General features: G+C 42.7%; 1 protein-coding gene and 2 long non-coding RNA genes across 11 annotated transcripts in view; 1 reads left to right on the forward strand and 2 right to left on the reverse strand.

The window, feature by feature from the left end:
- Positions 1-7,655: 7,655 nt before the first annotated feature.
- TSPYL5 (TSPY like 5) lies at positions 7,656-11,974 on the reverse strand. 5 transcript variants are annotated; one of them, XM_042973494.1, is made up of 3 exons: positions 9,713-11,974; positions 8,441-8,496; positions 7,656-8,345 (listed from the first exon to the last, which is right to left on the reverse strand). In XM_042973494.1, exon 1 carries the CDS (start codon positions 11,898-11,900, stop codon positions 10,653-10,655), a length of 1,248 nt encoding a protein of 415 aa, XP_042829428.1. In that variant the 5' UTR covers positions 11,901-11,974; the 3' UTR covers positions 7,656-8,345; positions 8,441-8,496; positions 9,713-10,652. The 5 variants fall into 5 exon arrangements, with proteins under 5 accessions (XP_042829428.1, XP_042829430.1, XP_042829427.1 ...); XM_042973496.1 differs by lacking the exon at positions 8,441-8,496; XM_042973493.1 differs by having other exon boundaries at positions 7,656-8,496.
- Positions 11,975-12,103: 129 nt separating this feature from the next.
- Positions 12,104-52,346, forward strand: LOC122235013. Of its 5 annotated transcripts, none has more exons than XR_006213082.1 (5): positions 12,104-12,418; positions 31,812-31,942; positions 47,606-47,701; positions 48,543-48,585; positions 51,920-52,346. It is a non-coding gene; the product is annotated as an uncharacterized LOC122235013 (long non-coding RNA). The 5 variants fall into 5 exon arrangements; XR_006213085.1 differs by having other exon boundaries at positions 47,626-47,701; positions 48,471-48,585; XR_006213081.1 differs by having other exon boundaries at positions 47,626-47,701.
- Positions 52,347-67,939: 15,593 nt separating this feature from the next.
- LOC122235014 overlaps positions 67,940-72,089 on the reverse strand; it is a 6,888-nt gene continuing 2,738 nt past the window's right edge. Inside the window, exons 2-3 of the long non-coding RNA XR_006213086.1 lie at positions 70,208-70,342; positions 67,940-68,148 (exon numbers count right to left, since the gene is read on the reverse strand). This is a non-coding gene — a long non-coding RNA (uncharacterized LOC122235014). The remainder of the gene's footprint in view (positions 68,149-70,207; positions 70,343-72,089) is intronic.

The following is a 72,089-nucleotide window of genomic DNA, read 5'->3' on the forward strand; positions in this document are numbered from 1 at the left end:
GCTTAGCACTGTGCCCAGCATGTGGCATGTGCTCAACAAAATGGATTCTCCAAATCTCAAAGCACGCTTAGGAAGAGAAAGCTTCTCCTGCCATGGGACAACTCCAAGATATGGCCCATTCAGTCTGCCATTTCAATAGGTCATGGCTCATAAGACTAACACTTCCACCAGACCAAAATATTTGTCAGTGTGCATGCACTTGGGATTTAAGGGATTCAACAATGAATGAAGATACTTAAGAGCCAATAGTACAGAGGAAGAAAAAAACTCAAAGACAAAACCATAGTCACAACTTGTGATAAATCCTATGAAGGAGAGGGAACTGAGAATGAATACAGAGTGAGCAGTGGGCATGGGAATGCCATTTTATCAGGGAATCAGATAAGACCTCTTGCTGAGAGAATGACGTGTAAACATGTAAGAGCTCAGTGTCCCTCACATCAATGCTAGTTGCGTGAATAAATGCTCTCCCAGCCAGAGTGGCACTGACAGAAAGATGGATCCTCCGGGCAGGAGATGAAGCGCTCTCTTGATGGCACATCAAGGTCCTACAACCTCAGTTCCTGGGGAACAGTCTGTTTCACGATCACAACGTCCAGAACGTTCCTGGGTTTCAAAGGTCTTGTCTTGTACCTTTCTCCCCCTAAGTGTTCTGAATTTTCTTATAAAGTGTCTGGTCCCACAGCACCAGGCAGAGCAGCAGTGGGCTTCGATGACCACTTTTTCCCAACAATCCTGGAATTCAGGCTATTTCCTATTGAGGCTTAAGCTAACCTTCTGCTAGATACCTCACTGGGCTCCATTCTGCAGGCTTAACTTGTCTAGCTTGGTGATTTTTGGTGATACCACTCTTTTAGAGATTTTTCTAAATCTTGTTCTAAGCCAATTTTTTGAAGTCCTTTAAATTCAAGGGACCTCTTAGGAGAGAGCTCACACTATGTATACGTATCCATATATAAAGAGAGAAAAAAGTCATTGGGAGAATCATATCAGCTTTTTCTTGTTTTTGATTATATATTCGCGTGGAGTATTACTACAGCACACCATGCAGGGTACATTTCCAACATTATTCTTTTGCTTTCCAGGTCACTTCCGTTTCCCTACTTGATTTCCAATATGCCGCAAGAGTGATTTGGTACTACTAAGTTTTTTGCCTGAGGTTGTACCAATGATAGCTTCCTTCCCCCATTATCCTTTAACCCATTTGTATTCACTTCATGCTTCTCCTTCACTTGAGACTATTCCCAACCTCTGTTTCTGGGCACTTCTAGCCTCTCTGTAGTTTGTCACTGATGCCTTAAGGAATCTTTAGGGATCATTCATTTGTTCAGTTGCTTAATGAGAACCTACTATGTGTAAGCCCCTGAGCTATGAGAATAAAAAAATGATTAAGACATATTGTTTGTTATTATTATTCTGTGGCCTCAAGAATCTCACGGTCTCTGGTAAACAGACAAGAACATGTCACTATGTTAGTTAGGTTCTATAAATTGAAGTGTGGACAAAATATTGTGGAAATAAAGAGAAAGGAGGGAAAAAGTATGGCCCCCGTACAACAGTATCTGAGCCATATTTGAGAAGGGCTGCAAGGGCTTTCTTCCTATGCTAACAGCTCATGCAAATGTTCAGGGTGTGAAAGAGCACAGTGGGCATCCAGAGAACCCAGTGGGCATCCAGAGAAGTGAGTCACACTGGCTGCAGCACAGCACATGGGGGCAATGGGAGAAAATCAGGGTCAAGGAGGAGTCTGGTAAGAAGTTAGGAGTGGGACACCTGGGTGGTTCAGTTGGTTAAGTGTCTGACTTCAGCTCAGGTCATGATCTTACAGTTCGTGAGTTCAAGCCCCACATAAGACTCCATGCGGACAGCTTGGCGCCTGGAGCCTGCTTTGGATTCGGTGTCTCCTCTCTCTCTGCCCCTCCCCTGCTTGCACTCTGTCTCTGTCTCTGTCTCTCTCTCTCTCAATTAGAAAAAAAAATTTTTTTTAAGTTAGGAGCAAAATGAAATGAAGATCAACTGAGTAGCCAAAAGAAAAGTGGCTGCAATTGATCATAAAACATGAAATAAATAAAAACCCACAAGTCCACAGTGATAGTAAAGAGAAAAGAATAACACACCCTTATTTGAGGCCATTAGAAGCAATTATTTACACTTACTTCTGATTCCAAAAATAGGTAATACAAGGAACAAATTAGACATTTATACTGTCTTTCACAAGGAAGTATAGTTCACCACTAGATGATAAGGGCTGGGTGTTCCTTAGGAAAATACCAGATAGCATATGTAAAGGAAATGCCAAGTTCAGAAAGTCACTGTTTTGTATCCCACAGTGAAATAACGGATTTGGCCAAATGTCATCAATGGCTGATAAAACCTTGGGATGAAACAATATCCTCACAGTAATCTCAGAAATTACCTACTAATTGTGATCACCATCTTAACTGATAGATCAAACCAACAGCACAACAGTGGGACACCTGTCACTGTGCCTTTGGAAGTGATGTATTATGAGGTACACCACTTTGTCTACGTAGTATTCTTGCCAAAGGCATTTCATCTGCATCCCTCACTTTACAAGAAATACAGGAGACAGAGGGAAAAGTTAAATTACACCAGGAAGAAGCCATCAGACAAATCCAGAATTTGGGACATCCTAGAAGACAACTGGCCTAACATCTTCAGACAGTCAATATCATGGCGGGGGGCGGGGGGGGAAGTGAGGCGATTATTTTTGTTTTAAAAAGACTGAAGAGATAGCTAGATGAATGAGCATTATTTAATCTTGATTTTAAAACTAATACTGTAAAATAATCTTGGGAACAATGGAGAAGTCCAAATATGGACTAAAATGGACTCAATACTAGATGGTATTTGGGAACTGTATTCTGTAGCCTGAAAATGGTCTTATGTTTATGCAGCAGAAAATCCTTTTTTTTTTTTAATGTTTATTTACTTTTGTGAAAGAAACAGAGCACAAGTGGGGAGGGGTAGAGAGAGAAGGAGACGCAGAAGACAAAACAGGCTCCAGGCTCTGAGCTGTCAGTACAGAGCCCGACACGGGGCTTGAACTCATGAGCTGTGAGATCATGACCTGAGCTGATGTTGGACGCTTAACCGACTGAGCCACCCAGGCACCCCAGAAAATCCTTTTTTATGAGATGCAAGCTGAGTATTTAGGATTCAGTGGTCAAGCAACTTTTTTCCAAACTGTTCAGCAAAACATATAGAGACAAAATAAATATGGCACAAAGTTAAAAATCATATATGGGTAACCATTGTGCTTTGTCAACTTTTATGTATATTAAAACTTTTCATAATAAAAGTGTTTGAAGTAAAATATATGTAGGGTCAGGGGCACCCAGATGGCTCAGTCAGTTGACTGACCAACTCTAATTTTCGACTCAGGTCATGATCCCAGGATCATGGGATTGAGCCCCGCATCAATCCATGCTTAGCATGGAGCCTGCATAAGATTGTCTCCCTCTGCCTCTCTTCCCCACTTGTGCTCTCTCTCCCTTTCTAAAATTAAAAAAAAAAAAAAAAATTAATGTAGTCATATAACAAGGGGCCTGGTACGAGCTTCTTAGGATTGGACCTTACTCCTGAAAGTTCTGATTGGTGATTGACTTGTTCAAAAGTTTCATTTTAGAAATATTATTGATTTATCACAGCCACCCAAGTAGCATTTACTGAACATATACATCAAATGTTGAGTGAGCCCTGAGTGAGGTGTTGTGGGAGAGAGGAAAACCGAAAAGGCGCTGCCTGGCTGGAAGAGCACTAGCCATGTAACAGAGGAGATGAAACACAGAACACCAAGCACTGGTAGAGCTTTCTTGGCAAAAGAGGTGCCCAGGAGAGCTGAGAGGTGGGAAGTGCAGACGCACAGTGCTTCTGCCTAGTATGTGGTGTCCGTGTCAGCAGCACAGCCACATCACTCCAGAAAGGATGAGCCCACAGGCGACTAAAATCTCCTGTCCATTCTCACCTCTTGAGCTCTCCTTATTCTTTGATGGCAGACCCCTACACCCACGAGAGATGCTGAGAAGTGCTGTTTCCCTAAAATAGAGTGTGGGAGTGTGACCCATTTCTGGCCCAAGGAACCTGACTCAGTTCTCCTGAGATCCAGAAGGGACTGCTGGCAAAGATTTCCTTCCTTGATAAAGACAGAGACATATGAGAAGACATCCTTTCCCTCCTTCCTGCCTGCCCTTACGTGCAGCTGGGGCACCATGAGAAAAAAAAGCCAAGAGAAGAGGAAGCAGTGGTGTGGACCAGAGTCCTACTATCATGGAGCCATGGAAGCAAGCCTGCAACTTCCTATCACCAGACTCCGTGTTAAAGAAGAGTTACCTCCTTTTCCCCGAATCATTCAGATTCAGGTATTAAAACTTTGAGCCGATCCTGACCTTAGAACAAAGCAGTTAAAAGAAGCCTCAGCCACCGTTCTGAGCCACCCAACCCTAGCTAGTCCAGCTCCTAACTGAGCTCTGACAGCAGGCTGTAGTTTGGGATCACCAAGAAGGTTCCCACTCATGCCAACTCTGATTGGTTGTGACTGACTAATGTGCCATGCTGAGGGGTCTGATGCACTCCGTGAAGGCATCAATCCAGGTTCTGTGGAAAGAAGTGCCTAGATTCACAGTACCAGATATCTGCTTGAGCCTCATGTTTACCATCACAAGTATGGAGTTTGGAACCGGCAGACCTGAGTTGAGTTCTGGATCTACCGCGTACCACTTGTGTAGTTTGGGTCAAGTCATTTAACCTCTTTGAGCCATCTCAGGGGACAGTTGTTATAACTGAGATAATGTAAGTGAATGTGGTTTGGGAAGCATGAAGTGTCACGTGGATGGTGGCTATTTTGTCTTATATTTGTCAAACCTCAGCTGAGAACCAGGTTGACAGGAGGCAGGGAGAGGAGGAAGGAACTCAAGATTTGAGCCTTGGAGAGTAGGTAACCAGAGAATGCTGATTTGGGGTACCGAAGCACAAAGTCAGAGTTCCAGATAAAAACGAACCAGGACAAGTGAGTTATGATCTGGAATGGTGAAATACAGTTGAAGATGCCAAAAGCGGAAGTGAAGATGCTAAGGACAAAGACAGATAAAAACCATAGGCTGAATAGCCTGGGTTCTCTTGTTTTGTTTTGTTTTGTTCTGTTTGTTTGCTGCCCCAACAGCTGAGGGATATGTAACATCAGTAACAGTGGCTCACCAAGGCCTAGGATCTCAAGGGCTGAGAAGGCATAAGGGCTTTCCAAAATCTTGAAAGGGGCAACTGAGGGCAAAGTCTCCTCCCTCTGGGAGGCCACCCCAGAGCAGTATGCCTCTCTGCCTTGTTGCAAACCAGTGGAGCAGACCAGAGGCAGAAAGCCCCAAGTGTAAGGAGAGACAGAAGCTGATAAAACTTCCAGTAAGCTATGCGTAGCAAGTCTGTTTTGTTTTCCTCCCTCACCCATGGCATAGTCAAACCCAGCACACTTCCAAAAAAGCCCAGCCAGTAATGAGTTTAGAAATCAAAAGTCCTTTTATAATAAAATTCAAAGTTGAGAAAAGGGCCAGGGACTCCCCGCCTAATGAGAATTACTCCAAGAAGCCCTCACTTTTCAGGTTATTAAAAGCCTAATTGCTCTGTGAACTCTGATCTAGGAGGTCAGAGGGTGAAAAAGAGACTTTCTTTTAGTTCCCATATTGATCTAAAACATTCAGAAGCCCTATGCAGGAAAAGGGAAAAAAGAAATAGACTGACAGATAATCCCAGGCAAAATCTGAGAAGAGGTTGAAACCTAGGAGGGGGGCAGAATTCAAAGTTCTATTTGTTCACAGCTATATTTCTAATGTCTACACCAAGACTGGCACATTCAATAAATGAATGAGCCCATGGGAAGGTAGTGAATCCCAGATCAGATGGAACCCAAGTGGAGGGCTGTGAAAGGGAGGCCTGGTAAGTGGAGGCTTCATACCCATGAAAAAGCAAGTGTGTGAGCTGAACTGGGCAGAAAGCCTCCCCAAATTCCTAACTCCAGAGGAGTCGGCATGAATCCCAAGAAGAGGCTTGAGCCTGAAAAAGAGGCTGCTCTCCATACCGATTTGCATTCCCCGTATCACTAGTAGTGAGGCTTTAGGGGTTTAAAAAAATTTTTTTTAGTTGATAGCATTCAAAATTGGGAGATTCTACATAAAAATCCTGATTCTTCCCACTCCCCTTTGAAGATGTAGCAACACGAGGCCCGCAATGCCCCCAGGGAAACAATCTAGGCCTGCAGAACAGCCACACACAACTTCCACAACCGTCCACTACTCCCAGGCTCACACAGAGGGAAGACAGTGTGAAGACAGAAGACGACCATCTACGACCAAGGAGAGAGGTCTTCCGAGATTAACCCTACCAACACCTCAATCTGAGACTTCTAGCCTCCAAAACTGAGGAAGTAAATTTCTGGTGTTTAAGCCACCAGTCCATGATACTCTGTTATGGAAGCCCCAACAAACTAATACATCCTTATAAACAAATTTCATCTACTTTACTAATTTAATTATCAGACTAGCCCAGAGGCATTTTTCTATAAACTGTTTTAAATTCATTCATTCATTCAATATCTTAATACCTACTATGCTCTGAACACTGCACACTTACTGATTCAAGCCCTTTCTCATGTAAACTAATTTTATTATCTTGTCATTTAACAACCCACTTCTAATTTTTTCCAACTATTTTCTGCTGGGCAGCTATGTGGCATTCTGTTGTCTGCTGATGCTTCTCTTGATTACTAGAATTAACCTTTTTATAGATGTGTTAGAACAGCATCAGTAACCCTAGTTCTCAACTCTAGATAGACAAAAGAATCACCTAAGATGTTTCTAAAATACCTGTATCTGGACCAACCCCTTCCCACATTCTGATTTACCTGGCATTTGTACAAAGCTCTGGCAGCATATTTAAGTGTCCCAGATAATTCTAGTGTGTAGCCAAGGCTGAACACTGTTACTCCCGTTTGAATGGGACTTGAACATCACCTCCTTAGGCACTCAAAGTAGTTCACAAACCACCAGCACTGAAATCACCTGGAATTTTGTTAGAAATGCAGCATCTCCAGGGTGCCTGGGTGGCTCAGTCAGTAAAGCGTCCGACTTCGGCTCAGGTCATGATCTCACAGCTTGTGAGTTCGAGCCCTGCATCAGGCTCTGTGCTGACAGCTCAGAACTTGGAGCCTGCTTCCGATTTTGTGTACCTCTCTCACTCTGCCCCTCCCCTGCTCGTGCTCTGTCTCTCTCTAAGAACAAAACACTAAAAAAAATTAAATAAAAAAAAAGAAATGCAGCATCTCTGTTTCCACCCTGAACTACTGAATCAGAATTCATATTTTAATAGTTTCCTCACACAATTCAGATGTACTCTAAAATTTGAGAAGCACTGGATTTACACTACAATCACCTGGAAAACTTGTTAAGAACAAGAACTCCCTGGCTTCCTCCCAGAACCACAGAATGTCATTATCTGCTAAGGGCTTGGGAATCTGAATTTTGTGTATTGTGATATAGCTAGTCACACAAGGGCCTGAGACCTAGGAATCACTCGAGGCCAATGTACACATCCCCTCAACTACCCAGCTTCAGCTTAACCTTCCAATTCTTTTTTAAAAATAAAAAATATAACAGAGATACAGATTTTTATTTTTCCATAATGCATGCAGGCTTACAACTATTTATACTTAGGAACAAAGGAATAATTGCATTATTACCAGGATGTCAAATTAGCAAGTAAGACAACCAGTTACTGATTACTTTTGGGAGATTATTTTTACAGAACACAGCAACAATTACCAAATTATACTTTCAAGACCACAGTTATATCACGAGACCAGGACAAGCTGATGGTATTTCTAACAGTCACACAAGTCTCCATCTTTTACAGGCAAAAAAGACTGATATTCTGGTGAAGGGTCTCAAGTAAGCACCTTATATCAGTCTTTGAAAGATTTACAACACAACAGTCTCTCTCCTGTTGTGATGCAGGGGAAAGAGAGCACATTTTCATCTCTTTTTGAGTACTCCCTGTCAATCTTGAAGAGTTTCACTTCTAAGGCCCATTTCTAGAACTTCATCAGTTAACATTCAAAGCAAAAAGCAGACCTGATGTGATCATGATAGTGCACCCCACCACTATCACCACCAAAAGAGAGTCCTGATCTCCCAAAGTAGTCAAGTTTAAATTGGCACAGTGTTGGACTTTCCATCAACAATATAGGTGGGGAGAGGAAGATACCAGGTTGATCATAATTGATGTAGCTAGGTGATGGGTACTCAGGGTCCAGGGACCATCCTCTCCACTTCTGTGCATGTCTGAAAATGTCCACAATAAAGAGAAAAACATTAAAAAAAAAAAAAAAAAAGCAGACCTACTCTGCTACATATTCCCATTAGTGGTAAGATTTTACTTATGGCAAAAATAAGCAGCATATAGCATCAATCTTCCACATACGCAAGGCCACACCTAGAAAAGAGAAAGCATCCAAAGTAACATTATTCTGTTTTGGGTTTGTTTCTGTGATTTATAAAATCCACTATTGATGAGTTAATGACTGAACAAAACTTGGGGCAAACCTACATCTAGGCATTGTGATTGTCCCATGATCCCTTTAACTCTCCTCTCCTCACTCTGGAAAAGGTCCCTCCCTGTCCCCCCATCACTGAGAAATAGGCATACTCTCCCTGAGGTTTCTTCACCCGTTTCTATCTGCCTCTCCAGGCCCATCTCCACATCAGGTTCATTCCTACTCTGTTTTTGCTACCACTGCCTTGCCTGGCACATCCTGTATACAATTTTGAGTCAAGGCCACCCCAGCCCCTGGGGAACTCAGAACAAGGTCTCCCACAAGGAACGGGAGTTACAGTCTTAATGCATCACCCTTAGGGATGTGAAGGAGAAAAAGGGCCTAGCTCAGCTTTTACACCCACTGGGAATGAGCCTTGGTGATCCAGAACAGATTCCGCCCACCCTGACCCCATGCCCCAAGACGAAAGCCTACTCCTAAGGGTATCTGAAGGTAGAAGTAAAGACAGCAAAGGACTGTTGAGGGTAGAAAGCTGGGGAACGAGGGCCAGATGGCCAGAGGCTACCACAGAGAAAGAAACAATATGAGACAACTGGGTTTTATGGGGCACACACAAAAAAGTTGGAACAGGAGTAAACACTAAGTCCACAACACTGCTGCCTTGGGACTTATAATTCTAGCATGTTAGCCATGAAAAGAATTTTCAACTTCAGAATTATAGAGTGCATCCAGGAGTCGGGACCAAGGTCCGACTACAGACCTTGGCCTTCTGGTTTCCTCTGCCCTCTGTCAGCCCAATGTGTGAGTGTGCACAGCAAGTCCTAGCTCTCTCACTAGCTGTATGCAGACAACCTTGGCTTTTCAGTTGTTTTCACTTTCTGAGCTGTAGTAATATTGAAACAAAAAAGGAAGGAAGGAAGGGAGTAGAGGAGTAAGAAAGGAGGACAGGAAAGGAAGGGAGGGAAGAAGGAAGAGAAGTGAAGGAAGGGCAAGTAAGGAGGTATTGAGGTGTGAGATAAAGTAGACACAGGCCCATAGATCAAAAATCCCTCTTCCCCACAACCCCACTATAGCACTCTGGTCATATGCTAGCAAGGGATGAGAAGAGTTGACAAAGGTACCTAGATTGTATGTGGGTCCAGTCCTCACTCTCACCTGGAGCCGCAGCACGATGACAGTGAGCACATGTCACATACCCGCCCATCAGTCTGGCAAGCAGTAGGGTTCCTAGAAGGCTGGGGAAGGTAGGTGTGTGTCTCATGCACTGGCAGGGGGCCTTGGTCCACAGGCAGTTCTTGAGGTCCTCATTGACTGGGAAGCCAAGCGGGGCCAATAGCAACCTAGACAAATCTCAGTGGCCTGACAGTGATGGGGTACAGTGTTGACCTTGACGAAGGTTCATCATAAGGACCCAGAGGCAGGAAGAGACGCATAATGGTATAGAACACATGGCATTATGCTTCTCACCCTTAACCTCATCCATGCCCAGCAGTCAAGTGCTATTCCACATATCCAGCAGGGCAGCATAGGCCCCTAGCCAAAGCCAGAGACCCAGTAGGTGGTAGAACCTTGGCTGGTGGCCCCAGGGCCTTGGAACAATCAGTTTTGGCTGATGGCCAATACCATGTGTGCTAGCTTCATTCTGCAGTGGCAACAGAAGACTTTGCCACAGATGGCACGCATGGCCAGCATGAACACAAAGCTCAGCAAGTCACTGGCCCTGGAGCAGCAGAGCTCGAGGATGCACTGGTCCTTGTGGAGGATGACTCATGAGTGTCCATGTTAAAGACAGCTGGGAAAGGCCAGAGCCAAGAACACGGTCCAGGCAATGTAGACAAAGGCAGCACACACTTGAAGCATGTGTGCTTAACGTATAAACAGTAGGGGTGAGATCATTTAACATGTAACACTAATGTGAAAAAAGCAAGGCCACGAGGGGGCCAAAGAACATGATCATAAATACCATATTCTTGTAACTGAAGTCCAAAGGGAATACAGTGCACAGAGGCCAACATGAAGAGAAGGCAGACGGCCAAACACACGTGGTTAGCTAGGCACAGGTCCAACAGGAGGTAGTAGGGAGACTAGTGCAGGATCAGTTGGACTTGTTTGCCCCAGGCTCAGGGGTCTCCACTGGCTGCCTTGCTGGACCTTGCCTGCCCTCCTTTCCTTTCTCTGCACGGGCCCCTTCACTCATAAGGTAGTACTGCAGGGGATTGGGCCACAGTTCCTCGTTGATGATCTCCACAATCTTGTCAGACTCAATGGAGCTGTGGTTTGAAAACCACCCAAAGAAGCTACGGCTGTTGTCTGGGTTGCCCTGGCTTAACGACTGGAGATCATGGCCCGGGAGCCACTGGATTGGAGTAGAACGAGACACCACCTGACCCGAAGGCCCACACCCGTATTCCTTGATGAGCACCTTATTTTGGAAATAGGGGTTGCGCCCGAAGTAGAACTTGATTTTGTAGCCCAATCTCGCGAGGCCAAGCTCTTCCACCTCCAGGCTGTTCAAGTAGCTGAGAACCTCTTTATCTTGGTTGTTCAGAAAGGATGAGAGCTGGGGGTGGTTCTGAAAAGCCTGCCCCCAGAAACCTGGGATACTCTGGATGAGGAGGTTCCTGCGCTCTAAGTGATGCAGTCGCAACTGCCCGAACTTGCGCGAGAGCCGAAGGTAGGCCCTGTCCGCCTGGGCGTTCATGGTCTCCAGCTTCAGCTGGACGGTCTCCAGCGTATCCATGCTGCCATCTGTCGCCAGGGGCCCTGACCCTGCATCCTTCTCCACCTTCGTTTCTTCTCCCACAGGGGCGGAGACGCTCTCCCCAGTGGCCCCTTTCTTCAGCTTCCCACCAGCTAGGGCCTGAGGTACTCTCCCCGCTGCGCTACAGGTTTCTGAGGCCTTCTTCCCAGCAGCACCACGCCGATTTCCAACGCGGGGGCCATTTTTTGGCCTTCCCACGGTTCCCACGGTTCCCACGAAGACCGTGTCTGTCGCTAGGCGCTCCGAGAGGGATGTGGCCTTCCCCAGGCCGGGCCTGGTCGCAGCCTGCCCGCGACCCCCCGCAGCTCGGGCCCGGAGCGCGAGGCCACAATCCAGGGGGAGCCGGCAGGCAGCCTCCTCCCCGGGCCGACGGGGCGGCGCGGGCGCAGCGGTTTCCAGGCCACCCCAACCCGCGCCAGCCTGCACCTGTGCCGCCTGGGTTTCCTCCCCGAGCCTCTGGCACTGTGTTGGGTCCGGGTCGCGGGGGGCGTCGTCAGGAGCAGCGCGAACTCGGGCTTTGCCTCGGCCTTTGCCCCGGTTTTTGGCGCGGGAGGACTTTCTACCCCTACTTCGGCCGCTCATGGTGGTAGCGGAAGCAGCTTCAAAGCCACGCTCCGACCCCGCGGCCCCTGGCGCCAGCTCGCGGTCGCAACTGAGCGGGCCTCTCCATGGCAACCGCCGACGTCACGGCTGTACGACTGTACCCTCGCGCGAGGACGGGCTGCGCGCGGTGATTGGCTCCGCCGCCGCAGCTGCGCACGAGCCGACCCTCACGGACGCCCCCCTCCTCCATCGCCCCCTTCCTCGCTTTGTCTGTTAATGGATGCGTGTGCCGTCCTCCACTTTCTTCCCGTTGGTGTCAGTTGACCCGCTGGGTCTCATAGAGCATGTCTAATTCCTCTCATACAAGACAGCATGGCGACAACTATTACCACGTGTGTCCCCCCATCATCTACTTTCTAAACTAAACATCTTCAGTGCCTCCTATTACCTCGTGTGACATTTGCCAAGATGAAACTGCTATTGGTCCCTGTGTTTTTCTCTTTGAAAGCCTTTGCTGAGGGATTTGCCATGGTGCCTTAACTCCAGAGAATGTAAAGGTAGGTACCGTAGTGCCAGGCCACAAAGCGATTTGATAGGTGGGATGTTACTAATAATTATAAAAATAATTACTAGTATTTTATGAGCATCATTATGAACCAGGTTACGCACTGCATGCTTTATGTGCATTATCTCAATAAATGAGGGAAGCGTTGTTGTCATTCCCATTTTCCAGATGAGAAAACTGTGGCTCTGGGACACCAAGGAATATTCCTGATGTTACACAGTAAGGGGTAGAAGCACAATTCAAACCCAAGCCCATCTGACTCCTACCCTGTGCTTTATATTTGCAAGCGGCCAGTCCTTCCAGGGCTGCTCCGCCTGCAAATTACTGCACTGGCTCTTAAGAAGGCCAGCCTTGCTTGTAAAATAGGCATTGGCAGGGTATTCTCTCTTCTGCTTGGTGGCCTACCCCAAATCCTCTAGCTGCCTCAGGCCTCGTTTACACAGCTGGCCTTTCACTGAAGGTATAGGACCTGTACAGAACTTCTGCAACTGGAGTGAGACAGGAATGTGGTCAGAGAATTTAATTATTCAGGGAGTGCAGCAGCGTTTCCCAAGTTGAAGTTAAGAATCAGAGCCTCCATAGTAGCAGTGAGGAGGCCCTAGAAACTTCTTAGACACTGCATGGAAAAAGCCGGACAACTTAGCTCTTGTTCCTGGAGCAAGTTCTAGACCCTGTTGTTACTAGCCAAGTGATAGGACCTTGAAATAGTGTAGCACGTGCCGAGACCATGACCAAAAAGACAACGAACAAAAACCTTCTGAGGTTATCTTTTCAGGCTCACGGGGAACAATAAGTCCCTTGCACCCAGCTAATGGAGAAGTAAGTTCCAAAGCCCCTGGGAACTCAACCCCTCCCTCCTCTTATTTGTCAATGTGTCCTTGTAGGCTGGCAGCCTGGCATCACCTGGACACTTGTTAAAAATGGAGAATTTCAGGCCTTGCCCCAGGATGATGAAATCAGAATTTGAATTTTAACAGGATCTCAGTTTATTTGTATCCACATTAAAGTTGAAGTATAGGAGACAGGGGAGAAGAGAAATTCTTTTGATACAAGCAGGCCTTACTTTAAGCCAGCCCAGTGCAAGTGACCGCTGACTTTCTCAAAGGCTCTGCAATCCTGCAAGGCTGTATGTGATCTAGCAAGTTCCCTCCTGCCACTACCCAGCTTACCTCTCTGACCTCATCTTCTTGCCCCCCCCCCAACTCCTTTCCAACTGTACTGGCCTCCTTGCTATTCTTCAGACTCACTAGGTCAGCTCCTGCTGCAACTTTGCACTGGCTCTTCTGCCTTATATACTCTTCCCTCACTTTAAGTGGTCATCTTGGCTGGCTCCCTTCACACTTTGCTTAAGTGTAATCTTCTCCGTAACCATCCTGTTTAAAATTGCCACGCATCCCCATCCCTCATACCCTGCACTGTTTTTTCTTTATTCCTTGGGATTTATTGCCTTCCAACGCACTACACGGTTATTTCTTCGGTATATTGTTTAACTGTCTCTCCTCTCCAGAATGTTTTAACTCCATGGGGTCAGGTGTCTTTCTTTTGTTCACGTGGGCCTACAACAGTGTCTGATACTAATGAAAAGCAATAATTGTTGAGTGAAAGAACCAACCAAAGTAGAGTTTTTAAAAAATGGGTTTCTAAATTGATCTGAAATTCAGAATACCCCTGTTTTCCCCACAGAAGCAGTTTTATAGATAAAGGTTATATACTCCTATCAACATAATGAAAATGTATTAAACTCATAACTTAGACACAAAATTATCTTTTGAAATGAGCACCATTCAGGGACAGTGTGTAGGTGAAAATCCAGAGTGATTAATTTAAAAATTGAGTTAAGGGATGATGTGCCTGGCTGGCTCAGTTGGTAGAACATGTGACTCTTGATCTCAGGGTCGTGAGTACAAGCCCCACATCAGGCTTGGAGCCTACTTAAAATTTTTAAAATAAATAAATAAAGGCATTCCTCTTTATTAAAAAAAATAATAAGGGCAATTAATATTTGATTTAAAAAGGATTAGTCCAAGGATTACCTTAAATTCTTGTTGAAGGCTCTTTCATAACTACTTCTTCCCAAGGCCTTCCATGAACATCCCAGACCATCGTAAGTAGTCCTGTCCTCAATCTCACAGAGAAGTTAACTGTAATATTTGTCAGGCAATTAGACATGCAGTTTTGTGCCAGTCCTTGTACAAAATTACCACTTAAAACTGGATAACCACTGTCTGAAATTGTCTGTAAATCTCAGAAAAACTTAAAAATTAGCTGAAGCAGTCACTGCCCCTCTAAAAATTGCAGAAATTGGTGGGCTGGCCCACTTCTCAGAGCACTCACAGCTCAACCAACCTCTGTTGTCAAGAGCCTTAATCCAGCCTCGGCATCTGCGTCATTTACTGCTCATCCATGGCAAAACCACTGCAAGGTTAATGTAGGCTGGGCCACTGCAAATGATGTTTATTACACAGTCTGCCTCCAGCCTGTTTTCATCATGTCAAAGAGATAAGCGTCAGGTGAAGAGAAACAAATGTGAGACTACCACTTTATATAAAGATACTCCAGGTCACCCAGCCTATATGGCTTCTGTATTTAAGAGGATGGTCTATGCAGCTGAACTGAACTGCTGATTTTCTTCTCAGGCATTAATATTTAACTTTACATGAGACTATAGCTTGAGTTTTCAATTAGACTGTAAGCCATGTAAGGGTTAAGACTGTGTCTCTTTTATCTTCCAAGGCAGCTAGCATGGGCCTTGCACTTACTAGTAATGTTACTGAGTAAAGTTCACATTTATTTTGTACTTTATACAATGCCATGTTCTAATTCACTTAATCCCCACAGCCACTTCATGGGTCAGGTGTAGCTATTGCCCTCTTCTTAGAGATGAGGTTACTGCTATACAAAAAGGTCCAGTACCTTGCCCAAGGTCACACAGCAAATTAATGGTTTTAGCCCAGGCAATCAGATCCAGCACCCATGCTCTTAACCACTACTCCATGATGTAAAATTATGGTGTGAGAGATTGAAATAGCAAACTCTTTCTAGTGGGTAAAAATTCTTTTCAATGTTCAAAAATTTTATGAACGTATAAAATTATATATGCACATACATACACATTTTTACACACATGAACAATACATACATCAGTCAGGAATACTTTTTCTTTTTTTTAATTCATTTATTTTGAGAGAGACAGAAACAGTGTGAGTGGGGAGGGGCCGAGAGAGGGAGAGAGAATCCCAAGCAGGCTCCACACTACCAATGCAGAGCCTGATTTGGGGCTTGAACCCACAGAGCCGTGAGATCATGACCTGAGCCAAACCAAGAGTCAGATGCTTAACTGACTGAGTCACCCAAGAACCCCAGGAATAATTTTTCTATGGTCTATATCCCTGGCATGGTGATACTCAACATAAGTGAGTTTCATTTGAACAATCCATGTTGGGAATAAAACATCTCCATTTGAACTATATTTGTCATGAACATTATGTGAATATTATGAAAGAAATACAAGTTTACTATCATGAACTCAGAAATCTGGGAATTTTTACCTTTTCCCAATAATTAGGGGCTTAAGTCCCTATTTAAGCATTTAATTGATTCTTTTAAATGTGATATTTCATCATTTGCAAATTGTATTAAAAATTCATAAAAACATTTCTCAAAATACTGATGTAACTGGTGCTCACTTTTGTTCTCCAAAAAAATTGTGCTTTGTATACTACTTTTAAGGTCTATTTTCCTCAAATCATATAAATTAACAAGCTGGGAAAAAGACATTCCAGTGATCCAACCTAGTCTCCCACCAAGAAAATAACATTCCCCCCCGCCCCAGTTTCTGCAATAGAACTTTAAGATCCCAGACTTGACATTTTTAGCCACAGGGTTTTTGTTTTTCCCCAAGGAGATAGTTTGAGCCTCTTAAATGGCAGTACGTCTTGCTTACTGTGTGGAATTTTGCCAACTAACCCTCCCAGGTTATGGAAGATCATGGAAAAGAAGGGGGTGATACAGGGAATATTTTCAAAGCCAAGGAGGAAGAGAAAAATCTGCCTCTTATGGTAAATTTCACAAACTATTTAAGCTTAATATCTTGAGAAATGTGCCTAGCTTCTTTCCAATTCCTCCCCAAAGAGCAAAATTTTATAGTAGACCACCTAAGTTATTCAGTTCATATCATATAAATGGCTGTAAAATATTTTAAAATATTCACAGATATATTCTTACTTCTTGGCATTTCCTTTTTACCCTACAACATTTTCACCATTAAAATTAGATCTTTAGGCTAACGCTTTTATCCTAAAGAGGAGAGAGTACGGAAGAACCTAGCAAGAGCTGAATTCAGCAAGTCAAATGCTTTGCTTTGAATTTCAAAATAGCCTCTTGAGAGGAGAAGATACAATAGCATTGAAAAAAAAATTTAGCTCTTCAGAGGCAAATCCTGGAGCACTAAGTGCATAGAGTTTATAACATAAAACATAAGGAGGAAAAACGTGATGATGTATAAGCCATTATCTCCACCACACAAAGAGGCAATAAGAACTTTTTCTGAGATGGGTTTGAGGAACTTAGAGAAAATTTAGAGAGTATATAGCTGGTGCAGGATCTTGAGAAAAAGATTCTCACAGTTACCCCTCCAGGGATCAAAACCCTTGGGGAGTTGGTAGAGACCATCCTGGAAAAGACAGCCATCTAAGAGTGGGGAGGACTAGCTCCCAACTTGAACACTGGAACCCTGACAAGAAATCCTCCAAGGGCTTCTTTCATCACAGGACAGCCAGGAGAGTAGAAAGGTATGTACAAGTATACTTTAAAAATAAGTCAGTTATTTTACAAGCACACACAAAAAAAAAAAAAAAAGAAAGAAAGAAAGGAAGGAAGAAAGGAAGAAAGAAAAGAAAAAGTTTATTCAGGAATAGCAGAGAATTGTAATTCAGAACATGAAAGCTATAGCAAAACCATAGGCAAGTTCAGAAAACAGAGAGGAAGGCTCTTTTATAGAAGAAAGGGGAATTGGGAGGGACTGTTAGAAACAAACGCCCATTGGAGTAGACTGGGGGTTTGAAGTATGGTCACTTTTCATTGGCTGAGTTGTGTCTGTTTCTCATTGGCTGCACTGTTGCTGGGCAAGAAGAAAACCTTCCTCCTGCTGGGGTAGTAAAGCAGCTAAAGTAGTATGGGCTTGCAAAGTGTGTCTCTTCCTGTTGTGTCTGCAGTTGTCAACAAGTGGTAGGCACAAGAGCTCCCCTTCCAGCTTCCTGACTTTATTATTTGTTTGTTTATATTTCAGAAAGAGAGAGAGAGAGAGAGAGCAAGCAGGGAAAAGGGACAAAGGGAAAGAGAAAATCTTAAGCAGGCTCCACACTCAGCACAAAGCCTAACTCAGGACTTGATTCCACAACCCTGGGATCATGACCTGAGCCAAAATCAAGAGTAAAACGCTCAACTGACTGAGTCACCCAGGTGCCCCGTGACTTTATTTTAAACAAGGTTTCCTTTTACTGATTTTCACAAAGCTGCCAAAGGGATTTCTGAAATGGCCTGTCCTACCCTCCAGCCACCCTACTCTCAATCTCCCACAGCCCCAGAACAGAGTGCAAGAGCAGCCATATATTTTTCCATGTTTAGTAAAGAGAGGTGGAGGTTGGCTAAGAGCATATGGGGAATTTAAATGGGCCTTGTATTGTTGGCAAAGAAGATGCAGAGTAAAGGATTTGATGACTAGAAACCATGGGGAGCACGCTTCATCAGTGGACACAATGGGAGTAGAGACAGATTTCAAAGACCAGGCAGGTCCAGCTAAGCCTCAGCAGATACCAGCAAAGACCGAAGATGATATTCACGCCAGACCTCCTCCATCAATGACAAGATGGAAAATCCTTAGCCCTGGAGAAATGAGAAAAGGAACAGGGCATCTTATGTGATTAAGTATCTGCATGAAAGAAACCAGAAGTTTTAAGTGTTAAGTTACCAAGTAACTTGAATTGCCCTGTTTAAGTTACATGAATTTTATAAGTTGCTGCAACTATGAAAATTCATATTCACTACAATAGTATTAAGTAGTCCAGGCCCAATATCTAATGGGTTTAGTCCTGCAGCACCAAAGCTGGAGAAACTTAAGAGATGGGACTTTAAAACTTCTTAGAAGATAAGTGACATTGATAGTTTTAGAAAATAATAGAAGGTATTAAAAGAAGGCCTCTTAAGACATAGTTGTGATTATAAACATCAAGAAATCCATTAAACTCCAATCACCAAATATGAAAATTTTCACTACAATTTAGGGAGAGAACCTAAAGCCAAATTAAGTGCTCTCTAAGAAAGTCTCTCATAAATTGGTTATGGGTTGAATTTAGAACTGTGGGTACACCCCATTTATTGCAGTTATTACTTTTAATAATATTATTCAGTAATTTATCATACACTTGAATTTTTCCTAGTTGGGTTACATATGCAAGCCTTTCTCTCCAACCAGAAAAGAAGCTCCCTGAGTTACAAACACCAAATTTGCCTTATATATAAGCTGCACAGTGCCTTCTCCTTGAATTACCCCACAGCCATTCCTGTACCAAACAACCCTCAATTTCTAAACCAAAACAAGCTGTCCTCAGTCAACACCACCACATGTTGTCTAGTTCAGAGAACACTAGGATGCAAGGTCTCTCTCTTCCTACATCTCTTTTTATGCATTCAGGAATGTTTTGTTCATATCATACCCATATATTTTTTTTAATCTCAATTGTTCCCTTTCCTATATATATACGCACAGACACACTCTTAACATCCTTACTCCTTCTTCTTTCCCAACAACACAATAATAGTACAGAAATGCTCTAGAAAAGGAAGTGAGGTTGGTAGATTTTCACTTGGGAGCTAAATTGGGAGGAAAATATCCCAACAAGACTTGGATGTGAGTCTTGGCAAATCCCAGAAAAAGCCATTGACAAAGGGCAACATGAAAAACAGAAATTGGAATCACCTTCACTTTATATAATCTAAGATCCTGCATGGTTTACACTAGCTTCTGAGATTGAGGAAGGCCAGGATCTTCATGGAGGATGGCCAGAACCGGCACGGAGTTAAGGTCCCTGGGATGGAGGTGGGGGAAAGAATCCTCTCATATCACCCAGCACATCTCAGACTCCAGCCAGCTAACTATGGTGTGAGAGAAACCAATTAGAAGATCCACACACACACTTTATATCAAACAAGTCATAGATCTTCATGAAGCTAGGAATTTACATCAAAGACCTTGGGAAAATGAACAAAGCCAAAATTAAATTGAATTCTAAATTAATGGGAAAGTATTTTGTGGTTAAAATGTTCAATTACGTGTTGCAATCAACTTAGTATCCATAAGCATGGGGTTCCATTTCCTTTTACTCGAGCTAATTTAACTGCAGATACTCCTTGCTTTCTGGAATGCCCATTTTGGTTATTCATTCTGTATTTGTATAATATCTGATAACAATAGGACATTTTAAAAAGCACTTAAAAAGTTATAGTCAAGAAAAAAGAACAAAGGAAAATTAAGGGCTGGGAAATTTAAAAAAAAAAAAACCAGAATGAAGTACCCAAATGTGTCCCATTCCACTATGTCTGCTGTACTTACTGGAGGCTGGCCACAGATTCTGGCCTTTGACCCAGCAGTGCAAGAAGAGAAATCTGGCCTTTCACCTACCAGTGCAAGGAGATGTGGTATAACCTTTATAATGTTTGCAATGTTAAAAACACACGCACACATACACACAGCAGCAACAAAACGAAAAAACATGTTCTCAGAGAAAACATGTATTCTCAATACTGAACCCAGAAAGGAATATCAGAATTGAAAGCCCCGGTACCATCCTGATGCTGAATCCAGCACCATGGGCATCTCCTATAGCACCAGCCACAAAGGCTGGCGAGCGGGACAGAGAGCCACTTTATGAAAGCAGTTCTGTGGTGGTTCAGGTCCCAAGCTATAGTGGCTTCATCCAAGGACACAGAGTTTATAGAATTTAGAGGAGAAAGTGAACATATGTCTTGAAGTCAGCCTCTGCAAATGTGGCCATCTCCAGTTGACACTGTGTCTGGAACCTGGGCATTGTCTGCGGGAGATAATATCACATGAGGAACAGACTGGTGGATTTCATTCTGTCCCCTGCTACCAAATGGGCACAAAGCTCTCCTGAGAACCATGCCCTCCTCCCCCATTTCCTCATCGATTTCTCTGTCTCCATCACTTTCCTTTCTTTGCTTCCCCCACACTGTGTGTTTATAGAGAAACCATTCCGGTTGCTTTTAAAAACTTTTCCCCACTTCAGGTCCTCTTCCATTCACACACAAAGCTGAGTCCTTGCGGACTTACGCTGTGTTTGCCTCACAGAGTAACTCTGTACCTCAGTTTCCCAATAGTGTCAGAGGTGGTTATTCAGGCCAGGGTTCAGTTATAGGACCGGGCAGGTGGTATAAGTGAATGAAGCCAGCCCAGCGCATGTCTGTAGGGAATTGAAGATTGGGTTATGCCCTTTCTCAGGCTAGCGATTGCCACTTAACTCCAGCTAATTACAGCCGTGGAGAAATCTGCATTTTTTTAATGTGAAATTTCTTAAAAATCCTGTGAGAACCAAACAGAACAATTCTGCTTGTAGACTCCACTTTTAAATCCCTGTTCTACACCCTTATTTTTTTAAAACTAAGTTTATAAGTGAAATCATGAATGAATGTCTGGAAATTATTTGAATTCTTCCAAAGAAGAGAGATTTTTGTGGCTGCCACTCAAGAGAAGCCTTTGAAAATAAAGAGCAGTAATATGATCCAAGGTAGGACTCTACCCTTTGCCATTAAGGCAAGTGAGGAATTGATGGCAACTGGGAGACAGCTGTTACTCAAGATGGGCACAAGTGAGGGGTTATATTCTTGACAAGATTTTTTTTTTAGAACTTCAAAGATGATGATAAGTATTTTTAATTGGCTTTATTTCTTCATACATAGAACCCCATTGCTACCTCCTGTTTCTTCACACATGTAATTTAGACTCCAAAAAATATTTTCATCTCCCTATAATATGAAGGCAAGACCAGCTCAGAGACACGCCATGCTGCTCGCTTCTCCCAGCAGCTACATCTACAAATCTTTACTGGCAACCAACACACTTCTGACATAAATGGTAGACTTGAGTGACTAACTATGCCCCTTTGGATTCCTTTTTTCCCTCCCCTTCTTCATACCCACACAATTGATCAGGTGGGCCATATGGCCCCTGTGATTCACACATTAAGACAATTAGGACACCAGCCAGTTAATTGCTCAAGCTGGCATTTTCACAACTAAGACAAGAAAACCTAATGCTTTGTCTTCCTCAGAAAAAGCCAACTCCATCTGCTCTTTGGTATGGTTCAGATACCAATTCCTGCAATATCTAGCTAAAAATGGGTGTAACCATATTTAGATAAAAATATTGAATGAAAGTTATGTTGCACTAAGTTTTCCACTGCAGAATCCAGGCTGAAATGTAATAGTAAAAATCTAGCATGAGGATAGTGAGTATACTGTACGTATTAAGATTTTACACTACACTCCGAGAGGGAGATGCTGGTCACTGGAGAGTAGCCAGACCACCCTTCCCTAGGACTGGATATCAGAAAGAAGAGGAGTTTCGAGTTGAGGCGGGGGGGGGGGGGGGTTGTTGCTCACAGCCCTGACCTCTAAAGTAATGGGGGGACACTTAGAAATAAAAGGTCAACCAGGTGCCTGGGCGGCTCAATCAGTTAAGCATCCGACTCTTGATTTCGGCTCAGATCATGATCTCACGGTTTGTGAGATCAAGCCCAAATTGGGCTCTGCACTGGCAGTACAGAGCCTGCTTGGGATTCGTTCTCTCCCTCTCTCTCTGCCCCTCCCCTCCTCATTCTCTCTCTCTCCCTCCCTCCCTCTCTCTCTCTCTCTCTCTCTCTCTCTCAAAATTAAACTTTTTAAAAAAAGAAAGAAAAGGCCAGGTATAAAGACAGATAAAAGGTTTATTTTCTGGCACCAGGACTGGTAGAGGGTACCCCTCCCATACTGCAACCCTATTTTAATAGGGAAAATAACAAAAACTAACCAGCATTTTATGGTTGAGGAGATTCTGGAAAGTTGTTTACTCTCAGCCTGGGCTCTGTGAGTTGGGAGTCAATGGGAAGCAAAAAAAAAAAAAAAAAGTAGCCGCCTGAGCACAAAATTACTATCTTAATTTAGAACGCAAAGAGAATATTTACAAGTTTTGTGGCTAACTCTATGAACTATAGTTGGAAGGGTCAGGAAATTTACACCTCCCCATGTGACTCATTCTCTTAACTCCAAGCATGAGCAGTGAAGGAACCAAGAACCCCTGAAGCAGAGATAGTCCTGGAAATGGTAGTACATTGAGCAGGCTTTTTTCCAGGTTTGCCAGCATAAGGGAGACCCCTGAAGCACCTGCACAGCCTACATACTACAGACAGGTGAGCTGAAAAGTTTGAAAAGTGCCTGTGCGAAAGAGATGACAAATATTCCTCTTGTCTCTTGTCTGCCATCACCAAAACCAATAAAAAGGAAAACAGGATGGAGATCCCTCAAGAAATTAATAATAGAACCACCCTATGATCGAGTAATCGCACTATTGGGTATTTACTCAAGTAATACAAAAACACCAGTTCAAAAGTATATATGCACCCCTATGTTTATTACAGCATTATTTATAATAGCTAAGATATGGAAGAAGCCCAAGTGTCCATTGATAGATGAATGGATAAAAAAGATGTGGTATATATATATATATATATATATATATATATATATATACACATACATACACTGGAATGTTATTCAGCCATAAAAAAAAATGAAATCTTGCCATTTGCAACAACATGGATGGAGCTATAGAATATTATGCTAAGCAAAATAAGTCAAGTAGAGAAAGACAAATACGATATGATTTCACTCATATGTGGAATTTAAGAAACAAATGAACAAAGGGAAAAAAACAGAAACCAAGAAACAGACTCTCAACTGTAGAGAACAAACTGGTAGTTACAGAGGGAGGGTGAGTGGGGGGATGGGTGGAATAGGTGATGGGGATTGAAGAATACACTTATCATGATGAGCACAGAGTAATGTATAGAATTGTTGAATTACTAAATTGTATACCTGAAACTAATATAATGCTGTATGTTAACTATCCTGGAATAAAAAAAAAATGTATGAAGTAAAATAAAAGTCCCTAAAAGAAGCAAACAACAACAATCACTTCTCCCTGTTTATAATCAAACAAAATTTCAGCAACCAATGATATTTTTTTTTAATTGCTACCATATGCCTCCTATATTACTCTAGTAAATGAATTCGTTTATCATCAAGAGAATTTATGTGACATTCTCTTGATGATGGAAGAATTCATTTGCTAGAAGAGAATTCTGGAAAAAGTCATGATAAGAAACATGCTGGCATAATTCAGGTTTATCTAAGAGCCTGGCCTTCTGGCCTTAATTTTATCATTCAATAGTGACTGGAAAATACATACAGTGAGCAAAGTATAACATGTCATTTTAAAATTAAAATAGAAAATTCCTTTTATGATTTGAAACTATGTATGTGAGATTGATAGGGTGGGATCATGTGGGATGGAGGAGGGAGTTGGCAGGAAAGGGTGGCCACAGGCAGGGGCCCAATTGATGAGTCAGCATGCTTTGGGATCTAAAAAAGGCCTACCCAAACCTTTCTGATTTTGGACTGAGGAAAATGAGACTACCTGTTGACAAGAAGCAAAGCTGAAATGACAGAAAAAGGATTGGGCCTGAATTAGTTTCTTACTGATGCTGTAACAAATTACCACGCATTTAGTGGCATATTATATTACATTATTTTATGGTTCTGGAGGTCAAAAGTCCAAATGGTCACACTGGACTAAAATCCAGGTGGTGGCAGGTCTGTGTCCTAATGGAGGCCATAGCAGAGCATCCATGCTAATGGCTCTCCATCTTCTGGAGGCTTCCTGCATTCCTTGACTCTTCCAGCCAGCAACTGGATTGCCCCTAACTCTGCTGCCATCCTCACATTTCCTTCTCTTGCTGACTCTCCAGCCTCCCTCTTTCGCTTATAAAACCCTTTGTATTGCATCAGTCCTACCTGGATTATCCAGGATAAACTGCCATCTCTAAAATCCTTCACTTAATCACATTTGCAAAGTCCCTTTTGCTATATAAGGTGACATACTGACAGGTTCTGGGGATTGAGATTCGGACATCTTTGGGAGCCATTATTCTTACTGCATAGAGTCATAAATACTGACTTATATTTTTTAAATATTTATTTATTTATTTATTTTGAGAGAGGGAAGGAGAGAGAGAGAATCCTAAGCAGGCTCCATGCTGCCAGCACAGAGCCTGACACAGGGCTCAGTCTCACAAACCGTGAGATCACAACCTGAGCCAATATTGAGAGTCAGACGTTCAACTGGCTAAGCCACCCAAGTGCCCCACTGAGTATTATTTTAAAAAATTAAGTGTTAAAAGAAGATTTATGACCAATTATTCTGCTTCATAATTGTTCATCTCTTTCATATACGCCCATGTTTTTATTCCTGTGCCCTAAATATGTTTTACAATAATAGTAGGTAACATGTATCAAGTGTTTTCTAAGTATCGGGCACTGTGCTGAGCAGTTTACTTGCATTTTTGTATTTAAGTCTCTCAACAACCCAGTGAGATGAGTGCCATTATCGTCCCCATTTCATGGATGAGAAAATGGAAGCTTCAAGAGGTTAAGTGATTTGTCTGAGGTTCTACAGCTGAAATTCCGAGCTAGGTGTGTCTGGCCCCTAATCCATGAGAAACAGTTGAGCTAGAATGAGGCTTACAAAAGCAAAGGTGTATTTCTTATTCATGCTCCATATTTATCACATGTCTGTCTTGGGTCTGCTGCCTCTTCACATCCTCATCATTCTGAGACCCAGGCTGATGATGCAACCACTATTTGGGATATTGCCCTTTTCATATATTGCCCTTTGTTAAAAGAGAGAAAAGAAAGATGGTAGAATTTCACATGAGCTTTGAGAGTGTTATCTTGAAAGTGATATGCATCACTTCTCACATTTCATTGGCCAAAGCAAATCAGTGACTACGCTCAACATTCATGTAGCCAGGAGATCTTAATCCATCACTAAGTACAGCAGCAAATATTTGGAGAACATAATACAATGTATAACAGCTTTAAGTATGGTGCTATACCATTCACTGAGGATCAGAGGGAAAGTAATCATTTGTCCACAGAGCCGAGATGATTTGGGATCTCCTTCGGTGGCACAGCCCTCACCTCTAGGCCACCTGGACTCCTGGGTCTGTGAATAAGAAGTCACCTGTATGGAGTGATATTCTCCAAAACTGAAATGTGCGTAGAGTATCTCACACTCCACCATTGGAGAGAAAGTTGTGTCACCTGAGGATAGCTATATTGTGCTAGGAGTTATGAATTGTTCCTCAAGGGGAATTTCCCTCAACTGGTAAGACTCTGGATTGGTGTAGACTTCCCTCAAAACAGCAGCTAAGAAAGGATGGGGGAATTTCCAAAAGTCCTCTAGTCCAAAAACTTCCTAGGATTCTAATCTAAGTGAAGACTACTCTTCTCTGAATTTTTAGGACCCAAGGATTGGGAGTGATGATTATATTTTGTGCAGTGGTCCTCAAAGTATGCTTTAAGGAACCCTCAAGTTTCAATAAAGTTATCTCAGAAATGGCTAGACAGAGGGGCACAGACCCATCCTCGCCCCTACCCTTATTCCTGGGGCTTGCCACACAAGCTAGGGCTAGGATAAGCGGGGCTTTCAGTAACAAGACTCAAGGTGGAAAAAGAGAGTGAATAGTTTCTTTTGATACAATACACAGAAACTCTGCCAAGAGAGGCTCCATTTAGTAGTCCGGAAGATCCGTGTGCCAAGCATTTGTTTCACCTGACGTTATAAATGGTTCTGTCCCATGCCTGCTCTACCTGGCCTATTCAGAGAGGATGGAACTGAATGACTAGCCATATCAGCAGGAAACTAAGGATAAGAGGGTAATAGAACGGAGGAGGGGGTGGAGGAAGTTAGACTGGCCCAGGGAAGGAAAAAGGAAGAGAGAGTGCCAATTGAGGGGCTTGTTCTCTCTGCCATCGAGAAGGGTAGCCATGTGGCCAAGCCCCATGACTCTCAAGGTGAGGATGCTTGAATGTTGGGAAGGCACACTTCTGACACCCCACCTGCCTTTGAATTCTGTGGGATCCAGTGTGCCCTGGAATGGCTGCCAGCAATGCTGTTTAACAAAACATTGTCATTACCACTTCCTTGCACCATAGTATTAAACTCACATAAAAGACTTCCACTTAAGATTTAGGTTGAATTTTTTTTAAGAAAAAGGTTGAAATCTCACCATTTAACCCAATCTTCTAATTTTGTGGGAAAGGGTATAGAATCCCAGATGAAGAGGCTTTCTTAGGGTCATGAAAAGAAGCAGGAGAGGAGCACCCGGGTGGCTCAGTCGGGGCATCTGGCTTCAGCTCAGGTCATGATCTCGCAATTTGTGAGTTTGAGCCCCACATTGGGCTCGCTGCTGTCAGCCTGTCAGCTCAGAGCCCACTTCAGATCCTCTGTTCCCCTTTTTCTGCTCCTCCCCCACTTGCGCTCTCCCATAAATAAATAAATATTTTTTTTAAAAAAGGGAGGTGGGGCAGGAGAAAATTTGAACCAGAACCAGGACTCTGGCTCCCAGTCCAGCATCCCTCCCCAGTGGCCCCCACAATCCCAAGTTCTGGACTGTCTTCCTTGGTGCTCAGAGCCCCATCACTTTGGGATGACAACCCCATTGGGTAACCTTGCTTCCAGGTCAGTTACAGAGGAGAATGAGTTATTTGGGCACTATCCTGCTTTGAAATAAATCAGACCCTCATCTTCCAGTGTTACTAGACTCATCTAAAAGCCACAGCATGGGAGAGTGTGAGCTTCTGGCTTCACCTGGGTTGCCATCACCCCTCATGCCCCTCACTTTGACCTCACCCATACGCCTTTGAAATGCCTCCCTGGTTTGTCAGGATGGTGCAGCCTGCCAGCTAGCTGCCAGTTGAATTTTTTGCAGTTTTCCATGTTGCAGTGACAGGGCTGTGTTGAGGCCCAGATGCTTCAGCATAAATAAATAGCACATCTGGGAGCTGGAAGGAGTTCAACTGAATGTTACAGAAAAATCTGGGGTGGAAGCAGAGCCAAGCGATACACAGCTGGAAACTGTTGAGTTAGGAGTGAGGTGGAGAAGCAGTTGAAGAAGAGAGAAAAAAAGAAATGGAAAGAGAGAGAGAGAAAAGATTAAACCAGGGATTACTGTTGTACCAGAGGCTCTGAATTATAACTGCTGAGAAACAGAGCCATGGTTTATACAACCATTTAACTAAGAGCCTCCTACAAAAATGATAGTTTATAATAATTGACCTCAAAGCAGAGAGGCTGAGCAGGGCTGGGAAGCTTGACTGCTGGATGTCTGGCTGCCTCTGATGTGTCAGTTTGGTCACCTCCTCGCTGTTTGAGTCATGAATGTCCTCGTGGTGAGCAAGGTGAAGAAGTTCAGCCCTGCACTGGTGAGAACTCCAGGCTCCCTGCTTGGGATCACCCGGCATTTGGGAAGCTTAGTGAGTTCCCAGGCTCCTGGGAAGTCTCAGCTGAACACGCCTGTTGCGAACATGCAGAGTATTAAAGGAGAGGCCGGGGTGGAGGAGGAGGAAGAGGACATACAGTGACATCACTCTTTCCTAGCCCAGAAGCCCAGGCAGATGATTCACCAAGATGAATCAGCAGTGGCTACAGAGAGACCTGCTAACACCCACACCCTCAGGCCAGAGACTAAAAGCTACAATGACATCACTGAGCAGAGAAGAAGTTTAAGTAAAGGGGAAATTAGGACAAAAGAGAGAGGAAAAAAATCTGTTCTTCTCCCTCTTAATGGAAATCAAATGCATGGATTAACTTCTTAATGGATGGCTTGGTTTAATCTCCTGGATTAAAAATACCCCAAATTAAGCCATCATTAAGAGATGCCAGAATGCAGGCTTTCTAAGCAAAGAACAGTATCACAGGGCAAAGCTTTTCTCAATCCTTCTCGCCCCTCCCAGCTGGTCCTTGCCTTGTGGCAGGTGATAGAGGTGAATCCTGCTACCTAGAGAGAATCAAAGCTCCTTTCAACCCACTTGGAACTGAACCTTGATGGCTTTAATATACAGCCTTGTTATTTTTAAAGTAAAGCAGATGACTGAACAAAATGGGCCCCATGGCAACTCTTACACTTGGTTTGGTCGAGATTCCAAGTTTTCCGCATCCACAGGGATCTGAAAGGATAAATGACTTTCTCTGAGTCTTAGGGAAAAAATTTAATTGGCAGTAATTGCAGTTCATAGAATCCTTAAAAAGATTGAATCATACACAAGGATTAATAATCTTGGATATTAATTCTTAGTTTGTGTGTTCCCAGCATTCCAGTGGAGGTGGGAGCCATTCAACCTTCACAATTTATAGTGATTCTGAAATCTTTAATACATACTTAGGGAATATGGTTAAAAATAGGTATGATTCAGCGTAGATCTATGCATAATTTTAAAAGCTTTGTCCATTTATTCAAAAAGTATTTATTGAGTACTTTCTAAGAACCATGCATTATGCCAGAAGCTGAGGATCCGTTGTTGAATGAGACAAAACCCCTGCCCTCAGGGAACTTACAGTCTAGCAGCCAGGACTTCTGCAATCCATTGTGACAAGGAAAACATCACTGTTAATTCCATTTAAAATTAATTTCTTGGAGTACCAATCAGTTCTAGGGTAAGAGGAAAGAAGGGCTGCACTGCACCTAAAACATCCCATGCCTCAAAATAAAAATAGAATTGTATTTAGAAAAATCTTAATTTTCTGGCATTTCAAGAACACAGAAGCTGCGTAAAGGTGAGCCAGAATTCTTTCTGTAGCCTGGTAATTAATTTGCAGCTTAAAATCTCCTATAGGAAGACCCCAAACCAACATGATATTTGGGAGAAGGTGAATTGGGGAGGTTGAATTCAATGGAACGCATATTTCCTCAAAGCTGCTCGTAATTCAAAATCGATACAATTCAAGTGCAATCCTGACCATGGATAGATAGTTTGGGGGAAGTCGGGGTGTGAGTGCTGTTTACCAGCTGAAAGGGCATTGCCATGGAACAATAGCATCGCTTACAATTTGCCCTACTGTTAGTTTGAAATTATATGATTCTTGGCTCGGTTTTTGGTTTAGCTTGGGGATCCTCCGGATCCTTCACCCTGCTCGCCATAGGAACTTGATCTATATATGCAACATCAACAAGTCTCCTTGCCCTCTGGCTTCCAGCCAGATTCTGCCAATGCACAGCACCTGCAAGAAATCAGGGAGACGGAGGACAGAGGTTAGGGTATCAATTTCTAGGAGTCCTACTCTGCTGGGCCACCACAGACCAGCTGTGTCCCTCTACTAAAGACCCAGGTTCCCATCAGGTGGCCCTCCCCATACAGCTGGCCTGCTGAGGGTTCAATAACTGCTCCCTCCCCTGGTCCCTGTGGGTCTGGAGCCAGTGTTTGTACTACTTCTGGCAGTTTCCCTGCACCCTGCCCACACCTTTGTAAATAGTCCTTTCATCCAATTTAAGTGTGCCATCTATTTCCTGCTGGGAACATGACAAATAAGGGGAATTTATATTATCCTAAATGTCATACCTAAAGGGAGGCTTTATTACTATTTTCATATTACACAATTTCAAATTTGCTTGGCTCAAATTTGCATGAAAAAGTAATAAATTTCAAAAGATCCACAGGCCCATCTGCATCAGTAACAGGGTTGAAAATCAAGGTTTACAGCAACCTGCCTTAGATTTCCCTCTCTAGCTTAAACTATTATCCTTTATGACTTTGGGGACCTTCCTGTTCTGCTTTACTTTTAGCTTAAATAGTAGATTTAAGTTGGGTTGTTTAATAACAGTTCCTTCCGCCTCAGCTTCATTACCTCCTTGGCAAAAGGATGAACAGGATTGACGGGCAATGCATTAAGGCAATCATCCCTCTGCCTTTCCAGTCATTGGAATTCCATTCCCAGGCAACAAAAATCTCTGAAATACTCAGAAACGGCATGTGACATCTCTTCTTCTTCCACTGCAGCAATGCACAGGGTTTGATTTTTATTTGGCTTGATTTAATAATTTCAGCCCCTCTTGTTGGGTCACTGATTCAGTAGTAGACAGTTTGGCTCCCACTACAGCTTGGCAAAGCCAAAGCAGACAGTTTGGCTGTAGGGCAAATGGGTGTCTGTCACCAAGAGCCATGCACATCCACTGATTTATGTACACAACCTATCATTTCAGCATGCCCCACCTGCATCTGGAGCTTCCTGTTCATCCTTTCATTCTTACCCATCTCCACTTCATCATCTGCAAGGAAACGCATTCTGGAAGCATAACGAGAGAGGGAAGCCAACAATTTCCCGAGATTCACGTCCAAGGAATATGGATTTAAATGAAAGGGCAGGGATGGACAGTGACCCACCTTTTAACAGGCAAATGATACAGTACCCAGGCTGAGAGTGCTGCCTTTAGAATCAGATCTGGATTTTAATCCTAGTTCTATCTCCTATTACTTGTTATAACATGGATTAGTTGCTTAATCTTTCCAATTTTTACTTTGCTTCTCTATAAATTGAATGTTATGAATACACACCTCAATGGCTATTGTGGAAATTGAATGAAATAATGGAAGTAAAACTCTCAGCCTCAAATTTGCCCTTAGTTTGTTGATTGCATAAATTCTGGGCCTCGCTTTACATTTCAGGGTTGCTAAGATTGGAGACACTCCCAAAGGGTGGTAGATTTCACTAATGGATGTATTGAAAGGAATAGAAGCCATTGTTTTATAAAAATAATCCATCTTCCTGAGTTTAGATAAAGAAAACAAATAAAACATCCCCCCTCAAAAAAATGCTCAGTGAAATTATTATCGCCCGAAAAGTTAAGAAGGCAAGTTAGGAGGCCTAAACTTGAAACAGTATATCTAAAAGCAGGTTTGCTCAGAAATTCGAGGAGGAAATGGGTTGGTTGTCAAAATATGCTTCTGTCCTACTATCTAAATAGGAGCAGAGAGAGAATGAAAGACAAATGAAAGCAGATGGGCTGCTTAAGTAGGAGGAAAAGAAAGCTTTCCTTAGGAAAACAATTGGGGTTTTAGAGACAAGGTAGATGGATATAAAGGGAATGAAAAGACACACCCAGATCTAGCTGATCCCAAAGAAAAGATTAGGAGGAAGATCCAGCTATAATGACCCCTCCTCTCCCCACACTGGTTAAGGAATGTCAAGTTTGAAAGCATTGACAGCCATCCTTTTACAGCTCTAGGAAGAGTCCCTGATAAGAGTAACTGAAGAAACCACAAGCAGGAGACTGGCCAATCTGCCAGGTAGTTACAGAAATTTTGGACAGATTTGAGAGGGGAAGACCCATCCAAAATACTCAATTACTAGGTAAGTTTCTGGGTGGAACCATTATTGTAAGCAAAGATACAGATAATACCTGTGATTGGAAAAGAACATGCCCAAGAAATCCATGGAAAGGCACAATCAAGAGAAGGCCTTTTAAAAATAAGGAAAGCAGGGGGTGCCTGGGTGGCTCAGTCGGTTAAGCATCGACTTTGGATTGGGTCATGATCTCACAGTTCATGAGTTTGAGCCCCACATAGGGCTCTGTGCTGACAGCTCAGAGCCTGGAACCTGCTTGCGATTCTGTGTCTCCCTCTCTCTCTGTCCCTCCCCTGTTTGTGTTCTCTCTCTCTCTCTCTCAAAATAATAATAATAAATTTTTAAAAATTTTTTAAAAAATAAGGAAAGCAGGACAAAAAAAAAAAGATCAGGTGCAGGCCTCAGGTTATTGGTCTTAGTGGAACTACACCTCCTAGGTTGGATTATTCCACTCATGGGAGTGAAGATGGAAATTTTCTTTCTGAATAGTGTGTGCTGGAAAGATCCTGAAATCTTTTATTTCTCAGCTCTCAGCATGTGGAATTTCTGAGACAAAATCTAATGGGGTATAATAGAAAAAGAATCCTAAAAATTTTAAGTTTTAATTTGTTTCCTAGGAGAGAAATACAGCTTGAATTAAGTGGGGTGACTGGGGCTGCCACTGTTGTAAATTTCTAAATTTAACAAGAAAGAACGTTTCAACATCCAGTCTCTAATGAAGCAAATGGCATTTAGGTGTGGGTTTCCCTCCCACCCACCCATCCCAATTATGGTAAAGTAGTGCCATACATCCATAATGTCTTCATGGAAGATGCCTCCAAACTGAGTTTAAGTTCATGGGTTGTAGATCATGGAAAAGTGCCCTGGATAGACTGGATGGCATGCTGGTAAAAGTGACTGAAAGTTTCTCTGTCTACCCTGTTTCTCACAGTCTCTACTACAATCTCTGTGACATTAAATATAGAGTCATGGAGATATCATCTGGCCAGGGATACCTGTGCTTCAAGATGGTAATTTGAATATGTTCTTCTAGAAGATGGTCATTTTCTCTAGAAGAAATTAGGTGATAATTTTGGTGTTCTAATAATTCCTTGAATTTATTAAATTCAGAGACTTTGAGTTGGATGAGTTAATCAAGGACACCAAAGGAACAGCACTTGAAGGAACCGCACCTATAGCAGCCCTGAAAAATCCTTCCAACCCAGCCTGAGCAAATGTACCTGAGCAGTGCAGCTCCAGCCATTGTACTAAAAGGCCCCATCAGACTTACAAAACATATTCTGTCTCAATGCCTTCCTGCTTTCCAACTCCCCTCCCTGTTCCCAGCCACTTTCTTCTGGCACCTGGCTCCCTAAGCCTCCTCCCTAAGACTCCCTAAGGCTCCCCCCTTGTTCTTTCCCTCTCTGTTTCCCTCCCTGTGTGCCAACTGGCCTTCCAGTTCTGGGCTGTCCAACATGGTAGCCACATGTGGCTCTTGGACACTTGAAACGCGGCTTCTCTGAATTGAGATTTGCTGTAAGATTAAAATACGCACTGGATTTTGAAGACTTAGTATGAAACTAAAATGTAAAATACCTCACTAATAATTTTTATTTTGGTTACATGTTTAAATGATAATTTTTAATATATTAAATTAATTTTACCTGTTTCTTTTACCTTTTTCAATGCAGCTACTAGAAATTTCTTAATTACATATGTGGTCACATTATGTTTCTAATACAGGTCTAGTGCCCTGGGTCCCAGGCATCTCACTGCACCTTCTCCTGCTCCTGGTCTGCTAAAACACCCAAATCAACCTAAGTTTCCTTCTTCTGAAGAAGTATAAATTTCAGTGTTCTTAGTTGGACAATTATTTTATAAGTGAACCATCCTAGTATGGTGCTAATGGTTGAAAATGCTCAGTTTTGGCTCTCCACATACACTTACTAAACACCTACCATGGATATAGACATATTTAGGCCAAGTGGACATACTTGGAATCAGAAGATAGGTCTGCCATCCAGCAGTGGACAATCTAGCTGGGTATCACCATCTGATCAGAATAATCTGAATTGTTGCCATATCTTTCCCTAAAGGAATGAATCAAATAGGAACTCTAGGTACAATGGCAGAATAATGGAAACTGTTTGTATTATGGTCATAGAGGAAGTTTCATGGAGCCTTTCAGTTCATACCACATTATGTCCATGTACTTCTTGCCCGCCACATTATCAAGCGGGCCACATTATTTGAAGAATTGTTTTCTCTTTCCCGACAAGAAATACAGGATATACGTTTCTCTGGTATAGATATCATTGTGAAGAAAGTTAAATGACTTGAGCCAAGTTAGAAAATTTAAAACAAAATGTCAATATACCTTCTACTTTTTTTCTTTGGTTTAAAGAGAGGAGTCTGGGGTATCTGCCTTGACTGGTCCATCCTTCAACCTCTTCTCTATTTCTGCCCACAGGGGGGAAAAAAAAAAAAAACAGAGAAAAACCAATTAAACAGGAGCCCCATTCAGAGAGGAAATACATCCTAAGATAAAGGTCCTTCCTTCTATTTCCTCCTTTCATTGATGAAGCCAATCATGACAGTTCAAGAAGCCAAGGATAATTTCATTTATAAATTGTACACTTTGGCCACATGGTTTTTAGTACAAATTAGGGATGGGGTTTAGTTTCAATTATCTTTGTTTTGGATTTATTTTAAAAGAAGAATGTTTTCCTTGAAGCATTTCCTATTTGCAGCCTGAACATTTTCTGTTCACTGCTGTGTACAGGGTTGCCTTTTGGATATAAATGTCCATAATAGATCACAGTTTGGGGCTTAAAATGTCCATGTTTATCCAAAAATGTTTATTTCCTTTATCCTTCTACAAACACTATAGTCAATTTCTTTTCCTACCCTTTTTATCTCAAAGAAAACAAGTTTTATCATTTGAAAGTATCTCGTGCCATAAAACCAGATCAATATGAAAAGAAGGGTGTAATCACATAGATCAGTCTCAGACAAGCGATGCAGGATTTGGAGTGGAGAAAAATGAGATCTTCACAACCACAGTAATCAATTGCAAACAAAGAAAGCAAAGCCCAGGCTTCAGCAGAGATCTTACTCATTGGGATCTGGGCACTGGGACTGGGGTCCCTCCATCCACAAACAGAAAAGACTACTTTGTCTGCCTTCAGCCGTTCTAGCTAAGTCTGAGACCCAGGTTCTGATTATAATAAATCGTTGATTTATTTTCCATGTCTTGATAGACAACCCTAGCCCTGAGCCACACCCCTCTCCACTTTCTCATGTCTCCTTGTTTTCTTTTTCTTGTAAATGTTTATTTATTTATTGAGAGAGGGAAAGAGAACAAGCAGGGGAGAGGCAAAGAGAAAGGGGGAGAGAGAATCCCAAGCAGGCTCCAAGCCATTAACACGGAGCCCAATGTGGGGCTCGATCTCACAAACCATGAGATCATGATCTGAGCTGAAATCAAGAGTCGGACGTTTAACCAACCAAGCCACCTGGTGCCCCTCGTCTCCTTGTTTTCATGGTCACACTCTTCTCTCAGCCTAACACACTTCTCCCATGACCACCACCTTCCCTCTTTCACTCTATATCCATGCCTACCAACCTACATACCCTCCCATGTCCCTACTCAGCCAGAAGCCACTCTGAGGAGCCTTCCCTGACCAACCTTGCAAACCATCCGTACCCTAGCCCCAGGAAGATGGAAGTTCTCCATTGTGTGCCCTCCTCTTGCTCTTTGTACAGACCCCACTGTAGCACTGCTCACTGGTTTATTTGCCTGTAGGTTTTCCTCCTCCCAGGATGGTAAACCCTTGAGGTGAGAAACTGGATCTTGTTTAACATGGTATCAATGGGGCCTACCTCAGTACCTGGAATTAGCAAGACAAGTAGCCAATATTTTTTGAATGAACGAATTCTCTTACGGGCTCAGGACAGTGATAGGTACCAAGGATGATTAAACAAAATCCCTTCCTTATGGAGTCCTAGTTAGTTTCATGATGGAGTGTGTGATGGTTAAGTTCTAGACTGGGAGGTGGAGCAGTGCACGATTTCAAAGCAGCGAACCCGCAGGCCTGAAATAAAAGCCAGGGCACAATGTGAATGTCCATTCATTCATTCAGTAAATAGTTACTGTGGGCTGATGCTGATTTAAGGGCTGTGGATACATCAGAGAATAAACCAGACAAAATTATTTGCCCTCATGAAACCTATTGGTAAGAGACAGATCAGCAACTTCAAACAACCCACTAAAAGGCACATGCTAGCCCCATAAAGGGAACAGAGACACTGAATTTTGTTAATTCACTTCTTTCTGCTTCTTGTAGGATAATATGAGCCAGCCGGTCAGTTCAGCAAACAAAAAGAAAAAAAAGGAAGACCTGTTTGCAAATGCCTCTGTGAGGCATACATTTGAAATTCTCCTTGCTTCTTTCACATTCCCAAACAACTCCTTCCCACTCCACCTCTCCTTTGTTTCTCCAGTAAGGTTGCCCAGGTGACCATCCTGCCCAAGGTCAGTCCACAGGCAGTAATGGGGTTTGGGCCGCACATTGGTCACTGGTCTTAATTTTCAGTTTCTAGTCTCTGTGGTGTTGATGAATCAAATTAGAAGTTGGGTGTCATGTGATGTCCGTGGCAGGCCTCTGGCTTCTCACTTCTTTTGACATACTTCTGAGCATCCTAGTGATCACTGCTGAGCACATCAAGGGAGATAAATAAGCCACTCATTCATTCAACAAATATCTAATGAGCACCTACTAGAGTCCAGGCAATAGATCTGCTGCTGGAGATCCAATGGTGAGCCAAACAGATGAGCTTGCAGTATAGCAGGAAGGATAGGCATACACAAGAAAACAACCAACGGTAAATCCGTCATACAAATGAACTCTGTGGCCCATGAGGAACTCCAACAAGAGAAACCAGCATACAGGTGTCTCCCTCGACTTCTTCTCCCGGATGGTACACACCCCCTTCACATCTTTATAGCATCTTCTTCCTCATGGAAGACCTGCTGCGTTCCCCCAGCAAAAGTTCAGTGCTTTGTGTCTCCATCTCAGCCTCTTCTGTCTCTCTGAGGAGTTACCATCCTCTAGCCTGCCTCTCTGGGCCGTGAGCCCTCCTCCCACTCAGCTGAGTTTCCCACAGTGTAGTTGGGGGCAGGACTTCTCTAATTTGACGCGTAGTAGAATTACCTGGGGGAATTTTGGTGCCCCTCATGGTTAGGGGACTCCCCCAAACCAATTAAATTATGCTCCCTGGGGCTGAGTTCCAGCAAATTCCAATGTGCTGTGAAGTTTAAGAACCCATGGTGTATACATCTGTCTCCATTTCCTTACCTTCCTTTGCTTCTCCTACCATAGCACAAACCCATTCCTATCCCCACCATTCCTCTGGTTACGAGTTCCCTTCTGTAAAACACCTGGATTCTCAGAGTCCATCTGACTTGACATTTCTCTGGAATCTGACAATATTGCCCCGTCTCTTTTCTGGAAATAACCTTTCCTTTGCTTCCATTGTACCATTTTCTCCTGTTTCTCTGGTTGATGCTTCTTTGCCTCCTTTGTCCCACTTTTTCTTACCTTTTTCCTCTTTCTTGCTTCTCAAGTGTGGGCATTTCCAGAGAAACTTCTCATCTCAGTCTACGTGTTGTACACCCACTCACAAGGTTTCAACAGCATCTTTGTGCAGAGGATCCTCAGATCTCTCCAGGAAAGACCTCTTCTCAGAGCCCTTGGCTTTAGTCCTACATATAAAACTGCCCACTAGAAATCCCCACCTGCTTGTCCTTCAGAATTCTCAAATGGATGTGTTCAAGTTGAACTTATTATCCCCATGCCCCTTCAACCCATCACACACATACCAACTGTTTCCCCCAGCCTCAGAACCACCTTATTCATTTCCTAGCTCAGTTGCAAAAACTTCTACCTGCCTAGACACCCACCAGAAACTCAGGAATTGGCCTTCCCACCTCACTGTGTCTTCCCCCACATTCAGTCAGCCTTCAAGTCCTGTGGAGCCTGCCTTCCTAACATCTCCCCACTTCACCACCCTTTTCGTTTCTCATCAGGATTAGCCTACCTGCTGTCTGTCTCATCCCAAGCCCCCTATTCCATCCCCTTTATGGCCACCAGAATCATCTCTATGAAATGCAAATCTAAGAGACATCTTCAGTGCAGTGCCTCTGGGGTTATTTCAGGATACATTTAAGGTTCTTCTCATGGCACACACACATTTCTCTCCAGCCCCACCTTTTGCCATAGCCGTACTGAAGTACTGTGGTTCCCCAGATGTGTCTGTCTGGCTCAGTGCCTTTTGTACCTGCCTCACTCGGTTCTTTGTCTGATTAAGTCTTACACAGTCTTCAAGACTCAGCTCAGAACTTCCTTCAGGAAGACTCTTGTATCAATTGAGATGTTTCCAGCTTCAACTAACAAAACATCAAACTGGAAATGTAATACAGCATTATATAGAGGTTTATTACCTCCCTAGAAAGAAGTGCACAGCAGGCAACTCCAGAGCTAGCTAATTGAGCAGCCTGATGATATCTGAGCTGCAGGCTGCCTTCTCTTTTTGGCTTTCCCCAGATGGTCTCAAAATGCATGCCTTGACTCCAAACATCAGATCCACACAAAACCACATCTAAAGGCAGAAAGAAATGAAGGCTTCCCCTGGGACATCTTTTTTATCAGAGAAGAAAATATTTCCCAGCAGACTTTCCTACTGGTCCCATTACCATTGGGACCAGTAGGTCTAGGTTACCAACTTACCCTAGAGCAATCACTGGCAAAGGGAAAAGGGTTGCTGTGGTTTCCCTGTGACCAGGCGGAAAGCCCTCTTCTTTGAATGCATTCTGCCTTATATAGAGCAAAAGGTTCTATTGGCAGGGATGAATGGGGGAAATGGTAGTTGCGTAACCTACCAATGGTTTTGGCCATGCTTTCTCTCCTAGCGTCCCTCGCTCACCACTCCTTCACGAGTGAATTGGGTGCTTTTCAAGTACTCCGTCATTGCACTTTTCAAACTATATCGTAGTGTTGGTTTACTTATCTGTCTCCTTACACTGCACTCCATACAGTTTATTCATCTCTGATTCTCCATCACCTACTAGCAGAGGCCTAGCGCATAGCCTCAATAAAAATTCATTGTTTGAATGACTGATTGAATTAATTAGTGAAATGTTCAAGACACTTTCCACATAGTCTAGAACTGTGGTTGCATTAATGCTAATTATTTGACCCATCTATATAGTGATTATTACCCATCTAAAGAGCCTGATATATGACCACATTGTTTGTGCTATTTGCTCCATGCAACTTCTGTTTTTATTGCTTTTGTGACTTATCCTATGGTTGGCTTTTTGTCTCTAGCAGCAACCAAATGACCACTTTCTTTATTAAATAGAGCCAATGTCTCTGGTTCCCCCAAAGGACCATGCTGGTGTTGAGCCTTTTTTTTCCCCCTCTGTCTGCCAAGCCAGCATAGATCAACACCATCTATCAATGTCCCATCTTTGGGTGGGACTTCAAAGGCAGGATTTCCTTTTCTGGGTCAAGTTGACCTGTAACTTCCATCTTCTTCATACTAACTCTCAGTCTGTGGAGCTGCATCATCTCTGCGAGTGGTCAGCAGCTTCTCATCCAGTGCCTTAGCAAATATTTATTGAGGGAATTAGTGAATGAATCATTTAACTGACTTGCATGTAATCTTCAAAAACAGTCATAGCAAACAAGAGTTCTTACTTAAAAGGTATTCTTCCACAGCAGAAACATCTTTAAAAATAACCAAATTAGCAGCTTTTATCAATGTTGACATTCTGTTCTTAAACTAATTACCTGCTTATGTAAGTGACCTTATTAAGAGCTGTTGACACCTTTTAAAGCTATCTTTGGAAATCAAACTCAAACCCAAATACAATTATGAGCTTGCCATGTTCAAAAATGGCATCTTGATATGGCCAGAATTCCCTATTGAATTCAGAAATCTAATTCAAATCCTTATGTTGGAAAAAGAAGGGATATAAATCAAATCCATAGATGAATAATGAATAAAAACAGCCATGGTTAACTTAGGCATGGGAATAAAAACAGAAGTGTCACCTGAAGCACACACTGCTCTTTTTCTAATATAGAATGAACAGTAGCTGGTTGATGGAAATTTCGTTTTTGACATTTATATGGACAGTGGTTCCTTAGCAAAAAGAACTACAGAGCAATGTCATGTCAGTATCCCATGTGACAATAAGCATTATCCCTGTAGCAGAAATCATTCCCAACAACCTAGAGGATGCCCTCAGAACAGTCAAAACATCAAACAGAATGTTCTATTAGATGTTAGGGTCCAAGAAAACAAAGTCATGGAATCATGCCCCAAACTGCCAGGCAGGAGTACATGCCCTCACAGGTCTTGTCAGAGGATCAATGAGACCAAGAGAGTAACTCAGCTATTAGATATGGTAACTCCTGCCGAAATAGGAACAGCATCCTCATGAGAACATGCCCAGGCACAGCTTCAAAACTTCAGCAATCAGAATTGGAGTTCATTTGGCCCAAGATGTAAATCAACCTGTGACACAAAGGAAAAGAACTCCCAGAAAACATTGCCTGTCACAGCAAACCAAAAGCCAGTCTTGGCTCACTGGATCATAAACTCCTGGAGAGCAGAAACAACTAGGTAGTGATAATATTATTTATAAATAATATCAAGGCTTGGGCTGACTCTGAAATGCACGTTCATAAAATTATCAAGTGAAGGTGAACTTTAGGACTTATTTAATCCAAATTCCTTATTTCACTAAAGATGAAATCAAGTTTTAAAGAGGGGAAGGTTTTTGCCTAATCTAATATGGCTGTCTCTCTCTTCCTCTCTCTCTCTCTCTCTCTCTCCCTCTCTCTTTCTCTTTCTGGACCCTTAACTCCAACCAAGGGCTCTTCCCACTTTATACCATAATTATAGTCCCTACCACGTTGCCCTGCCTGCAGTTGGCTTTCAAAAAAACAATGAACAAGTCATGTCGATCATCATTATGTGTTAACACGGCCAGTTTCTGATTATATAGGGCTTAACACATATAATCTGGGGGGAGGGGAGGAGGGTCTTCTTTAAGAAAAAAAATACAAAAGGAGGAATATAAAATTTGATACAAAAGTGAATATTTCTTTAGACTGAGAAGAACATACAACAAATTTCAAATATAACAAAGTTGACTAATCCTACCAGGATCACAGAACTCATAAATATCACATTCTTATTAAATAATTGCCTGACACATCTCTATAATACATTCTTCCCACAGAGTTTTTGGCTCCATATGCTCTGATTAACTCTTCATGCAATAACAATTGTATAATTTTTCTAAAGAGAAAACAAAATTCAGTGTTTCTTTTATAAAAAAAATTGTTTTGCATTATTCATTAATGGTTAGGAAAGTTACTTTCAGCTTCATAAGTTATTCTATTGCATTGAGTCCCATAATACAATAAATTACTCTTACGCTACACAATGATTCCAAGATGAATACATATAGGACTTTTGTTCAGGGAAACACTTGTTTCATCAGGCTGTCGCTTGCACGCTGCTTTGTCTGCATCCACCAGCCTTCATCGGAACAAGGTATATCAGATTCACAAAAACGTGATCTGTTATGCATGCAGAAAACATACAGCTTTGAATTCAGAATGAGCTTAGTGTTTGTACTACTGTTACAGGTGTGTGCCCTATAAACACAAGGATTCAGATGAAATTCTATTTTATGAGACTTCCCCTCATGATATAAGAGAATGTAAGGAGTGTTTATCAGTGTACATGCTACATTACTAAAATATATTTCTGACAGAAGGGAGCTTCCATTCTGACAGAGTTGATGAGCACAAAATTCTCCAATTACGGTTTGACACATCTGGGGGTTCAAAGAATGTTTCACAGATTTGCATCTGGATGCACTTGGAACCTTGTGTCTTTTCACTTCCCCCTAGTTCCAAAGTGGGTGCTGAGGGGCACATGCATAATGGGGCACAGCCTCTGGCCCTGCACCCAGTGTCACTTTACTGAGTCGCCGCAGTGAGTGGGAGGAGAATTTTGGAAAGCCTTCTACAGCGGGAGAGCTAACACTAACTTGACTCCACGTGCAGGCGCCTGAAAACCACATAAATATATCCCACTAAGCCAAACTCAGTTATCTCCAAGTTTACATCCCCTTTGCAGGATCCCAAACAGTTCACAGCCATGTTAAAGTCACCTGACCCAAGGGGAGAGGAAAAAGACAGTGCCTTAACAGATTGTGGTTAAAATACTATTTTCAAATCTTTACAAAAACTTATACTCATGTGAACACAAAGCTGGAGACCCTCCTATGCCTTTGGAATGGGCCTCATCAATGAGGGGCCCTTGAAGCTTTATGAGTTTCACGGTCCTTATGCCCTCTGCATACTGACCTTGGTATCATCTTTTGCAAAGACAGGGAAACAATCAGCAGTCATCTTGAAATGTGAGGACCGGGAGTGATCATATGGCCTGATGGAAAGTGTATTTGTCCTGCAGGGCTGCCCTAAGAGTATCACAAATGAAGTATCTTAAAATAACAGAAATTTGCCTCACAGTTCTGAGGCTAGAAGTCTGTAATCAAGGTGTTAGCAGGACCACGTTCTCCCCAGTGGCTCTAGAGAAGAATCCTTCTTTGCCTCTTCCAGCTTCTGCTGTTCCCAGGAATCCTTGCTGTGCTTCGCCTGCTGATACATCACTCCAGGCTCTGCCTCCTGTGCAGAGCTGAATGGCCCTGTGCGTGTCCGTCTCTGTGTCTTTTCTCCTCTTCTTAAAGGAGACCAATCATACTGGATTAGGGGCCCACCCTCACCCAGGATGACTTCATCTTAACTCATTACCTCTGCAACAGCCTTATTTCCAAATAAAATTACATTCTGAAGTACTGGGAGCTAGGACTTCAACATATCTTCTCTGGGGAACACAGGCCATAACAGAACGGAAACAGTACTGAACTCACTATGCATCAACCCGGCACTGTGCAATTCTAAGCAACTCAGACTTATTCAGCAAACAGTGGCACTGAGCGTGTGCTGGGGTTTCCAGAGGAGTCTGATCAGGTAGCCACCAGCCCGGGAGAGAGACAAGTCAACGAATGACACACAGGGTGGCTGTTGCTATATGGAGGCCCATGTACACAGTGAGATAGGCCTGCTGTGGAGACAGCCTGTGAGCATGAGGGTTTGAGAAGTTCTGCACAATGCTGGTCTATTTGAACCTAGTCTTTAAGAATGCCTAGATGTTCACTGAATGGACAATAGAGGGGAAGAAACTCCAGGCAAGAGCGATAGTGCATAAAGAGGCCTGGGTTAATATGAAACCACACTTTCAGGGAGAGTTTTGTGTAATTTTGAATGGTTGGAAGCAAAGCTGTATTTGACAGAATGGCAGATTAGACTTGGAAAGTAGGAGGAGCCAGGCCATGAAGGCTTTATAAACCATGATAAGGAGTCTGGCCTTTACCGTACAGAGGGGGAGAGGCAGGGCACTAAGAGGAAAATGATCAACTGGGTTTGCGTTCCAAGAAAATTGCTTCGGCGGCAGCGTGGAGGGTGGGCTGGACAGAGATGGCAAGTGGGATGGTCTCACTGAGACCCTTCTGGAGATGCACAGGCCCACATCTTCTTTATTCTCAACAGCCCCTCCAGATGCACGTGCAAGCTGAGGGGACTGGGGCACAGAGAGGGAGGAGCTGCCACAGCTCACCAGCCACAGGCCAGTGCGCGTGTGCTTAGTGGACGTGACCTTCCCTCTCGAGCAGCAATACACGAGCAGAGTCTGTGTGAAGTAAAGGAACGGCACAGGAAGATATCTGGGAAGGAGCATTCCGGGTTGTTCAGGATGATAGGAAATCATTTGATTAGTATTTCTTCTCAGTTTTAAGGTAAGTTTCAGAGAGGTTATAGGACTTGTCTGACTTGTAATGGTTAAAGTAACAGATAACCCCCCAAATCTCAGGGCTTTAATGTGATAGAACCCATGTTTTGCTCACTGGAAATCCAGAGCAAGTGTTCCTGACTGGCCTGGCCTTTCCTCCAAGCAGTGATTCAGAGGTCAAGCCCTAGCCTCTTAGAGTTTTACCTCTCGTTACCAAGGTCAATTCAGAGGCACGGCATTGTGGGGAATTTTAACGTACCAGTTGGGATCCACTTCCGCTCACGGTACTTTGGCAAGAACACAGTCCTGTGCCACAACGAACCCCAAAGGACGAGTGTGCAGCAAGAAGAGAATCAGCATGGATTCAGCCAGCAGTGTCCTCCACAGTTACCTAATGACTAGATCAAGATTTGAACTTAGGGCTCTGGACCTCCAGAGTCAACGCTCGTTATCCTTGCCCTCATCTGTCTCCCGATGTGAGCTGTTCTTTTGCCATCATCTGAAAGCCTGCTTCCTGCCCTGGCAGCTCAGCTTGGCCTCTGCCTGCCGTACCACCTGCCTGTTTCCGGGTGTTCTCTGCTCCCAGACTTCCTTTCCCTGTGTTTGGATCATGCACCAAGTGTGCTGCTTCCCCCATTGTCTGAGCTTAGTCCTCCATGTGCCGAGGGTCTGCCTGCCACACTGGACCTGCGCCCGGGGTCCTTCTGCCCAGCATCTGCTGCACCCCAATGGACAGGCTTCTCCCAATATAGCTTGGCTTTGTGGCAATTAAGGGGCTATTTTCAGTGTTCAATGCAGACACTAGTTGGAAAATCAATGCACAAGCAGTTGACCATAATAGTTAAAAGAAAGTTACTTCAGGTACTTTTCAGAGAATAAAAAAAAGACAACCCTAACATTTAAATACATTGAAAGTCACCAGAACCTCTATGTGGAGACTCAAGCCTGGAGTATGTGAGTGAATGGAGTCTCAGAGTACAGTCACTGCATGTATCTAGGACCACAAAGAGCCTGGAATTTGGAATGGATGGTTTAGAACACCCATGCCATGCCCAGAAGGCAGCTCAAGTACATCTATCACTGATGGAAGGCTGGGGTCTCATCTTTGCGTATAAAAGAGAAGACACGTTAACACATGACACACTCGTAGAGGATTCAGAAGTTCAATGCATCTTGTTCTAAACCCACATTTTATCTCATTTTATATTATGGTTTTATTTTCATAATCCTAACAGAGCACATAGCAGTTTCTTTTTTTTTTTTTTTTTTAATTTTTTTTTCAACGTTTTTTATTTATTTTTGGGACAGAGAGAGACAGAGCATGAATGGGGGAGGGGCAGAGAGAGAGGGAGACACAGAATCGGAAACAGGCTCCAGGCTCTGAGCCATCAGCCCAGAGCCTGACGCGGGGCTCGAACTCACGGACCGCGAGATCGTGACCTGGCTGAAGTCGGACGCTTAACCGACTGCGCCACCCAGGCGCCCCCATAGCAGTTTCTTAATACATATTTGCTAAATGAAAAATCACTTATGGATGTATGAATAGATGGAAGGCAGGACAGAAAACAAGGTTTCCCAATTCTTGGTGTGTGTGAGTAGATGAATTTATGAGCAACAAACATGAAGATGGGGGATTTGGGAAGATAATTTATCATCACAATTTAATAAACCTTATAACAGAGTTAATCTGCTTTTGTTATATACATGTGGGACTGTATGATTACTAAGGTGTAAATGTTAAGCAATCCTAGAGGTGGGGTCGGGGACCCAGCCCACCCTCTGAGGTCCTCCCACCTTATGGGCTTTGGGGAGCCTGACCCTTCACACTCACACTAGTGTCTGGGAAGATACTCCCTTCACACAAGGTCTTTTAGACAATGCCCCGCAAAGGAATAGACCTGAGAAAAGAAAGAAAAAGAGCAGAAAACCAAAGAAAGGTAAGAAAATATAAAGAAAAGGAAAACGGGCACCTGGGTGGCTCAGTCGGTTCAGCGTCTGACTTCGGCTCAGGTCATGATCTCACGGCTTGTGGGTTCGAGCCCCGCGTTGGGCTCTGTGATGACAGCTCAGAGCCTGCAGCCTGCTTCGGATTCTGTGTCTCGTTCTCTCTCTCTCTGCCCCTCCCCTGCTCATGCTCTGTCTCTCTCCGTCTCAAAAATAAACATTAAAAAAAAATTTTTTTAAAGAAAAACGAAGAAAAAAAAGAATCTTGATTCTTTTAATTATGGGTCACATGTGTGCACACATGTGTGTATTCTTGCCAATGTCCTATAGAGTGGAAGTGGATCTCAACTGGTACATTAGAATTCCCCACACCCGGTCCCCCATTCTGCCATGCCTTTGAATTGACCTTGGTAATGAAAGGTAAAACTCTAAGAGGCTAGGGCTTGACCTCTGAATCACTGCTTGGAGGAAAGGCCAGGCCAGTCAGGAACACTTGCTCTGGATTTCCAGTGAGCAAAACGTGTTTCTATCATGTTAAAGCCCTGAGATTTGGGGGGTTATCTGTTACTTTAACCATTACAAGTCAGACAAGTCCTATAACCTCTCTGAAACTTACCTTAAAACTGAGAAGAAATACTAATCAAATGATTTCCTATCATCCTGAACAACCCGGAATGCTCCTTCCCAGATATCTTCCTGTGCCGTTCCTTTACTTCACACAGACTCTGCTCGTGTACTGCTGCTCGAGAGGGGAGTGCCATGGCCATTCTGTCTGAAATATCACTCCTTTTCATGTCACCCACCATTGTTTTTCTTCTAAATTTACCTCCCACCTCAAGTTTATTGAGCTATAATTGAAATAGAGTAAACTGCACATATCCAAACTGTGAATTTAATCGTTTTGACATATGTATATCCTCTTGTCCTGCTCTAATTTTCTTCTTGGCATTTATTACTATCCATTTCATTTGTTTGTTTATAATCTGTCTCCACCACTAGAATAAAAGTTCCATTATAATATAAATACTGTTTCTTTGGAGCTTAGAATAGTATCTGATCTGTAGGAGGCACTCACTCAGTATTTGTTGGATGGATGGATAGATGGATGGATGGATGGATGGATGCAGCAAAGCCCAGTTAGAAGAAAAGGAACACAAAGTCAAGGACAGACTAAAGCAGCCTGGGTGACTCCATGTGGAGCCAGTCCTACGCTGGCTGTCTTTAGGGTCTTCTCCATCTAATTGGTCCAAGAGTAGAGAAGCCAAATGCATTCCTGCCTGCATTTCAGACTGTTGGGGATAGCTGCAGGAATCCTGAGTTGAAAAGGATTCTAAGGCGGCAGCTATCTGGGCTTCACAGAAATGAAGGTAGTGATCCATTAATGATGTCTGTCTTGGGAAGGGAAGTAAGTGATGGTAGGCATATTTGCAATCCTTTTCCTAGAAACTACTGTGGGGCTGAACCTGCTGGTGGGGGGTAAATCATCTCAACGGTGGACAGAAGCAAGCCACAGAGGATGGGGGAAGGCAGGACTTGACAGTAACATTTTGAAATGTCATTTACCACCGGTACTGACTGTGACTACACTAAGGCTGACAGTCCTGTGATTAAACACACTGAGATGATTAGTCTGAATGGGCTTTGGGCTCCTGGCTTCTTTCCCATTGATTTTCAATGGGCAATAATAACACGCTGATAAATTCTACACAGGAAAGGGATGCAAGGACACAGAGGACTTTCACGCGCACCTTAACCAGACTTATGTTTGCCCATGACAATGGTCACATTTCACTAAATTAGTACTTGTGCCAGCCCCCTTTTTGTTTCTGCAGTATGATTTCTTTTCAATGGATGGCTTGAAGTAAAGCAATTGAAGTTTGATGAAGCCTCATCTGACAGTAATTAAAGGTAAAGACTAAGCCTTCAAGTTTTGAATCTTGCTGTGAGTAATTCAGCCTTGTTATAGCACACCATAAAGCTGAGGGTCTGTTATTACCACAAAGCGTCCCTTGCAAAATCATTTTGTATTTGTCCAAGACTAAGCATTTCTTTCTCTATTAGAAAGAAGAAAGCCACTTTCCTCCAGCCAAATTTAAAGCCTAGATGCTGCCTAATATTCCGTAAGGTCTTTGAACAGTTCAGAGCCTGAAACAGCACAGTATAAATGAGGTGTTTAACTTCTTGAGGCTTCCCCCCAAAGGTCACTGAGTCCAAGTCTCTCCCTGGAAGAACGTCAAGAGCTTGCCGGTCCTTCCAGCCAGTCTTCAGCATTATTTGCAAACTTGTAACATTTGCAATGGCCATGCTTGAGTATCCTGCCGCCCCTCCCACTGCCAGGATGAACCAGACCCAAGTTGGTGTATGTGTGTGTGCATATTCATATCCACAGCCACATCCGTTTTTAGGGCCTCTAAGTATCTTTGAGTACATTTTTATTATATTTTCCACAAAAGTTTTGTCTATGGTGGGAAGGGGTTATTACTAAGTACCTCTTATTTTGGGATACTCTTAGATTTTCTAAATTTCATTTTTTAAATGTATTTCCCGATAGATATACATTCAATTGTTTTTGTTGTCCTTCTTCTTGTTTTTGTCAGTTGTTCATCCAGCCACTTGGCTAAACTTTTGTATTGAGTCTAATAATTTATCTGCCGATGCCTTTGGGTTTTCTCTGCAGACTATTTTAAATTCTGTTACGACTTTTAGGACTCTTTCACTCTGATCTTCTTCCTTCCCCTTACTGACCTAGCCAGGACACTACTACAACATGAAACAGAAGTGAAGGAAGAATGGTAAGCCCTCTAGTCTTATTCCTGATATTAAAGAGAATATTTTCAATACTTCTCCATTACTTATGATGTTTGTTTGCTGTTGGAGTGCTTTTACAGATTTTCTGAAGTTAATGAAGTTACTTCCTTTTGAAAATTCTTCCTAGTTGCTAAGAGTTTATATCATGAACACATGTTGAATTTTAACAGTACATTTTTCTGTAACTGTTGAGATAATTGTATCATTTTCTTCCCTTTAATTTATTAATGTATTGAATCATAGTAATTGACTTTCTAATGTTAAAACTAAGTTTACATTTTGGGGATAATTCCAGCTCACTCATGATGTATTATTACATTGCTATGTTGCTGAATTCAGTTTGCTAATATTTTTGTGTAGAATGTGCCTATGTTCATAAACACAGGCATATGACATTGGATTTAGTTTGCATTTCTTGTGCCATCATTGCCAAGTTTGCTGTTAAGATTGGGCTACACTCATACATTCTAGAATAATTTTTATAAAAATGACATTATTTGTTCCTTGAATGTTTGATATCATTTAGCAAAACTGCCTGGAGCTGGATAACTTTTTGTGGGGATATTTCATACTATTGCTTGAGTATTTTTATTTATTATAGAGCTATTCATATTTTCTATTTCCTTTTGAATCACTTTTGGTGATTTTTCTAAGGTTTGTCAATTTTATCTAAATTTTTCAGTGTGTTGGCATTAAGTTGTTCAAAAGACTATTTTCTTTTTATTATATGTAATCATGTTTTTTACATTTAATATATGCAGCAGGGCTCCTGGGTGGCTCAGTTGGTTAAGCGTCTGACTTCGGCTCAGGTCATGATCTCGCGGTCCGTGGGTTCGAGTCCTGTGTCGGGCTCTGTGCTGACAGCTCAGAGCCTGGAGCCTGTTTCGGATTCTGTGTCTCCCTCTCCTTCTGACCCTCTCCCATTCATGCTCTGTCTCTCTCTGTCTCAAAAATAAATAAACGTTAAAAAAATTTTAATATACGCAGCTATTTTTTACATTTTTACATCACACAATCTTCACATTTACATCAGAAAGTCAATTACTATTGTTAACTTGTGCCTCCTCTTTCTCTCTCTTTCATTAATTTTGCAGAGAGTGTTAATTTTTTTAGCCTTTTGAAAAATCTTTGGTTTTGTGGATATTCTTTATTATGTGTTCATTATCTGCTTTAATCTTTGTTGTTTCCTTCCTTCTACTTTTTTTTCAAGTTCATTTATTTATTTTTAGAGACTGAGAACAAGCAGGGGAGTGGCAGAGAGAGAGGGAGAGAGAGAGAATCCCAAGCAGGCTCCACACCGTCAGCACAGAGAACCGACTGAGCCACCCAGTCTCCCCGCTTTCTTCTACTTTCTTTGAGTTTACTTCACTGCCCTTTTCTAATATCCTAAGAAGAATATTTAGTTCATTAATATTCTGCCATAATTCTTATCTGACTGTTCTTTAGATTCTAAGGGCATAAGAATTAGACGTAAAGGTATTTTTGACAATATATTCATATACATATAAAATATAAAAGAATGTACCTATAAATTATTAAAGTAACTAAGTGGATTTAGCCAGATTGCTAGATAAATATGCCAAGATCAGTCTAAGAAAAGAAATTATCTTTCCAAATGCTGGCAACAAATATTGGGAAACAAATTATTTTAAGAAAGATAATTCTTAAAGTAGTGTCAAAACCATCCAGTACCTATAAATTTAACAAAATATGTACAAAGCATTACTGACAGAAATTGTTAAAGACCTAAGCAAATCATAGGATTCCTACCCACTGATCAGGGATACCTGCTTTATATTTATACTGCTGTGGGCAATAAACCTTTATTGTGCTAAGGCAATGAAATGTAGAGATTTATTTGTTACAGTAGCTATTGTTACTGTAGTGTAAGTATTTGGGCTGAAAATGCGTGCCAATATGATGCAATTTTCTCAATGATCAGTTAACTTAAGTGTATAACCCCTAAAAATGATGTTTTTATTAGGTTCCATTTCAAAGAGTTTTAATTAAAAATCATCCTCTCTTTTTTCAGCCCTCACTCTGCCCATTTAAGAAGCCGAGAGGCTTTCCTATTTGTTAGGCCTCAGGGATGGGTTGAGCCAAATTGGTCCTAAGATCACTCTCAGGTCTGAGGCAGGAAATCCTGGGAAGAACACATCTTTCATCTTCTCTCTGTCTCTGAGTCTCTAAAACAGTCTTATTAAGGGGCAGAGTATCAGAAATAAATCTGCCACCCTGCCCATTGGCGCTTCGTAGAACATCTACTCTAACCTTAGCTTCTGGTGAGTGAGCAGCTGAAGGTGTGATCCTTCCCCTCCCCCAGCTACTTGGGCATGGTGCTGAAATCTAGTCGATTCATTGGTTTGTCAGGGACCAATGAGATTCTGGTGCTGGAAGATCATTCAGATCCATTTCTAGCCATCTTCAGGCTGATAAGTATACAGGGAAAGCAATCTCTAATGAAGCCAGAGAGTGGTGCTCATTTCTAGAGAAACTCAGACACCAGAGAGCATTTGGGGTGAGAGAACGTAAGGGATTGACAGTGTTCCGGTCCCCTGGAGGCCTGGCTGTCTTTCCTGTAACTGAGTCCTGTGACTCTGATAGGCTTCCAGTGAATTCCTTCTTATCTGTGCTAATTCGGATTGGCTTTTGTTGTTTGTAATAAATAGACCCTGATGGAGACAGCGTGATGACAGTATTCAGCCAGGAGTCTGAAGAAGACATGAGCCCTGTCTTCTCTCAGTTATCCTTCTGTCAGAGTATAATTCCCAAAATATTAAAAACCTAATTTTCATATAGATAAGAAAGCGCAAGTCAAGGTTTTATTTAGTCCATGACTGAGGGAGCCGGGAGGATGACGATGCTGGATCAGAAGAGAGTATGAGACAACAGGAGTGCAGAGTAAGATTACACATCCAGATACAAAACTGGTTCACACCCAAGTGTCCTGTCCACTTGGGCAGAAAATAAAATCAGCACCATCTAACTAGCACTGCACCAGGTCTGAGCCCAAATCAGTGGTATAATCTATGTTGCATTCCCAGAGAGAGTGAGAGGACCCTCAGGCCAGCTTCTCTGGATCAGTGCTTCCCAGACTATATACAAGTACAGACTTCTGGGCCCTGCCCTCAGAAATTCTGGTTCAGTAGGTCTTGGGCTTGGCCCGAAATTTCACATTTTAGCAAGTTCCCAGGTGACAGTGCTAGTCAGCAAACCACATTTTAAGTAGCACAGCCTTAGACGACATTAAAAGGTCGTGTAATAACCCTTTTGCTTATTGCTAAGTTTTGAATAATTTTTCTTAACCCTCCACCCAAGGTCCCCAAGGGAGAGCTAAGCCTCCAGATGAAGAAAAGCAAAGCAAGGCAAATAGCACTTTGCTCTTGGCTGAAGATTTGCATTCAAAACTGAGTGAAGGACTTAGATGAACACAGCTAGGTCATATGGAGGAGTCTTTTTTCCTATGCTAGGTAGGTCTCAGTAGCATCAAACCAGGAAAGCAAGCACTTGGCCATTTTTCCCCAAGCTCCTATCTGAATCTTTGGTCTTATCGCAATGCAAGGAAAAGCTTATTCAGGCCACACCAGCCGGTGACAGAGAAGAAGAAACTAAAGAGAGAGGCAGAAAGCAAATTCCTTCCAAAATCGAGAACCACACTGGTCTAGGCTGCCTTCCCAGGAAGCCTGAGTTTGGTGCCGCAGTAAGAAGGGAGTTTCCAAATGCGAGAGGAGAGAGGACAATTGGGCCTTCTCCCAAGGCAACAGTCCTGACCCTTCTTACTATTCTGGCTCCAGGAGCTAAGGTTGCCAGATAAATTACAGGACATTTGACTAAATTTATATTTCAAATAAATGACAACTTTTAATGTAAGTATGTCTCAGATACTGCATAGGACACATACACACTACAAAAAAAAAAGTATTCATTTTTGTATCTGATTCACCTGGGCATCCTGTATTTTTATTTGGTATTCTAACAATACCAACTTTATGGCTATTGTGAGGACTAAATGTGATGATAAATATAAAGTTTTTAAAACACAGAAAGCAGGGTGCCCAGTGGCTCACTCAGCTAAGCATCTGACTTCAGCTCAGGTCATGATCTCATCGCTCATGAGTTCAAGCCCCACGTTGGGCTCGCAGCTCTCAGCGCAGAGTCCTCTTCGGTTCCTATCTCCCTCTCTCCCTGCCCCTCCCAAGCTCATGCTTTCTCTCTGTCTCAAAAAAAAAAAAAAAAACATCAAAAAAAATGTTTTTAAAACACACAGAAAGCATTTCATACATGTTAGTTACTAACAGCTTTCCAGTTGTACAGAAGGTAAGTCTTAGAAAGTAACCTGCCAATACTGGACAGCAGGTGTTATGTGCTGAATTGTGCCCCCCGACAGTTTATATGCTGGAGCCCTAACTCCCAGTACCTCAGAATGTGACTGAATTTGGAGAGAGGGCCTTTTAAAGAGATAATTAAGTTAAAACAAGGCTGTAAAGATGGGCCCTAATGCAATCTGACTGGTGTCTGTATAAGAAGAGGAAATTTAGACACAAAAAGAGGTCAAAGTTGTGAGAAAATTAATTTCTGTTGTTTAAGCCCCCCGGTCTGTGGCATTTTATTATGGCAGCCCCAGCAAACTAAGAGAGCAAATAAGGGGCCAAGGTGGGGTTCAAACTCAGGTGGCTGGGCACCAATGGTTAAGTACTGCTGGACCAGTAAACGTGACCACTAAAGTGTGAAGTCAGCACGGGCCCATCCCAACATGTAAAACAAACTCAACAATGACAATGAGTCCGTCTGTTTCCCCATCCGCACCCTCCACTCGCCACCATCTCCTCCGAGTTCACCGTTCTGATGGAATCTCTGCTCTAGACCATTCTGCACTTCACCTCCCACCTCCCTGTATGTTCCTGGCCACTGAAAATCCCTTACTAATAGTGACCGGAGTTATCTTCTGATGGTTCCGGGTGCACAGAGTAGCACTCGATTAACAGTCGTCATGCTGTCGCTACAGCTTGATACAGGGGTGTTGAGTGAATGCATGAGTAACAGAATGAATGGCATCCGCCTGGCTCTCAGTCCCACGCTCTCTGGTACCTGCTTATCCTCATGCCTAGACTGCCATGCTGTTCCTACCTGTCCCCATCAAAGTGAAAGTTTTGTGATTGGCCCTTATTTCTTGTTCGTCTTTATTTCTCTCTGAGCTCTGTGACTGAGTGTGTGTGTGTGTGTGTGTGTGTGTGTCAGAGAGAGAGAGAGACAGAGAGAGAGACAGAGAGACAGAGACAGAGATTAGGAGAGACCGGAAGAGAAAGAAAATTGGAGGGAGTCCCCCTATTCTCATCTGGTTGCTCGGTTTTTTTTAAGATCCGATGCTGTTACAGGTAAAAACACAGACTGGTTTTTCCCCTAACCTTACCAATATAAATATGCCTAAAGGCTATGCATGAAACATTTCCAATTAAAGTTGTAAATAAATGTCTCACTAGAATGTTGAATGCCTGAATTTCAAACCAGAGTAAACACTAAAACTGGAATAGAACACAACAAACTACTTAGCTCTACTGGAGGGAAACGTGTTCTCCAAGAGAACAGCCATTTGGCAGCTAACTGACCTGTCACTTGTCCAAAGTTCCTGTTACGGGTTGAATTGTGTCCCCCCACCCCCATCCCAAAATATGTAGAAGTCCTGACCCCTAGTGCCTGAAAATGCGGCCTTATTTGGAAATAGAGTCCTCATAGATATAATCAGTTTAAGTGAGATAAAGCCGTGCTGGTTTAGGGTGGGCCCTTAATCCAATACAATCTATCTTTTCATGAAGAAGAGAGGCACACGTAGGGTGAATGCCATGTGACAACAGAAAAGATAGGGGAGTGAGGCTGCTTCAAGCCAAGGGACCCCAAGGATTGGTGGCCACCACCAAGAGCCAGAAGAGGCAAGGAAGGATTCTCCCCAGAGTCTCAGAGGGAGCAAGGCCCTACTGACACCTTGATGTAGACTTCTGGCCTCCAGAACTATGTGACAATGAGTTCTTTTTTAAACCACCCAGTTTGTGGTATCATGACAACCCTAGGAAATCAAGACACCACCCCTTTGCTTTCCTGGGCTTGTCTGGATGAAAATATCTTCAGTGGCTTTGTAAATTTTGCAGGTGGTTATGTTGCAGTTATCTGTTCCTGCAAAAACTTAATGGCTTAAGACAACTTAGTATTTTATCTCAAGACTCTACTGATCAGAATTCAGAAAAGACACAGAAGGACAGCTCATTTCTGCCTCACAGTGTCCATGGTCTCATCTGGGGAGACTTGAATGGCTGGGGCAGGAATGTGTGAGAGATGACCTTTCTCCATGTTGCCAACCTGGACTTCTGCACAGCACAGTGACTTCAGGGTCATTGAAACACCCTTACATAGCTCAGGACCCTGGGACAAAGTGCTCTAAGGGACCAATGCAGGGGCTGCCAGTTCCCATAAAAGCTAATCTCAGAACCATAAAAGCTAGTCTCATCATAGTCTACTGGTCCAAGCAGTCACAGGCCACCCCCAGATTCAAGAGGAGGAGAAATCAACTTCCCCAAAGAGAAGAACCGTCAAAGAATGTGCAACCATCTTGAATCCGCACATGCTCTGTTTTACATAATCCTAAAACGTGTGGACACAGGGCGGTTTCTTCTTATGACGGCAGAGTGTAACCCAGTGTGTCTGACTTCAAAAACCCAGGGGGAATGTCTGATGTGAACAAGCGTTGGGTCTGAGGGGGGGCACAATTCTCTCCAATGGAGCTCGCAACTTCATGAAGCACCAGAAAGGGTCAAAACAATCTAGAACATCAAAATGCAAACCCAGAAAGGATACAAGAAGTTTTTCCTTCAAACTTGTAAATTATACGGTGTGAGCAAGCTCAATAAACACTGTGCAGAACCTGCAGTGGGATGGATGGAGGGACTGATATTCGCTTCTTGTTTGGCGAGTCTCTTCTACCCAAGAGGTGGAAAATCTTCCAAAACCGGATCTGTTGTTTGATCTTCACTCTATGCTTTCTTTGTAAACAGACAGGGAAGGAACCAGAGGGGGGAGCCCAGAAGGAGGAGACCTTTCCTAATCCACCTTCTTGCACTCAGACCATGGGGACAGGTGTGCTTGGGTTTGAATCCCCTTCCCAGCTGTGTCACCCTGGCAGGTCACTTCACATCTCACACTTCTTGTCTTTACCTGCAAAATAAGGATACAATTGCTGGCCCAGTGGGGTTGTTATGAGCAATAGATTAGCTCATGTTGGAAAATGCATGTAAAGCAATTAGCCTAGGGTTTGACGTGGAGAAATGATACACATTTGTCGTGATGGTCATCGTTCTCATCTTCATCATTGGCATCACTAGGGCCCTGTGATGAAAGATGAAACTCTAAAAGGGACTACCAGTGGGAATAGTGGATCACTTTGGGGGTTGGAATTATAGGTGCTTTTTCTTTTTTAACTCCATGTAAAATGAACATGCATTTGTTTTTCTAAATGGAAAATAATAGAGAAGTTATTTCTTAAAGCTTATCAGTGTCCTTTGGGGGTTACCTTTAGGTCACATTGGTGAAAGCTCTCTTTCTATTTCCCACCCTTCCTGTCCAGAGGAGGAACAGCTTCATAGGCTGCAGCACCCATAGCAGTGGGGCCCGGACAGCCCTTGGGAATCTGGCAGCTGCAGAGAACAAAGCACCCCCCTCCCATCCTGATGCATTCCAGATTTGGCCACAGCTTCTCCAGACACCAGACGGAAACGTGGGCTCTAGACTGCCAAATACGGAGCAAAATACTTGAGGCCAACCACAGCCAGTACTAGGGTGGGAGAAGCGAGGTGCAAAGTACAAGGGGGTGCCGACCACGCACTCTCCCAATGGCACTGAGAGTACCTCCTTACGTTTGCACCCTAGGGACCTCCCTCGTGCTGTCCTAGTGCCAGTTGTGATCCCAACATCACCATGCCCAGGAAGCCAGGAGTCCAAGAAGCTCCTACCTACCATCCCCAGTGCCTGGAAGAGGAAAAGATTTTGTGAGACGATTCCTTGTGATACGGTGGGGTGCTGCCTAGACACCTGTCGGGAAAGCTACAGTCCAGAAACCTGGGGATGTCTGCACCGGAGGGAGTAAGTTGGCCTCTGGCTCTCAACAGTGGAAACAGTGTGGTCGTATCCTGTCCAGCTCCTGGGGTTATGGTGCCCTCTGGTATGGTCAGCCTGACCCCTGGACAGCACAGTGCATGCCTTTTCTCTACCCGTGAGGTTCTGCAGGGGGACTCTCAGGTCCCAACCAAACAGATCTCTTCACCAGGAGCTGAGCCCATCACAGTGACTTTCTTCACCAAGGGTGCTGGGCCTCATTCAGTACTGGCCTTCCCTTTCTGTTTATCGGCAGGAACCTCCCCTCTCTTAACTATACAGAGATCTGTGATAGTATTATCTCCTCCAGAGCATCGGACCCAGCCCTGCTCCCCGTTGCCACTCTCCTCTGCCTGCCAGGACGGCAGCCGCCGCTACCTCAGGCCCCGGAGCGGTCCCTCTGGCTTCTTCTATGGTCTTTTTGGTTTGCGTAGGTCAGAATAATTTTTAGTGTTGAAAGCAGTGGATGATTAATTTCTGCTAACGATTTTCTACCTCGCCTCCTAGACTCCTTTCAGTAACTCCAACCACCATTTCAGCATTAAATGATTCATGCTTCACTTGTTTGCCAAAGGAATTCCCTGCCCATTTATCTATGTAGCTCACTGAGACCTCTCTTTGTCCTTACCACGTTTCCCGCTCTTCTTCTCTGACCTTTAGTATTTTCGAGCCCTCCTTCCTGGCCTCCAGCACTGTCCATGTTCCTGCTCCACGTGCTACTCCCACCTCTTGGAGCCCAAAAAGACCCGTGATAATAAAAAGAAAGTCTTGTTCTGTCTTTGGCATGCTTCGTGAGTCCCTGTCAATAACTAGCAATTTAACAGGTGTCACTTTTACTAAAGATCATCTTCACCAATTCTGCTTCCCCCAGCTGGGTTCCCTGAATGGTTCTTGCTAAGTACCTGCGATTCCTCTTGTCGTGTCTGCTCAGCTTGTTTGCCTCACTCAGCGATGAATGACACTTGGGTCTCAAGAAATAGACCCCAGTGTGTCCTGAAGCTGTTCGTGTCATGGCCAAACTGTGACAGATTTCCCCACTATTTCCACTTACCACCGGGGTCGGCACTACACAATCAGACCTCAGCTCGAGTTGACTGAAGTTTGCCTCGCTAACCATGAAACAATCCAACGCAGTCTGGCCTCCTCTTCCTCTGGCAGTGGCCATGTTTCCGGGAGCCAGCGTTATTGTCTGAAAGGCCATCTCTTTCTCCCACACTCAGGCCCCCAGATGCACATGGCTGAGCTAACAGGGAGGGAGAGAATCCGCACTGACAAATGTTACAGAGAATTAGCACCTGGCACCCACACGCTTTATTCTGAGTCCTGAGCCACCTCTGAGTCAAAGTCTGTCTTTCCACTTGTTTGTGTTTGTAAAATGACATGAAACCTGACAAGTAATGGAGAACATGAGAGTATATTCAAAGCCTCCAAGGAGTGCTTGCTACCCACAGCATGAGAAAAGGTGGCTGGTGACACAGATGTTAAAAGCGTTTCCAAAATTGGCATCTGGCCAAAGACTCTCAGTGTTCTTGTGAGATGATCATCCTGTTGGTAACTTAAGATTGGCAGTGTGTTTGGTTCCATTCACTCCAAATCAAGATGAGCAGTTTCTAAATTACTTTCCCCTCATAAACAAACATTGTGTCTCTAGGAAAAAAATTAAAGAGGATTTGTGTGGATGAAGAAATGTCCCCAGGCAGGAAAATACAGGAAGACCATGCTTATACGACACTGAATAAATGGCTTGAAAAGGGCCAAACCATTGGGAACAATGACTTAACAGAATCTACTGATGTCAGACTCTGCCTGAAGGAGCCAACAGAAGTGGAATTTTTTACCCCCTCACTGTCTGATTCTGGTCCGTTAAAAACATGACCCTTTTGGGGAGGAGCCAACATGGCGGAAGAACATGGAAGATTTTGTGTGTCTCACATCCATGAAATACAGCCAGATCAGCATTAAACCATCCTACACACCTAGAAAACTGATCGCAGGATTAAGACAACAATCTACACAACCTGAATCACAGAATTCAGCAGGTACGCTGCGTGGAGAGCTGAACTTGGGGAGCGAGAAGCTGCAAAAGGTAGGGAACCACTTTTGCAGGCGGAGAGAGGATGGAGACTAGGGAGCCGGGGGAGAATATGGGAAAAGCACCCCTCCCCAAAAGCAGCTGGAGAGAAAGGGGGATATTGGAAACAGCCACAGGGACTAAACTAAAAAGGGAGAAAGGAGAAAGGAGAGGGTTTAAATTCCATTAAGACTGTAAACAAGGGGAGCGCAAAGCCTGCAACTCCGCAGCTCCATACCTAGCAGTGCTCTGGTAGGAAGGGCGAATCCCCAGGAACAAAGTGGGGTCCAGGAGGTTCTCGGGCCACACGGGGAAAAGCGGTTCCACTGCTGGAAGGACATTTGGTAGAAACTGTTGAATCCACCTGGTCCCAGCAGACCCCAGAAGGCGGCCACATTTGCTGGTGCTGAGGCAAGGTTGTTAAGGGTGAAGCCTGGTGCCAGATGTGTGTTGTGATTTTCCATAATCCCTGAAAAGCTGCTGCTACACTGTCTTGCGAACATTTTCTGGGATGGGCAGGCACCTGGCTGTAGTCTTGGGGCACCGGCAACAACAGGGTCCAGCGGGCATTCCTGGGTGCAGCCAATATTCAGCCATTGCTCATTCGGACATTGCTTGGTGAGACCCTCCTGCAGAGGGGCAGCATGGGTCAAAGCCACAGTCCTTCAGAAGTAAGGGGCTGGGGAAAATAGCCGCATCCGACACAAAACTCGGGTGAGAGGTACTGCCTGGGGCCTGGTCACGGAGAGTGAAAAAGCGGGGAGTGGACGAGAGCTGAAGACAGAGGAGAGGTGCACAACTGCTGATCTGGGAGAAGAGTGGGTAACTGGGTGGCGCCATTTTCACTGCTCATGCAAATGCGCATACTCACCTACCAGCGCCGCAACAATCCACCCCAGTAGGCTAGCAGCGCCATCTAGTGGAGAGCAGAGCTATTACACTGAGCCCCGCCCAACTGAGCCAACTTCACTTCTTCAAGAAAACAAGTCTCACCGCCAGCTTAGTTTATGGACCATAAAGAGCTACATAGACTGACTTCTAGGGGAAAACTAAGCAATTTCAGTCCGACATCAATCTGTTAGCCGGTTCATCTATTCAATTTTCTTTTTTTTTTCTTTTGTCTTTTTTTCTTTTACAATTCTTTTCTTTTTCTTGAATACAGAAAGAGAAAAAAATTCATTTTTATTTCAATTTTTATTAAAAATGTCTTTCTTGAATTTTTATTACTATATTTTTTTACTTTTGTGTCAATTTGCTCAAATTCTACTTTAGTTCCATCATTTTATTTTAGTCTACTTCAGTGTATTCACCTTTTCAAATTTTCAAACAATTTCCTTTTTTTTATTTCTTTTTCTTTTTTCTCTTTTTTGTTTCTTTTATTTTTCTTGAACGCAGAAAGGGAAAAACTTCATCTTTACTTTCAATTTCTATTAAAAATATTTTCATTTAATTTTTATTACTATATATTTTGCTTTTTGTAAACTTTTTCAAATTCTATTTTACTTCCATCATTTTATTTTAGTCTACTACAGTGTATTCACTTTTCCAAATTTTCAAACGATTTCTTTTTTTATCTTTTTCTTTTTCATTTCTTTTCTTTTTTCTTAAATACAGAAAACAAAAAACTTCATGTTTATTTTTAATTTTTATTAAAAATATTTTTCTTTAATTTTTTCTACTATATTCTTTACTTTTGTGTATATTTTTTCAAATTCTACTTTACCCCCATCATATCATTTTAGTCTACTTCAGTGTATTCATTTTTTCAAATTCTCAAATGATTTCCTTCCCACCCACTTCTTTTTTTCTCTAATCCGTCAAATCACTTTCAACACCCAGAGCAAAACACACCTAGGATCTAGAATCATCTATTCGATTTTTATGTGTGTGTATTTTTAACTTTAATATTTTTTAATTTTAATTTTTTTTAATTTCAATTTTTCTACCTCATTAATTCCTTTTCTCCCTTCAAAATGACAAAACAAAGGAATTCATCCCAAAAGAATGAGCATGAAGAAACGACAGCCAGGGATTTAACCAACACAGATACAAGCAAGATGTCTGAACCAGAATTTAGAATCACAATTAGAAGAATATTAGCTGGAGTCAAAAATAGATTAGAATCCCTTTCTGCAGAGATAAAAGAAGTAAAAAGTAGCCAGAAGGAAATTAAAAATGCCATAACAGAGCTGCAATCCCGAATGGATGCAGTGGCGGCAAGGATGGACGAGGCAGAACAGAGAATCAGCGATATAGAGAACAAACTTACAGAGAATAACGTAGCAGAAAAAAAAGAGGGAGAGTAAGGCAAAAGAGCACAATTTAAGAATGAGAGAAATCAGTTACTCATTAAAAAGAAACAATATCAGAATCATAGGGGTCCCAGAGGAGGAAGAGACAGAAATAGGGGTAGAAGGGTTATGTGAGCAAATCATAGCAGAAAACTTTCCTAACCTGGGGAAAGACACAGACATCAAAATCCAGGAAGCACAGAGGACCCCCATTAGATTCAACAAAAACTGACCATCAACAAGGCATATCATAGTCAAATTCACAACATACTTAGGCAAGGAGAGAATCACGAAAGCAGCAAGGGAAAAAAAGTCCCTAACCTACAAGGGAAGACAGATCAGGTTTGTAGCAGACCTATCCACAGAAACTTGGCAGGCCAGAAAGGAGTGGAGGGATATATTCAGTGTGCTGAATCAGAAAACTATGCAGCCAAGAATTCTTTATCCAGCAAGGCTGTCATTCAAAATAGAAGGAGAGATTAAAAGGTTCCCAGACAAACAAAAATTAAAGGAGTTTGTGACCACTAAACCAGCCCTGCAAATTTTAAGGGGGACTTTCTGAGGGGAGAAAAGATGGGAAAAAAAAAATATATATATATATATATATAGCAAAAGCAACAAAGGATTAAAAAGGACCAGAGAACACCACCAGAAATTCCAACTCTACAAGAAACATAATGACAATAAATTCATATCTTTCAGTACTCACTCTAATTGTCAATGGACTCAATGCTCCAATCAAAAGACATAGGGTAACAGAATGGAGAAGAAAACAAGATCCATCTATATGGTGTTTACAAGAGACCCACTTTAGACCTAAGTACACCTTCAGATTGACAGTAAGGGGGTGGAGAACCATCTCTCATGCTAATGGTCAACAAAAGAAAGCTGGAGTAGCCCTACTTATATCAGACAATCTAGACTTTAAGGTAGACTGTATCAAGAGATGCAGAAGGGCATTATAGCATAATCAAGGGGTCTATCCACCAAGAAGACCTAACAATTGTACACATTTATGCACCAAATGTGAGAGCACCAAAATATAAAAGTCAATTAATCACAAACATAAAGAAACTCATCGACAGTAATACCATAATAGTAGGAGACTTCAACATCCCACTCACAGCAATGGACAGATCATCTAATCAAAAAATTAACTACGAAACAATGGCTTTGAATGACACACTGGACCAGATGGACTTAACAGATATATTCAGAACATTTCATCCTAAAGCAGCAGAATATACATTCTTCTCCAGTGCACATGGAATGATCTCCAGTATAGACCATATACTGGGACACAAATCAGCCCTAAGTAAATACAAAAAGATCGAGATCATACTGTGCATATTTTCAGACCACAATGCTATGAAACTTGAAATCAACCACAAGAAAAAATTTGGAAAGGTAACAAATACTTGGAGACTGAAGAACGTCCTACTAAAAAATGAATGGGCTAACCAAGAAGTTAAAGAGGAAATTTAAAAGTTCATGGAAACCAATGGAAATGATAACACCATAACCCAAAACCTCTGGGACGCAGCAAAGGCAGTCATAAGAGGAAAGTATATAGCAATCCAAGCCTTTCTAAAGAAGGAAGAAAGATCTCAGATACACAACCTAACCTTACGCCTTAAGGAGCTGGAAAAAGAACAGCAAATAAAACCCCAAACCAGCAGAAGACAGGAAATAATAAAGATTAGAGCAGAAGTTAATGTTATTGAAACCAAAAAAACCAGTAGAACAGAACAATGAAACCAGAAGCTGGTTCTTTGAAAGAATTAACAAAATTGATAAACCACTAGCCAGTTTGATCAAAAAGAAAAAGGAAAAGACCCAAATAAAGAAAATCAAGAATGAAAGAGGAGAGATCACAACCAACACAGCAGAAATAAAAACACTAATAAGACACTATTAAGAGCAATTATATGCCAATAAAATGGGCAATCTGGAAGAAATGGACAAATTCCTAGAAACATATACACTACCAAAACTGAAACAGGAGGAAATAGAAAATTTGAACAGACCCATAACCAGTAAGGAAATCAAATTAGTAATCAAAAATCTCCCAAAAAACAAGAGTCCAAGGCCAGATGGATTTCCAGGGGAATTCTACCAAGCATTTAAGGAAGAGTTAACACCTATTTATTCTCTTGAAGGTGTTCCAAAAAATAGAAATGGAAGGAAAACTTCCAAACTCTTTCTATGAAGCCAGCATTACCTTGATTCCAAAACCAGACAGAGACCACACTAAAAAGGAGAACTATAGACCAATTTCCCTGAGGAACATGGATGCAAAAATCCTCAACAAGATATTAGCCAACTGGATCCAAAAATACATTAAAAAAATTATTCACCATGACCAAATGGGATTTATAACTGGGATGCAGGGCTGGTTCAATATCTGCAAAACAATTAACATGATTCATCACATCAATAAAAGAAAGGACAAGAACCATATGATCCTCTCAGTAGATGCAGAGAAAGCATTTGACAAAATACAGCATCCTTTCTTGATAAAGACCCTCAAGAAAGTAGGGATAGAAGGAGCATACCACTAGATCATAAAAGCCATATATGAACGACCCAATGCTAATATCATCCTCAATGGGGAAAAGCTGAGAGCTTTCCCCCTAAGGTCAGGAACAAAACAGGGATTTCCACTCTCGCCACTGTTATTCAACATAGTATTGGAAGTCTTAGCCTCAGCAATCAGACAACACAAAGAAATAAAAGGCATCCAAATTGGGCAGGAGGAGGTCAAACTTTCATTCTTTGCAGATGACATGATACTCTATATGGAAAACCAAAAAAATTCCACCAAAAAACTGCTATAATTGATTCATGAATTCAGCAAAGTGTCAGGATATAAAATCAATGCACAGAAATAGGTTGCATTCCTATACACCAACAATGAAGTGACAGAAAGAGAACTTCAAGGGTAGGGTCACAGTAGTTTTTGCAACGTGTTGTTGATAAGTTTTGGCTCCAAATATTTGTTTTGTGTCCATGGACATGTGGGTCAGCACTCTTACCAGACTTCAAGCTATACTACAAAGCTGTAATCATCAAGACAGTATGGTACTGGCACAAGCACAGGCACTCAGATCAATGGAACCGAATAGAGAAATATAGCCAGAAATATAGCCAACTAATCTTTGACAAAGCAGGAAAGAATATCCAATGGAATAAAGACAGTCTCTTCAGCAAGTGGTGCTGGGAAAACTGGACAGCGACATGAAGAATGAGCCTGGACCACTTTCTTACACCATTCACAAAAGAAACTCAAAATGGATGAAAGACCTAAATGTAAGACAGGAAGCCACCAAAATCCTCGAGGAGAAAGCAGGCAAAAATCTCTTTGATCTTGCCCACAGCAACTTCTTACTCAACACGTCTCCGGAGGCCAGGGAAACAAAAGCAAAAATGAGCTACTGGGACCTCATCAAAATAAAAAGCTTCTGCACAGGAAGGAAACAATCAGCAAAACTAAAAGGCAACCTACAGAATGGGAGAAGATATTTGCAAATGACATATCAGATAAAGGACTAGTATCCAAAATCTATAAAGAACTTATCAAACTCAACACCCAAAAAGCAAATAATCCAGTGAAGAAATGGGCAAAAGACATGAATAGACACTTCTCCAAAGAAGACATCCAGATGGCCAACTGACACATGAAAAAATGCTCAACATCACTCTCATCATCAGGGAAATACAAATCAAAACCACAATGAGATACCACCTTACACCTGTCAGAATGGCTAACATTAACAACTCAGGCAACAACAGATGTTGGTGAGGATGCAGAGAAAGAGGATCTCTTTTGCATTGTTGGTGGCAATGCAAGATGGTGCAGCCACTCTGGAAAATAGTATGGAGGTTCCTCAAAAAACTAAAAATAGAACTACGCTACGACCCAGCAATTGCACGACTAGGCATTTACCCACGGGATACAGGTGTGCTGTTTCGAAGGGACACATGCACCCCCATGTTTATAGCAGCACTATCAACAATAGCCAAAGGATGGAAAGAGCCCAAATGTCCATTGATGGATGAATGGATAAAGACAATGTCGTGTATACACACACACACACACACACACACACACACACACACACAATGGAGTATTACTCGGCAATCAAAAAGAATGAAATCTTGTCAGTTGCAACTACGTGGATGGAACTGGAGGGTATTATGCGAAGTGAAGTTAGTCAGTCAGAGAAAGACAAAAATCATCTGATTTCACTCATATGAGGACTTTAAGAGTCAAAACACATGAACGTAAGGAAAGGGAAACAAATATAATATAAATACCAGGAAGTGGACAAAACAGAAGAGACTCAAAAATATGGAGAACAAACTGAGGGTTGCTGGAACGGTTGTGGGAGGGGGATGGGGTAAATGGGTAAGGGGCATTAAGGAATCTACTACTGAAAGCATTGTTGCACTATATGCTAACTAATTTGGATGTAAAGTTTAAAAAATAAAAAATAAAATTAAAATAATTAATTAATTAATTAATTAATTAAAACATGACCCTTTTTGCCTGTCAGTGCCCTCTTCCTCTAAGGTCTGCTTATTTGGCCCACTCTAGGTGATTCAATATTCATTATTCTATTGGCATGTTCCAAAGACATTTATTGAGCACCTATGCCATTTATAGCACTGGGTTGGGCCCAGCAGAAATGCAGGGTGAAAAAACAAAGGAATGCAGAGTGAAAAAACACAGAAATGCAGAGTGAAAAATCTAGTCTGTACTCACAGAGATATTAGAGTAACCAGGGAGACAGGCAAATGGAAAAATAACTAAAAGGCAAGGAAGAAGGTTATCCTTGTTAGTAAAGAGATATAAGAAAGAACAAAGAAAGCAATTAAGTCTGACTTGATGATTTTTATTTTCACCTAAGTCATGTTAAAGTTAGTTGCCTAACGCGGGGGGGTGGGGGGCAGTGAAAAGGGGGGCATTGCTCCCCAAGAGGGAGGTATAGTATGCTATGTTTCCCTAACTCATGTTCATGTCACATGGTGCCTTCACTCATGGTAAACTGGTAAATCCCTCCCTTACCACAATTTGTAAAATGCTGGGGAAAGGCATTTATTTTGCAGAGGAAGATGTGTTTGGAATGAGAGGTCAGGTGTGATGGAAAGGGGCCTGGATATTACTTGTTCAAGGAAACTGAGTCTTCTTGGCTACATTTGGGTTTCTCTGAAGCAGAAATAGCTGTCTGGTTAGGGCCTGCTGGTGTGTTTCACATGAGGCAGAGCTGGTTGCTCGGGATGTAACCCAGCCTGAATACAAATGAAGGACATCTCACAAAAGCCTTTGTTTTCCTTAGCTGGTAAGAGTGCTGACCCACATGTCCATGGACACAAAACAAATATTTGGAGCCAAAACTTATCAACGACACGTTGCAAAAACTACTGTGACCCTACTGCTAAAGGATTCATCTGTAAAAGACACATTTCCCATTTACCAAGCCAAACATGCCAATCACAAAGGTGAATGAAAATAGTTCAAAGGAAGGGCACCTGGATGGCTCAGTCGGTTATAGGCCCGACTCTTGGTTTGGCTCAGGTCATTATCTCACAGTCGTGGCTGTGCACTGACCCTGTGGAGACTGCCTGGGATTCTTTTTCTCTGCGTCTCTCTCTGCCTCTCCCCCACTCATACATGCTCTCCTTCTCTCTCTCAAAATAAATAAATAAAAAAAAAAAAAAAAAAAAGAAAATACTTCAAAGGAAATAAGACATTTTACTCCTTTGAAAAGAATACGTTCCAGATAATAAAAAAGTAAAACTTTGTCAGAATATTGCTCTTCATATTAAATTAGTCCATTAATTTTGTCCACAACCCAAACATATTTTCCAAATCTGAGTTGTGTCCAAACATGCCTGACTGAGTAATAGGCCACCTGAGAAGAATGACCACGTGGGGCGGGTTTCCGCCAGCATTTCTAGCAGCTGATATTTGTGCCCTGTTTGCCGTTTGCAAAATGCTTTTCTACTGGTGGCCTCGCTTAATCCTCAAAGCGATCCTATTAGGAGGTTAGGACGATGATGACTCCCTTTTGGTGCATGAGGAAACTGAGCCTTGCAGACGTAGCGATGTGCTGCCCGAGTTCAGCAAGCGCTGCGGGGGGAGTATCTGCTAAGGAGCGTGAGAATCGGCCCTGACACTTCAGCTCCGACGTCCTTCCCACCGCCCCCCCCTCCAACACACACACTATCTCCTGGGACAAGCGCCAGCTGCTTGAAGTCCCAGACGTCCCAAAGGGGCAAGCAATCTCTCAGCCCTCTCATTAATTCAATTATTTATTCACTCATTTAACAAACCTTCACTGAATGTTACTAGAAACAAGGAATAGGGTGGGGACACAAAATACATACCTTCATCCTCATCCAGTTCAAAGTCAACTGCAGAAGACACACAACTGAACAAACATTAACAGTAGAGTGTGGTTTTCTATCACAGGGTAGACATGAAGGTGCTACCCTAAACTCAGTGCCCCGTAGTATGTACCGTTCAACTGTCCTGGGGCTCTGCTGCCTTTTCGATAACGTTAACAACCATTTACTGTCTACTAGGTGCCAGGCACTGTATTTGGCTTAGATCCATTGTCTCATTGAATTCTTGCTATAACTTCTGCATGTAGGCTTAGGATACCATTTCATAGAGGAAGACCCTGGAACTCAGAGAGATTGAGTAACTTGATAGTCGTTACATATCGCCATGTAAAAAAAAAATCTCCCAAAACTTAGTGGCTTAAAACAACATTTACTATCTCACAGTTTCTGTGAGTCAAGAATCACAGCATGGCTTAGCTAGGTCCTCTGGCTTAGGGTCTCTCGCGAAGCTACAGTCGAGGTATTAGCAGGAGCCACATTCATGTCAAGGCTCCACTGGGGAAGAATCTGATTTCAAGCTCACTCACATGGTTACTGGAGGATTCAGTTCCTCATGGACTACTGGGCCAAGGGCTCCAGTTCCACACCACTTGGCTGGAGGTTGCCTTCAGTCACATGAGCCTCTTCATGGCAGTTTGCTTCATCAGAGGCAGAGAAAGAGAGAGAACCAAACAGATATCACAGTCTTTTACAACCTAATCTCCAAGGTGACATCCCACGAATTTCACCATATTCAACTCAGTCAACACTAGTTCCAACACACACACAAACACACACACACACACACACAAGGTGGGGGTTACACAAGGGAGTAGATATCAGGAGGTGGTGATTACTGGACGCCATTTGGGGAGCAACCTACTCTACTTGCCAAGAGCTGGCTTGTGACATATCCAGAACCTAAATGTCTGACTTGTCAAAGCCATGCTCAATACATCACCTGGCAACCCTCACAGGTTTCCAACACATACATAGTTAACCATATTACCGGTTTCAAAGCATGAGTACACATGTGATTTATTTCATTCAAGATATGTATAGGCAGACATTTAAATTCTCATTTTATAAAGAAGAAAACTAAAATTCATAGAGTATAAGCGACTCCTGGATTTGTGTAAGTCATTAGAGTTTTTAGTGTTGACGTTTAATGACATTTTAGTTGGAGCTTAAATGATTTTCCCCAGCCTACCCCAAATGGAGCCTGGATGCAGGTTTTCTGCTTCCAAATCCCAAGAAGCCCAATGCCATGATTATCTGATTCATTGATTTCCACCTGTTTTCTATTTTGTTTTAAGTCACTATTATGGTTCTGATGCTATGCTGGCCATAGAGGACATAGAAGACAAGGAAAATAGAAGACAGGGTCTTCATAGGCACGTCCTGACCCACATTCATCTGCACAAGGCAGTGTCCAAAGATCTTAAAGCCTCCTAACTCCCATCAGAGGGGTCCTCAGGCTCCCACAGCTTCCCTGATTGCAGCTGCCATGCCACCATGATAGTGACATTGGAAATGAGGCAAAGAGGAGCTCCCACAACTTTGGGACGGCCTCTCACATTGCCGGATGCACATCTCACAGTCCTGCCCATGTGTCACAAGGTGGCTTTGGAAAGAGTTAGAAGTGGGAAAATGTCCATCCAGTACTCAAAGGCAACATCAATCTTACTTTTTTCATTCCTTTGAAGATAGCTTTGGCTCTTCCTCTTCAGTCCCCAGTCACATCCAATCACTTAGGACACCCAACGATCTTTCAGGTCCACCCTCTGTTGCCTGGTCAACATCCCAGCCTCCTTATTCAGTGGTTTCCCTGTCTCTAGTCTCCACCCTGAAATCCACTCTCCATGGCATCCAGAGTGAGCTTTCTAAACTCAGATCTGATCGGGAAACTCTCCTGCTTCAAACTTTCAATCGATGTCTATTGCTTTCAGCGTAAAGTGATATTCCTTATCCTAGAAGGCAAGGCTCTGCCGAGCAGGCCCCTCTCCTTTCTTCACCAGTCTGAGCCGTGAGCAGTCTCTTGTATTCTTTCTACCCCAGCCGCACTGACTCAGCATGGCCAGGGGCTCTTGTGTATCATGTGCTCTCTCATTTTCTAGCTATCCTGCCCCCACCCCCTTTACCTGGTCAAGACATCCAACTCAACCCTTGTATGCCCACTCTTCATAAACTTTCCGTGTGTGTGTCCAGGGGTGGATTTGGTATCCTTCTTTGTCATGCCATAGAATGTCTTGTGCCTGTCACATGTCTTTGTTATTGTGTGCTCAGTGCCAGGAGGACAGAGCCTTGTCTTCTATTTTCCTTGTCTTCTATGTCCTCTATGGCCAGCATAGCATCAGGACCATAACAGTGACTTAAAACAAAAATTTGTTGAATGAGTGAATGAATGAATGAATGCAACCCCTTCTCCCATGTTCCCAGCATTAAAGACTTCCAGTAGAAGGGGCACCTGTGTAGCTCAGTCGATTAAGCGTCCGACTTCAGCTCAGGTCATGATCTCACGATTCATGAGTTCGAGTCCCGCATCAGGCTCTGCTGACAGCTCAGAGCCCGGAGCCTGCTTCAGATTCTGTGTCTCTGTCTGCTTCTCCCCTGCTCACACTATCTCTCTCTCTCTCTCTCTCTCTCTCTCTCTCTCTCTCAAAATTAAACATTTAAAAAATTGTTTAAAGACTTCCAGGTGCTTGTTCATCAACCCACAGGTCACCAAGCTTTTTTCGGTCCTGATGCCTCTGGAGAGATCGTCCAGTTCTTGGTGGGCTTCTCACGATGTGGAGCAACCTACTCATTCATTTACTCTGTCAAGAAACATTTGTGCCAGGCATGTGCTGGATGCTGGAATAGAATCAAAGATGAGTTAAGCACATAAAAGTCCAGACTAAAATGAGTTCTTTGTCTGGTGTGTGGAGCTTATGCTATTTGAAAGAGCTCCTTGGGGGAATAATAGGTTCATGTTTATAAAGCACCTTAATAAAGACACCACCTTGGTATTACTATTCTTTCTCGAATACATCACTTTAGCCACTGTAACAATACCAGCCTATTCTAGAATATTATAATCATCTACTGTTCCATTTCATTTTACTGTTTAAGTTTCAGGGTATGTGGCTAGTAGCTAGCAATACCCCCTCTGAGTTGATGACAGCATATACAGAGAAGCCACAACATTATTGTTTGGAATTGTTTTTCAGATGGTAATAATTTTTGGAGTTACTGTTAAAACGTAATACAGGTCAATAATGCAGTCAGTAATATACTTTAACATGTTATGACCCTTTCTCCATACCCTTCTAGTTAAAACATAAAAAATAAAAATCTTTCTCAGAGGCCTAGGTGAACTTCTACAGGATCTTAAGCCATCATCATTGGAGTTTGTACAATTAATTCGCCAGGCTGCCCCAACCCACAGGAATCGAGGAAATGCCCTGGCAGGATAAGACTGGCCCTTTTCTCCTCCAGTCGATAAAAAGTAGATAAATTAATTTATTCACATTTTAATTTTCCTCTCACTAGTTTTAATATTAACAATAGTATTAATTATGTAACACTGATTTATCACTGACCATATGCCAGGCACTGTATTAAATGCTTTCTATTTACCGCCTACAGCAGCCTTAAAAAAAACTGGTGCTCTTGCCATCCCAGTGTACAGTTGAGGATCCGGAGCTCGATCAAAGTCAGATACGTTATCCAAGGTCACACATGTCCTAAGTGGCAGGGCAGGAATCCAACCTCGGATCATCCTACCATAAGAACTCACATTTTAAACCTCTGCGCCCTCCTCAATTCTCTTCATTTCAGAAATATCTGAGGTGACTTAGGAAACACATTCTGTACACACGATAGCAAATCAGTGAAGTAAAGAGATAGAGAGAAAATTTAAGGTAGAAACAAATAAGATGAAGCTGGAATTAGCATACAAAATATATACCCACAGGGTCCTGAGTACTTTAGAGAAGAAAGCAGCAAATGTAGCTCTGTGTTTCTCCATCAAAGAGGGAAATGTGTTCATTTACATGCTTTACAGTATTCATAAAATGAAAAACAAACTCAGGGAAAAAAAAAAAAAAACCTCTATCCTGGTACTGAGACTTACAGAAAATGTCTCACTTGAGTCTCTTAAAAAGGGCTGTGTGATGTAATGATCGACAGACCGTCGCCCTCAACAGCATCCCTGCAGCAAATGTGACCATGGTTCTGGGAGGCCGTGTTGTGGATCCATTTACGACACATCTCAGCACAGTGAAATGGCTTCGCACCAAACCTCAGGTGATAAGATCCAAATCCAGATGTTACAGTTTTCCAGTGGCCCGGCTGAATCCCAGGAGGCAAAGCTTCATAAACACAGTCCTAACACTAAGGGTTCAGGCATTCCATGGCACCAGCCAAAGGCAGGCCTATGTCCTTCGACTGGGTGTCTGCATATTATCACACTTCCATGAAGATCCAGAAGGTACATGCGCCCCACCTCACCTCTCTGCAGAGCCAGACACAAGAGAACCCTCATAGCAGGGCTCGGATTCCCTCAGAAAATGATTCTGGGCGTTTCAGGGTAATGTGGGCGACCAAGCACCTAAAACCT

Source organism: Panthera tigris, chromosome F2, assembly GCF_018350195.1.
Source record: "Panthera tigris isolate Pti1 chromosome F2, P.tigris_Pti1_mat1.1, whole genome shotgun sequence".
Taxonomy (NCBI): domain Eukaryota; kingdom Metazoa; phylum Chordata; class Mammalia; order Carnivora; family Felidae; genus Panthera; species Panthera tigris.

Excerpts from the sequence above, each read along its gene's own strand:
- TSPYL5 (XM_042973496.1), bottom strand. The coding sequence starts at position 11,900 with ATGAGCGGCCGAAGTAGGGGTAGAAAGTCCTCCCGCGCCAAAAACCGG.